The sequence below is a fragment of the Podarcis vaucheri genome, assembly GCF_965113315.1.
Source record: "Podarcis vaucheri genome assembly, chromosome: 16".
NCBI classification, from domain to species: Eukaryota; Metazoa; Chordata; class Lepidosauria; order Squamata; family Lacertidae; genus Podarcis; species Podarcis vaucheri.
In genome coordinates this window covers 42841949-42914037 of record NC_138754.1, presented here as the reverse complement: position 1 = coordinate 42914037, position 72089 = coordinate 42841949, and the positions used below count along the sequence as shown (strand labels likewise).

At 45.5% G+C, this 72089-nt stretch overlaps 1 long non-coding RNA gene across 1 annotated transcript; it reads right to left on the bottom strand.

Annotated features, from left to right (window-relative positions):
* Positions 1-33829: 33829 nt before the first annotated feature.
* LOC309521396 lies at positions 33830-48126 on the bottom strand. The gene is made up of 3 exons (XR_014214654.1): positions 47257-48126; positions 37146-37294; positions 33830-36413 (listed from the first exon to the last, which is right to left on the bottom strand). It is a non-coding gene; the product is annotated as an uncharacterized lncRNA (long non-coding RNA).
* Between the last annotated feature and the right edge of the window lie 23963 nt (positions 48127-72089).

Below are 72089 nucleotides of genomic sequence, written 5' to 3'. Positions count from 1 at the left end.
CTATTTGGGCACCCAGCCTACATGATTTTGGACACTGGGTGCACCATTCAGTGTGCTTGTTCAACTAAGTATTTTTCTCGCTTCGCAGGTGGCTGCATTATTGACCAAGCTGGGGCTATGAAGACCAGTACACTTCCAGACTTGATTGTCTTTGAAGGGTTGCAGCATGCCCTATAGCCTAGGTTCACAGAGGTAGCTTTTGGAGTCCCATCAGATTTTGCTTACATTGTCACTTATAAATTGACCTATCAGTTCCTAGTAATTTGCATAATAAACTAGTGTAGCTGGAAACAGCAATTCATAAATCTGCTCTCTCAGCAGGCACAATTGCATTGATGGTAAAAGGATATCTCTGTGGTATTAGCAACCTGGGAAGCTGCTGTAAAGTCGTGTAAACTTGCATTATCTCTGTAAGACACTCCCCATTCACCCACTTTGACTGGCATCGTTTGAGGGCTGTATCTTGGGAAGCATTTTCACAGTTTGCCGATACATAATAATACACATTTTGAAAGATGTTCTGCAAACAAATGTGTGGCTTTTATAAAAAGAAAACCTCTAAAAACATTATCTGATAATCTCAAAATTGGCTCCCAAGGAGCCGTTATGTTCTGTGGTAGAAAATATGAATTTTAAAATAGATCCTAAGTAGAGCTTTTAGATGATGGAATGCCACAGCTTACAAAGAGCCATCAGGCTCCGGCTGGCAGATAATGTGCATCTTCAGCATCATCTCCATGCTGGAGTGATAAATATTGGCCCCGGCTGGTGGGAGAGAGGGGTGGCAGGCTTGGCTATACAGGGGAGGGTGACAGTGGGAACGAGGCCTCTGGCTGAAGAATAGGCAGGGAGAAGGGAGAAGGAGCAGGTGCTATGCATGCAGAAGGCCCCAGCTTCAGTTCCAGGTAGGGCATACCCTCCAACATTTCACCAGTGAAAATAGGCATATCCTATTACATAACAATAGCAACAAGAACAACTCTGGCTGGCTTCCAACATATAAAATAACATAAGAAAAGATTTAACTTTTTTTAAAAAAAAAACTTCGCTATGCAGGGCTGCCTTCAGATGTCTTGGGGTTGGATAACTCCATACCCTCCAACATTTCTCCAATGAAAACAGGGAAGTCCTAAGGAAAAGCAGGACATTCCGGGATCAAATCAGAAACCGAGATGGCTGCTGTAAATCTGGGACTGTCCCTGGAAAATAGGGACTCTGGGAGAGTCTGCTAGGGCTGGGAATGTGCCCTGCCTGAAACCCTGGGGAGCCGCTGCTGCCAGCCAGTGTAGGCAGTACTGTGCAAGATGGCCAAGGGTCCAACTCAGGATAAGGCATCTTCCTAGGATCCCATGTCCTGTTGTAGGGGAATCATCTCAGTGTTTTCTCAAAAACAACCAGCAAAGCAACTAGCTTTTAAAACAAAAAAAGACAAAAAGGTGCCTGTATTTGCCATGAAGTTGTTACAGTACACACTTTTAACATGTGGGAGGGAGGAAAGGGGCCAGTGCTATGGACCCATGAGGACCCCCCCAAAAAAAAGCACTGCTAATGGGCCACGACAATCAGGGCGGACATTGGTAATATTCAGTAGTAGGATGCCCTGAGCATGGCCAACAACTGATACCCCTAAATGGATCTTCTTCGTTATGGGTTTTCTCAATTTTGCACCCCCCAGGCATCTGAAGCCACAGACCTACTCAGAAGCTCAGGGAGTTCTTGACCCACCTGGAGATGCCTTGTCAATGGCATGATCTGACTCAGAAGTAGGAGCACCTTCACACAGAGCCGTGTGTTCCTTTATAACCAGGCCTTTGGTAGATTAACATTATATGGCCGTGTTTGTAGGAATGGGGGGGCGGACATTCTTACATTTTTTGCTTTTATTCTTGTTTTTATTATGTATTTTGTGTTGTCGTTTTGTATTTTTATGTTGCAAACCTCATTGTGATCTTCAGATGGAGGGCAGTATATGTAATTGATATCATCATGGACAGTAATGCTAAATACTAAAAGGAAAGGGAGTTCATGATGGCTGGGAGTTTGTTAAGAGGGAGATAGTAAAAGCACAATGTCAGGCAATACCAGTGAGACGGAAACATGGAAGGTGCCTAAAGAAGCCAGGGTGGCTATCTAAAGAACTTTTAACTGAGTTAAGATTTAAAAAGGATGTGTACAAAAAAATGGAAAAGGGGGGAAACCACCAAAGAGGAATTCAAACAAATAGCCAGCACATATAGACACCAAGTCAGAAAAGCTAAAGCAAAGAATGAACTCAGGCTTGCTAGAGAGGTTAAAAGCAACAAGAAAGGCTTTTATGGGTATGTTCGTAGCAAAAGGAAGAACAAAGAAACAGTGGGGTCACTCAGAGGAGAAGATGGTGAAATGCAAACAGGGGACACAGAAAGGGCTGAACTCCTCAATGCCTTCTTTGCCTCAGTCTTCTCCGATAAAGAAAACAATGCCTGACGTGAAGAATTTGGAGCAAATGATTCAGCAAAGGAAACACAGCCCAGAATAACTAAGGAGATAGTACAAGAATACTTGGCTAGTTTAGATGCATTCAAGTCTCCAGGGCCAGATGAACTGCATCCAAGAGTATTAAAAGAACTGGCAGATGTGATCTCAGAACCACTGGTAGTCATCTTTGAGAATTCCTAGAGAACAGGCAAAGTCCCGGCAGACTGGAGGAGGGCAAATGTTGTCCCTATTTTCAAAAAGGGGAAAAGAGAGGACCCAAATAATTACCGCCCAGTCAGTCTGACATCAATAGCAGGGGAGATTCTGGAGCAGATCATTAAGCAAACAGTCTGTGAGCACCTAGAAAGGAATGCTGTGATCACCAATAGTCAGCATGGATTTCTGAAAAATAAGTCATGTCAGACTAACCTAATCTCGTTTTTTGACAGAATTACAAGCCTGGTAGATGAAGGGAACGCAGTGGATGTAGCCTACCTTGATTTCAGCAAGGCATTTGACAAGGTGCCCCATGATATTCTTGTAAAGAAGCTGGTAAAATGCGGTCTTGACTATACTACCACTCAGTGGATTTGTAACTGGCTGACTGACCGAACCCAAAGGGTCCTCATCAATGGTTCCTCTTCATCCTGGAGAAGAGTGACTAGTGGGGTGCCACAGGGTTCTGTCTTGGGCCCGGTCTTATTCAACATCTTTATCAACGACTTGGATGATGGACTCAAAGGCATCCTGATCAAATTTGCAGATGACACCAAACTGGGAGGGGTGGCTAACACCCCAGAGGACAGGATCACACTTCAAAACGACCTTGACAGATTAGAGAACTGGGCAAAAACAAACAAGATGAATTTTAACAGGGAGAAATGTAAAGTATTGCACTTGGGCAAAAAAAATGAGAGGCACAAATACAAGATGGGTGACACCTGGCTTGAGAGCAGTACATGTGAAAAGGATCTAGGAGTCTTGGTTGACCACAAACTTGACATGAGCCAACAGTGTGACGCGGCAGCTAAAAAAGCCAATGCAATTCTGGGCTGCATCAATAGGAGTATAGCATCTAGATCAAGGGAAGTAATAGTGCCACTGTATTCTGCTCTGGTCAGACCTCACCTGGAGTACTGTGTCCAGTTCTGGGCACCACAGTTCAAGAAGGACACTGACAAACTGGAAAATGTCCAGAGGAGGGCAACCAAAATGGTCAAAGGTCTGGAAACGATGCCTTATGAGGAACGGCTAAGGGAGCTGGGCATGTTTAGCCTGGAGAAGAGGAGGTTAAGGGGTGATATGATAGCCATGTTCAAATATATAAAAGGATGTCACATAGTGGAGGGAGAAAGGTTGTTTTCTGCTGCTCCAGAGAAGCGGACACGGAGCAATGGATCCAAACTACAAGAAAGAAGATTCCACCTAAACATTAGAAAGAACTTCCTGACAGTAAGAGCTGTTCGACAGTGGAATTTGCTGCCAAGGAGTGTGGTGGAGTCTCCTATTTTGGAGGTCTTTAAGCAGAGGCTTGACAACCATATGTCAGGAGTGCTCTGATGGTGTTTCCTGCTTGGCAGGGGGTTGGACTCGATGGCCCTTGTGGTCTCTTCCAACTCTATGATTCTATGATTCTACAAGACATCTGAAGTCAGCCCTGCATAGGGAAGTTTTTAATTATGCTTAATTATTTTTTTATATTTGTTGGATGCTGCCCAGAGTGGCTGGGGCAACCCAGTCAGATGGGCAGGGAATAAACAACAACAACAACAGCAACAACAACAACAATTATTATTGAACAGGACGTTCCTATCTTCATCAGAGAAATGTTGGAGGGTATGGAGTTAACTGACCCCGAGCCAAGGAAACAAGTAACTACACAACCTTTAGAAGACATCTGAATGCAGCTCTGTATAGGGAGGGTGTTTTAAATGTTGAATGTTTTATTATGTTTTTATTTATGCTGGTAGCCACCCAGAGTGGCTGGGGCAAGCCATGCAGATGGGCAGGTTATAAATAGTAAAATTATTGTTATGGAATAGTACATCTCTATTTTCATCAGAGAAATGTTGGAGGATATGGGGTCCAATCCTGTAAAGAGAGGCGGAGGAGGGGAGAGCTGGCAGCTGGAGCTGGGGGGGGGGATGAAGTTGCACCTGAGGAAAGGAGCTGGGGAGCAGAGAGAGCGCCACCTGAAATCAGCAGAGCTCCACGTCCAAGACTGCAGGGTGGTGGTGATGGAAGAGTGCTCCCCCCCCCCCATATCCAAAATCTGGGTACACTCCAGTAAGGGATGATTCTGCTGAAATGCTCTTGAAGGTGCTCATCTTTCCTATATGCAGAACAAGATACTCACCAAGAAAAGAAAACAGAAAGTGCCAAGTGGACAAAAAACAAACAAACCTTGCAGTTGTTTATGCAAATCAGTGTTTAAAGCAAGCCAAGTATTTTTCATATGGATTTGCATAACCCTATAAAAATTCATGGGCTGAAAAACTGAGCACCATCCGTGGTTTGTGTTTCACGGGTCATCCATTGGGTGGCAAGTTGTCAGGCCTCATTTAGGCCTTTGTGTTTGCTACCTGGACGATGATGCACGCTGCCCAAAGGACATTGAATGTCTATTAATAAAGTATTTTCAAGATGGCTTGCGGCATGTATTTATCTGTTCTTCACAGATAAAATTGCTCAGATTCGGAGGGAGGTAGACTCCACTGCAGGGGCAGGGCTGGGGCAGGAGAATGCCAGAGTTCTGTCTAGTCAGGTTGTATGGGATCAGTTCCAACCTGTCACCTCCGAGGATGTGGACAGGCTGCTTGGACGAGTGAAACCAACCACCTGTCTCCGTGATCCTTGCCCATCCTGGCTCATAAAAGCAAGCCGGGAAGGGCTGGGCGATGGGCTCTGCAGGGTGGTGAATGCTTCCCTATGTGAGGGAGTCTTCCCAGACCTAATTAAAGAAGCGCTTATTAAACTGCTTATTAAAAAATCATCTTTGGACGCAGCCATTATGGCCAACTATCGCTCAGTCTCAAATCTTCCATTCTTGGGCAAGGTAATTGAGCAGGTGGTCACTGAACAACTCCAGGCAAGCCTGGAGGATGCGGACCATTTGGATCCCTTCCAGTCGGGATTCAGACCCCATCGCAGGACTGAAGCTGCCTTGGTTGTGCTGGTCCTCCGGCAGGCTAGAGACAGAGGTGAAATCTGTTTCCCAGTTCTGCTGGATCTCTCAGCGGCTTTTGACACCATTGGCCATGGTATCCTTTTGGACCATTTAGAGGAGTTGAGAGTTGGGGGCACTATAATGCTGTGGTTCCCAATACAGGGATTCCTTCAGATGCATTCTAAGAGCTGTGTAGTTTTTTTATCTCCTTGACATCTGATGGAAGGACGTTCCACAGGGCGGGTGCCACTACTGAGAAGGCCCTCTGCCTGGTTCCCTGTAACTTCACTTCTCACAATGAGGGAACTGCCAGAAGGCCTAGGTAGGTGTAGCCCGGAAGCCCCAAATCTGAACCTTGTTATCTGCATGATATTTGAGAGAGGAGGGCACCCCCTCCCCCCATATATTTTCTCTCTCCTTCACAAATTTAACACGTGGAACAAAGCTCATCCCAACATCCCCTCATCAGAATATGCCCATTCATTCATTATTTGTTTATTTCCCTGCATTTACAGGCAACCCCCAATTTGCATGGTGGTTGCGATCATTGCTCGCTTGTGTGATACCTCGTGCAATTGAAACACTCACTGCCCCCCACCCCCCGTGCTCCACCCCCACCCCAGGTTGTACATTTAAGCTCTAGGTAGCAAAGCAGAGACAGATTTACAAATTCCTGTGTATGTGTGTGCGTTTGACAATCTCCAGAGGGGCCATCTGGTTATGCTGCAATAGATTGTAATGGATTGCTTTGAAATCATTTCAGAACCGGGGGCGGGATTGCCTCCCAACTCCTCCCCCCTCCATTCTGTGATGCAATTTGCCAGAAAATGGTGGTAACCGTAATGGGGCACGACCCTCTCAGGAAAACGGATGCTGCTTAGCAGTGTGGGCCCTTGTTTCTCTCACCATGGTAAATGTTTGGCATCCTTTTATCACATAGGTCAATGGAGTGGTGCCCTAACTTGGGGGGGGGGGGCATCCTGTCCTTGGTCCAATGAACTCATCCCCAGTGCCTCCTACCTTATAAAAAGCATTACTCAGAATAGCGTACTGCACGACTCACTCAGGAAGATAACAACGCAATAAAATTCAAAACAGTAACAATTAATTGCACTTTAGTTCAAAATCCAATTAAAACTATTTAGTTCAATTAATTCAACAAAACGGATGAACTTGATCCAGCGATGCCCACTTTTCTTTTCTTTTTTTTATAAGATATTTATTGAGATTTTCAAAGTGTTACAAAATAAAATAAAAGCAGAAGAAAATACAAAATAAAAATAGTTAACAAAGTAGGGGGAAAAAACCCTTCTAACCATACGAATACAAATTCAAAAATAAGAAAAAGATACAGAAAAAAGTACAAAAATACACCACAAACAATTAAGAACATTTAAAAACAAATTCATTATTCTCCAATCCTCAACTGTCATTACCTTCTTTGTTTGACCTCCTCCTCCACCCTTTCTTTGTATCCTAGTTATTAATTATCCCAGCAAATCCTTTTCATATTTCATAATATTCTGTCATTACATTACCCTAAACTGTTTTAATCTTATCTTTGTATAAGAAAATAAACCTTAACGCTTAAAACTTAAATCTTATCCTTACCAACTTCTCATAACCATAATATTCTTTCATAATTCTTTAAACATCTTTACTAAAGCCGAGTAATTTCAATCCAACATATTTCTGACATTCATCAATTTTATAAAACAGTTCTAATGGTAAAAAAAGAAGTACAAACAGATCCAATCTTCATCCAACAACCCTTCCTCCTGGTTCTGGGTTTTGTCAGTCCTTATTATCCCATCGATCTAGCCCATTAACCCGGCAACCTTATATCCGAGGCCCTCAAGTCTCTTCCATGTCCCTTCCGCAGCTCTTCTTCATATTTGTAACTGTATTTTCCCTTATCTCCTGCTCGTGGTAACTCCAGCTTGGCAATATTTTTAACCCTTCTCGACAGATCAGCCCCTTTTCCATATTCAACACTGAATTCCATATGGTATTTAAAAGCATGTTTCAAAGACCCTCCAAAATTAAGAGCCCCCACAATCCCAAACATCTCACGGCCCATTGCCAGATTTGAAAAGTCCAAACATCCCAGCATAGGGGGGTCAATCCAGCCCCCCATTTCCAAGCCAAACCAAACTTTTTCTTTCCAAATCTGGCTTTTTCCAAGTTCCTTTGTTAAATCCGAAAACTCATATTCCTGTTGGGCCTGTTCTGTCAGGACACACACCTGATTTAAATCCTGGGTGGGCTCCACATATTTTCCCACTGTCTGTTCAAAATTTCCCACTGCCTGTTCAAAATTTCTAGTCGAAGTCGCCATCAAATTCACCTTCTCGTGTAACTGTTCCAGTAGGGCGTTTGTTTTATAGAAAGCACACAACAAAGCTTCTGAATACATTGTCCTGCAAGGTCAAATGCCTATTCCCACGATTGTAATCTGTAACAGCTGCCGGCTCCCTGCAGTTGGTTACAGTTTCACAGTCTCCCTCTAGGGGGAAAACTTCTATTTGTTCTTGCAACAAAGTTTCCCTTTTTGAGATACTTTGTAAATATTTATTCCTTTAAAGTGCGAAGGGAAGCAGTAGAATCACTATGTTTCTCTTCTTTTCGCTATCTGTCAAAAACATTTGTCTCTGGTCAATGAACTTCAAACGTCAGTCCTGACACCCCGCTCCAGGATCAGGATGGAGGAAAGTTGCTTTACTTTAAACTCACTTTAAACAGTCCGAAAAAGATCCCCCTTCTTCTCCTGCTGTCGAAGGGGGGGTTCCACAATTTTAAATGATGAAATCCAATCCTTTAAAGACGATTTTCTGAGCTCTAGTTTACGTTGTCTTTGCTTTATTCTGTCTACAAAAGAACGGAAGGCTGACTTCCTGTTTAGACCTTCCCATTCCGTACCAAATTAAAATAGATTTTTAAGATCCAATTCCTTTCTACTCACAAGTCCCCATTTAATGTCCAGTTGTTCAAAGTCTAAGTACTCACGGGTGCTTATTTTAGAGTCCAAATTGTCACAAGAAAAAGGCAGCGCTCTCCGGCAACGGCTATGCGGCTTCGCTCCGCGGAAATAGCAGTTGACTCACAGCACCGCGCCTCTTCCCCCTCTTCACTTCGGAGCCCATTAGTGGGTTCCTTAGCGAGTTGGGGGCGCTAAAGGTGCCCGCCAAGTCCCATGGTCACAGGCTTAATCCGCCTGTGATTTTTAAAAGGGTCCCCGCTTCGCCGTAGCGGAGAAGACCCGTTTCCCGCGGAGCTAGTCCCTCCAGTTCAGAGGGAGTCCGCCATTGCCGATGGCGCCACCCTGGAAGTCCCAGCAATGCCCGCTTTTCAAAGTCTGGTCGTCATTCACACTACATTGCCCACCAGGGGGCATGGCCAGCCACTTTTGGACCCACTGGGTACCGGATCTCGGCCTTGACTTTCTACTCCCCTCAGATTTCTTTTTGGCCCGGCTCATTTAGACAACCAATGATTTAAATTGCTATACAAGTGGCATTTGTTGTACTGCAGACTTGACTGTACTCTGTTCGTTTTCTTGTAGAGGGGTGGGAACTAATGAAATATATTTTAAAATAAAAATAATAATAAAACACAACGGTAAAACCCTGCAACTCACCCTTGAGAATTCTGGGCCTTCTCAGTAGTGGCGCCTGCCCTGTGGAATGCCCTCCCATCAAATGCCAAGGAAATAAACAACTACCTGACTTTTAGAAAACATCTGAAGGCAGCCTTGTTTAGGGAAATTTTGAATGTTTGATGTTTTATCATGTTTTTAATATTCTGTTGGGAGCCACCCAGAGTGACTGGGGAAACTCAGCCAGATGTGCGGGGAATAAATTATTATTATTATTATTATTATTATTATTATTATTATTATTATTATTATCGGTGCAGTTTCTTTTCTCACACTACCAGTGATGAAGAAGAGCAAAAAATGCAGGGAAAATTTGGGGCACGGACACAGTACTAATTGGCACCAAAAAGGAGACATTCGGTCAGATCACATGAGCAACATGGTTCATGCAAGCTGACAGTGCCAAGCCCCATCGATCTCTCTTTTGTGTGGCAGAGGATGAGCAGTGCATGCTTGGAACAACATTTTAAAAAATGTATTGAACGTGTTTTGATATATGGTTTTCCACATCCCAAAGAAGAAAAGAGGCACCAACTGGGACTAAAGACTTTTTTGTGGGATGGGGTTGGACTCTCTGAGCAAATTGCATTCATCTGATAAAGATGAAGCTCATTTGTTTGGAAATTGATATCTATCAAATTAGTTCTTCAATCAAATTAGCCTCTGAAGATAAAGAAATTTGGTGGGGGGGGTGTGTTGTGTAGCATGTTTCACTAAAACAGTTGTGGATAGTTAGCTCTATTAATCATTCCCAGTAATTATTTCGGCTTTGACAAAATCATATACACTTTCCTTGCCTATTAATTACCTCAAACGCATCATTTGCTTAATTATAAATGACCCACCATAACCCCCCTCCCTCCCCCCATGTGTTTGCATCCTGCAGTCAGAACAGGAGTCTGGAAAAGGGGCTGTTTTAAGGCGCATAAACCCCTCCCAACCCAGTTTCAGTGTTGTGAGTTTCCTAATTCTGGGCTGACAATTCTATTTAGGAACTTTTGACTGAATTGTGGGGGATGTAACATGCAAAAGAGGGTATTAAATTCCCTCCCCTTGTTAAAATTGAAGGGGCATGTTGAAATGGAAATCCCACAAGCCTATGTACACTTTCTGTGTGCACACACATAGACTACACAGACAGTAGGGTGGGCCTCTGTGGTTGGAGGGGAGGCTTCAGAAAACCAGTTTCTCTACCCCACCCCCTCCTTCTGCAAGTTCTTCATTGCTTGTTCTGTCCTGCAAATAGTTCTGGGATGCTGGTGGAGATTGGAGGACAGCTGTTGGTATTTTAAATATGCTGATGGCCCCCCACAACCACCCCTATGCAGTTCCTGGGAGAAGAGGAAATCGCTGAAGAGATTCTGAAGGAGCGTCTCCACCCCCATCATTTAGCCCGGACACTGAGGTCCAGCTCCGAGGGCCTTCTGGTGGTTCCCTCACTGCATGAAGTGAAGCTACAGGGAACCAGGCAGAGGGCCTTCTCAGTGGTGGCGCCCTCCCTGTGGAACGTCCTCCCATCCGATGTCAAGGAGATGGGAAGTACTTACAGGTTTGTTGCAATACCATAAGGTAAATGATATATTTAATGGAGATAAAAGAAATCTTGGTTTTGAAAATAAAAAATCTAGATTTCAAATTGAATTGCTGGAGGGCAAAGTTACAATTTGTTGTTAGAATGGTACACAAAAGACGAGGACACTAAAGAAGTGATGATAAAATGGGCTATAGACTTTGGGTATAATACTGAGTATGAATCTTGGTCAAAGTAGTTGAATGAAAATTTAAAATTTACTGCGTGTACAGCCTTAAAAGAGAATGTCATGAAAATGATGTCTAGGTGGTATTTGACACCGGTGAAATTGGCCAAAATGTATAGAATGAGGAACAAATTGTGTTGGAAATGTAAAGAGAAAGATGGAGATTTTTATCACATGTGGTGGACCTTGTGATAAGGTAAAAGCATTTTGGGAAGTGATTTACAATGAGTTGAAAAAGATTTTTAGATGTAACTTTCCCCCCAAAAAAGAAGCATTTTTGTTGGGTTTGATGGGAGAGGAAATTACAAAGGTTGACCAAAGACTTTTTAAGTACGTCACGACGGCAGCAAGAACTTTCTTAGCTCAAAAGTGGAAAGTGCAGGAATTGCCAATGATTGAGGAGTGGCAAACGAAGATGATGGACTATGCGGGATTAGCCAAGCTGACTGGTAGAATCTGGAACTAAGACGACCAAAAATTTCAAAGAGACTGCAGTAAATTTATTTGGTTTATAAACAATTATTGTAAAAATGTGAAGACATTGGCGGGACTGAAATAAATCCGGCAACGATAAACTTTAAAACTTTTCAGACCAAAGAGACAGAGTTGAGTACAAGAATATTAAGGTCAGAAATTGATAATTTAAAGTGCGATACAAAGCTTTGGAAAGAAAAAAAACCAGCTGAATGGACAGAGGGTGGGGTATAAATAATTTCTTCTTCTTCTTCTTCTTCTTCTTCTTCTTCTTCTTCTTCTTCTTCTCCTCCCCCCCCCTCCAAGGCAGCCCCTTGCCTCCCCACCCCACTCAGCTTGCCAGGCACTGAGCGTTTGTGGCATATCAAGAGAGGGGAACTTGGATCATTTCCCTGAGGCTCCCAGAAGACAGGAAGCTGCCTCTTCATCCTGAGCCAGGCTCTTGGTCCTTCTTGCAGCATAATGTCTGCTCTGCTGCAGCTCCCCATGGTTTCTGACCCCGGGGTTTCTCCCAGCCCTGCCAAGAGATGCTGAGGGTGGCCTCTCTGCATCCAAAGCCACAAGAATTGTCCACCAATGCTTCCACAATGGCTCGAGCAATTCTCCTTCTTTGCCACCTTGATCTCACTCAGATTTTGCAAATCCCCTGCAAACATATAATCTCATTTTACAGATGGAGGACTAAAGCTGCCCTAACCACTCCCCACAAAGACCTTTGAGGTGTTGGAAGACAAATACAGGAGGCTTTGTCCTCAGGGAGAGTCCCACAAGTGTTGTGCACTGCTGAGGCTTCCTTTGTTGCTTCACGCAGGGAAGGAAGCTACCCACTTTCCTGCAAGGGGAGGCAGGTTTAGGACAATTTCTTACAACCCAGTAGGAATGGAAGCAGAAATTCAGTTTGTATTTAAAGGCAAATCTGTCATATCCACACTTTCTGAAACCATGTGAGGACTGAAACACAGAATCATCCTTTGAAATTTGTACTCATCTGAATTTCACAATGCAATTCTCCAACCAAACAAGGTTTACAAAAATGCATATATCATGGGGAAGTGTGCATAAATATATATATTAGTTAAATGAACATACAAAAAAAAGATTGTATTAGGGGGAACTGCTTGGCAAAATGTGCACGTTGGTCGAAACTGCATGCAAAAAGGTGTTTATTAACAGAAATTTGCACTGATATGCCAATGAATTTTCCTGAGGATAAGAAAAAGAATCCATGAATTGTTTCAGAAATGTGGAGAACTAAATTTGTGGTTGGAAAAATGGAAAACCAAAAGGACAGAAACTGGCAGCTCCCTTCCATCCTTACCGCAGAGACCTGCTGTCAGGGTCTGGTTAGGCTCGGATGCCAGAGACTGTTCTGCCTCTAAAGATAAAGGAATGCAGGGATAGACAGAGCAGCCTCTGACAGAAGAAGAAGGGGAGAGTTTGCCCCCCCCCTCCTTCAACTTTCCCAGTAGTCGATTCAGAGATGGCACAGTCGGGGGAAGAGCTAGATAACTCTGAGTTAGTAGCTAGGCAACCAGGAGGGAGTGAGCATTTGGGAGACTCTTCATTTGAGAGCAGCGGGGACTTTCCTCCCAGCCCTCATTACTAGGAGGTCTGAAAGCATTACAGTTCAATGGAAGTACAGGGTTGGGAGAGCTGGATAGTGGCGCACTTCTTGCTGCAGAAGGGGCGGGGATTCAGAATGAACAACTGAGCTCCTAAAAGGGGGTGGCTCAATGCCACTCTCTGTGTGTTGTTGTAAATAAAACGGACTATAAACCTGTCAGAGGCTTGTTAATTCTTATAAGAACCTCCCAAAGAGAAGGGGAAACTCTCCTGCCGCATATCTCACAACTTGTTCACTCTGAAACTCCTCACATCAAGTGCCAGAGAAGTATTCAAGGATGTCTGCGGAGCAAGGAAAGGCAGCAGGAGCTCAAGGAGGGACAGGAGAGTGCTGGAGCCGTAAGTAGCCAGATGCAGGTACTGTTCCAACACAATGCCGTGCTAAAGACCCATGTGGATCAGCTTGTTGGGACGCGTCCGGGGAGGCGGGGGTATTTGGAAGGCCTCCAGCTGGCTCCAGCCACCGCCCGGCAGCCGGGTGAACTCCGGTTCTCAAAACAGCATCAATCAGTGACTCAAGCCTCAGAAACCTTCAGATACTGAGCACGCTCTAATCAGCAGAGTGAATAACTCTTCACAACGGAAGTGGCGGACAGAAGCATATGTAAGCATATTTACAAGTGTTTATTCAGCATCGGGACAAAAGAAAACATGTCTGCTTCGCTTTGTGTCCAAACAAAAAGCAGCATAGACAAAAGCTATATACAACAGAAGTTCCCAGCAGACTGTGCTGGAAGTGAACAGACATGTGACATACAACAACTCCACATGCCTGTTCTAAAGGTGGAATGGAACTGTATCCTAACATCCTCCTCCTTTCCATGTAACCTGTATGACCTGTGGTTCAACCCAATTGCAACCTCTGTACATAAACCTTAAGTTCTCTGTTAACAACCTTAGACAACAGATCTGCAGGATTTTCATTTCCTGGCATGTAGGACACCTGAATGAGTCCTTTCTGAATACACTCTCTTGCATGATGTAACTTAATCTGCAAGTATTTGGTTCTTTGCTTGCAACTCTCTGAGTTCAGCAAAGCCAAACAGGATCTGTTGTCTTGATACACCTGTATAGGACATTTCACAGAAACCTTGATGTCCTGAAACAGTTGCATCAACCATTCACAATCCATAAGTGAAAATGACAGGGCATCGAGTTCTGCTTCACAGGAACTTAGGCTTCCTGCCATTTACTTTTTGCACAGCCAGTCAAACAGACAGTGGTTGTACATGTAGCATACTCCAGAAGTGCTGGTACCATCCGTGGTGTCACTTCCAAAACTAGCATCTGCAAAGACTTCAAGACCTCCAGTCTTGTGAACCTTAGTCTGTTGTGCAAAGTCCCCTTCAAATAGCAGGCTATGCACTTCAAAGCTTTCCAATCCTGAACAGTAGGATTGTTGGTATATCTGCTAACCAGGTTAGTGCTTACAGCTACGCCAGGTCTTGAACATCTAGCAATGAAATTCAGCTTGCCTAGAATGCATCTGTACAGTGTGGTGTCAGAAAATGCTTCAGCAGTACTATCTACCTGGTAATCTGTCACCATCTGTGTGTCTGCTGGGTTTGCATCAACCAAATTCAGCCTGGTTAATACATCAGCAATTTTCTGTGTTTGGTGTACCAGAAAATTACCTGCCTGGTCCTTCTCCACCTGCAGAGAAAGATAGTTTGATACCTCACTAAGACCCTTCATGTTAAAGTGCACCTTCAGCTGAGCTAGGGTGCTTTGGTACAAAGCCTGATCCTTCCAGAAAAGAAGCAGATCATCAACAAAGCATAAACAATACAATTTGTTTTGCCCCTCCTCTTTGACAAACACACATGGATCAGCTTTGCCTTGGTGAAAACCTAGAGAAAGCAATGTCTCAGTGAGTTTTGTGTTCCAACAGCTGGCACTCTGCTTGAGACCATATAGGGATTTCCGTAGTTTACAGACCATTCCCTTCTGTACCTGCATTCCATCAGGTGGAAGCATGTACAGCTCCTCCCCCAAAATCCTGTACAAAAATGCTGTGTTCACATTGTGATAAGAAACGTGAAGCTTCTCCTCTGCAGCAATCTTGAGCATTAGCCTAATGCTCTCATACTTGACGGTGGGTGAGTAGGTCTCATGGTAATCCTGTCCTGGTACCTGTGAAAAACCTCTGGTGACCAATCTGGCTTTGTGCCTGACAACCTTGCTAGTCTGGGCTGTCTTGGCTTTGAAGATCCATTTGCTGCCAACAAGCCTCATTCCTGGGACTATTGGCACCAGGGGTTGGTTCCTATTCAAGGAATCAACTTTGGCCTTCATGACATTAAGCCATGGTTCAGCATCTTTAGAGGTTAATTCCTGCACCACTTTGAACCTTGATGGTTCACACACCTTCTCTGAGCTACTAAGAACAGCAGTTGCTGTCTTAGCGAACTCATCAAGTGATTTGCTGATATACTCTGAGAGCCTGGAGCAGCACGTATGGCACATGATAGAGGTGCTCCCTCAAAACAGAACTACACCATATGGGAAAAGGAGTTGTTGGCTATCAAATATGTCTTTGAGACTTGTAGACACTTTCTAGAAGGGGTGCAACATCAAGTAGAGGTGTGCACTAATCCCAGGAATCTGGAGTATTGGCAGACGACGAAACACCTAAATCAACGGCAGATTCATTGGACACAAATTTTTGCCAGGTTTGACTTTTGAGTACAGTATGTGGCAGGTGATCAGAAACAACGGGCAGACCCTCTCTCAAGGAAGCCGGTGTACCAGGAGGAGCCAGTTCCAGTGTACCAGCACATCCTAAAGCCAGAGCAACTACAGCTAGCAGCTGGTTCAGTCACCAAAGCTTCCATGTTCTGAAGGAAAACACAGGAGGATGCTTATGCAAAGGGGAAGTTAGAGACACTGCAAAGGAATGCAGGCGGAGTGGGGGGGTTTGAGGGAAAGGATGGACTATTGTATAAAGGATATTGTATAAAGGATTGTATAAACTCTACGTTCTAGAGGAAGAGTTGAGACCTAAAGTCCTACGTCAGTGCTGTAACAACCCTACAGCAGGGCACTTCGGGAAACATAAGATGCTATACCAATGACTAGGCAGTTCTGATAGCCAAGAATGAGAGAAGTCAAGGAGTTTGTGCGAGCCTGTGAGACTTGCCAGTGGGTGAAGAGACCCAGGGAAGCGCCTGCAGGTCTGCTCCAACCCATCCCTACACCACAAGGGCCTTGAGAAGACATAGCCCTGGACTTTATTACCAATCTACCAGAGTCACAGTGACAAACAGTGATCTCGGTAGTAGTAGACCTGTTTATGAAGATGGTGCACTTCATACCTTGTAGGAGTCTACCAATGGTGCACGAGATGGCTCAGCTCTTTGTAGACCATGTCTTTAAGTGGCACGGACTCCCCCTTAGGGTAATGTCGGATATGGAGACCCAATTCACCTGGCAGTTCTGGAAGAAACTCATGCAGCTGCTCAAAGTAGAAGTGTGTCTCTCTTCAGCTAGGCACCCAGAGACGAACAGTAAATCAGAGAGGACCAGTGCCACATTGCAGCAGTACCTTAGGTGTTATGTGAACTATCTGCAAGATGATTGGGTGTCAAAGTTGTCACTGGTGGAGTTTGTGTATAATAATGCCCTTCATGCATCTACTCAGCAGACCCCCCTTCTTTGCCAGTCATGGGCGACACCCACGTACCTTTCCTTCACAGGCAGACAACCTGTTAGTACCAGCAGCGGAAGAGTTCGTTGAAGAAATGGCCACTATTCAGAGTTTGCTGAAAGAATGGTTGGACTTGGCCAAAGAGGCATACAAAAGGGTGGCAGATGCCCACAGACAACCAGGTAGTGAGATAAAAGTGGGGTACCAGGTGTGGCTATATACACAAGATTTGCCCCAGAAAAGTAGGTGCAGAAAATTGGATCCACAGAGGGTGGGGCCATTTGAAGTAATAGAGCAGATGAATCCCGTAACGTTCAGACTTAAGTTACCAGCCTCTGTTAAAATATACCCTGTATTCCATAGAGCTGTGTTATCCCCAGTCATCCCTGCACACCCCTACCAGACTCCTAGGGAAGCACCCCTCCTCCTGTAGTTGTAGAGGGAAAGGAAGTGTTCGAAGTGGAGCAGATGCTGAATTTACGATGGAGGCAGAAGAAGCTGCCATATCTCATAGCATGGAAGGGGTATGGGCCTGAAGATAGGTCATGGGAATATGCAGAGCACGTTCATACCCCAGAGTTACAAAGGGAATTTCCCAGTAGCCATCCCAACAAACCTAAACCAAGAGAGTGGAGGGAAGACGAGGAAGAGGAAGAGAGTTCTGGAGAGGGGGGTGATGTTAGGGGTTGGTCAGAATCAGATGCCAGAGACTGCTCTGTCTGCATTTCTTCATCTTCAGAGTCAGAGCATATGAGCTATGTGCTGCCAGTGTATCTCACACCTGTCTATTCCAAGGTTGCATTTATACTCACACCCCTCATGGACCAGCTGCAGTGCCAAGAGGCTTCCAGAACCGTTTGTGTCTCTGCCCTAAGGTAGGATCCTGCCAGCCAGCAGAGGATCAGAAAAGCCCTGGGGGCTGAGAGGGCCCAGGGTGTGCGTTGCTACCATGAAGCTTCCATCAGAGGCCTAGAAAAGGCCCAGGATGCTCATCGTTCAGGCCCAGGTAAGGCAGTGCTTGGCTAGGATGATCCAATAAGCATTTATTTAAAGAACTCACCCCGGGTGGGGGTGGCAGAGATGAGGAGGAGGTTGGTTATTGCATTTGCTGCCTGTTCCCCAAGGAGCTGAGGAGAGGCAAAGGTTATGGTGCTGTTTACACTCAGTGACATTTCTGTGAACGACTGTTAATGAGCAATTTTCCTTTGGCCTGTATTTCTCACCTCCCCATCTCCCCTACCAAGGGCTTTAAGCACGATCCACTCCCAGGAGGCATGCGAAGGGTGGCCCAAATGCAGTTAGCTGTGGTCTGCAGAATGATGTACCTGGCATAAGGGGAGCCCTGCTCCTCTTCCCCTCTTCTCCCAGCTCAAAGCAGGACCCGAGTTCAAGAGCACTGCCCTCCTGCGGTTCCCAGTAACTGGCATTCAGAAATATAGCTGCCTCCAGCTGTGGAAGCAGAGCAAAGCAATCCTGGCAGTAGCCCTCAAGAGCCTCCTCCATGAATTTGCCTCTTCTAAAGCCATCTGGGCAGGTGGCCATCTCCGCTTCCTGTGGGAGTGAGTGCCATAGCTTAGCTATGAGCTGCATGAAGAAGTCCTTTCTTTTGTCTGTCCTGAACCTTCCAAAATTCAGCTTCATTCTTTTCCTCACAACTCTAGAACTTGTAGACATACAAGGAAGCACAAAGAAAAAGGCAAATCCCTACCCATGAACAGTTTATGTTTTTGAGAAGCCCTGTGGGTTGGGTGAAGGTGGGTCTATCCAGACCTGCATCCTGTTTCTAACTGCAGCCAGCCAGTGTCATGGGCTAGGAGTCAAATTTGCCTGCTGAACAGCAGCCTGAAAGGGGGAGAAGGAAGAGTGACTCCACCTGCAGCTGATTAGCCTTCAAGGACGCAGAGGAGAAGGCACAGATCAGAACCAACTGACTTCAGCCTTTTTAAGCAGAGCTTCCAGCAGCAGTCAGATGCTGAAAACAATGCTGGTAGTTCCTGACCCAACCTTACTGCTTCCTGCTTGTCGTGACCCATGACCCAGTGGCGTAGCGTGGGTTGTCAGCACCCGGGGCAAGGCAAGTAATTTGCGACCCCTAACCCCTAACCTGCCGCCGCTGCCAGTTTCTTCTTGCTGCTGCCTGGGCTGGTCTGGTGTGGTTCTCTCTCGTGCTCAGCGCTGCGCTGGGCGGCCGCTGCACTGTCCCTCCCCCAGATAGTCCCTCGCTCTCTCTCCGCACCGCACGCCTGGCACCCCCCCCCTCCACAGTGGGCGGCGACCCGGCGGCTCGGATCGGATTCGCACAGCCAGCACTGCAGTGAGAGAGAGAGAGTGAGCCAGGTAGGGGCAGAGAGTTGAGAGTGCGAGCGCCCCCCCCCCCAGATGTTGCGCCCGGTGCGGCTGGCCGCCCTGCACCCCCCACGCTACGCCACTGCCATGACCATAGGATTCTCTGACCTCTGGACTGTCTTGACCATGTGGATTGCTATTTGCCTGACCCTAGGACTGGTCCTGCCTTTGGATACTGACTCTGCCTCCAACAGTACACCTCAAAGGTTCTTCTGGTTGGCTGGCCTCCCACTCCACGAGCTCTGCTTGTTGTTGCTCAGCAGGAAACTATGACCAACAGATGCTTCCAGGAAGCCCAACAGCAAGGCACAAAGAAGACTGCCCTCATCCATTCTTTGTCTTTAGCACCTGCTACATTGAGGTAGACTGCTCTTGAAAATGGTGGGTCCGGATGCTTCTCATGACGCCTAGTTGCTGACACCTAGTAGCTCTCTCTCTCTCTCTCCGCCCCAAGAATGTTCTCCCAGACCTTTTAATATCTGTGGCTTTAGAGCATTTAGATTCCTTGAACTTGTTGTTACCCCCCTCAGTGCTGCTTTAATTGGTTCCGATTCCACGATGGCTTCATGGTGGTTTTGTGCTTGGCATCTGCAGGGCTGTTGCTGTTCTTATGGTTATTCTTTGATTGTTTTCCTTTGTCTTTTATTAATTTAGATTTGTAAACTGCCCAGAGAAAAAAAAGCAGGCAGCTATTCATCGGGTGGTCAAAATAATAATTCAGAAATGAACAAGTAGATGTCACTCTAGGATGGATGGTTCCATTTAAAGAGCAGGAGACCTTTGCCTCATGCAGTTTGGGCTCACAGAGCTGGAGGATCAATCATCATAGACCAGGTGATATAACTAGGTAGAGTAAAGCTTTCAGATGCAAAGGTGGCAGAGGGATCTGTGCCCCCAACAATTGCTGCTGCTGCCGCTTCTGAATCCAGCAAGTTCAAACAGCCGTCAGTTTCAACATTTGGGGTGTTTTGTAGCAGAAAAACTCAGCACAATGGTCTTCCCTTTTTTGACAAATGAAGGGGGGCTAAAACTTAACACAGCTCCCAGTGGGATGGAATTAAATCAGTTCTATTTCCATTCCCTTTAAAATCAAAGTTTTCATTTTAGTAAATGAAAACTCTCTGGCTCCTGGTCAAAGTGCATTTGTAATCACACAATTATCATTTTGCTAAATTAATATATATGTTCAAACAGTTGTTTCAGTAATTAAACAGATATTTGAGGGAAGCACAGGGTTTTTATTTTATTTTAAAAATTTGTGCAGCTCCCCAGGATCTGCCAACCTTTTGCCTCTTCCCAGACACTACTCAGGCAGTGCAAAATCAGTGGGATAATTGGATGTTTCATGTTTCCACAAAAGCATCAATGTGTGAGGAGGACCGAGTTGCCCAAAGTTTGTACTGAACTGTGCTGCGTAGCTTTGTTAATTAGATGTCTCTCTCTTCCTCCACTCCTCCCTGTGCAGGCATAGCTGAAATGTACAAAAATTGTTGTCAACAAAAATTGTCAAGGTCGTCTCTTGACCTTGGCAGCTCCCTTGAGATGCATGTTTTAGTCTTCATTAGACGAGCCTTTTGACAATGGAACCAGCTACCTAGTGGGGGTGGGGGTGTCATAGAATCATAGAGTTGGAAGAGACCACAAGGGCCATCGAGTCCAACCCCCTGCCAAGCAGGAAACACCATCAGAGCACTCCTGACATATGGTTGTCCTCTCTCCTTCCCTCCCTCCCCCCTTCCCTGGATGTCTTCAAGTGGAGGGTTGGCTCCCATCTGCAGGGGATGCTCTCACGCCGGACTTCCTCAGCCAAGTAGAGACTGGATGGAGCAGCTGAGTCCAGGATCCTAGCACACACCTGCCAATAAGCCCTCTTGCTACCTGCTCTCACACAGGCAATTACCACCCTGCTAAAAGTCTAGTTGCTAACAGATTTCCTTTCTTCTTTTTTTAAAAAAAGTTCTCTGCTACAACAAGGTGTGGGGAGGGGGGAGGGAGGGAGGGAGGGAGGGAAGGACTTAAACTCTCGTTCTCCCTCACTTGGTTGTAATTCTGAAGAATATTCAACCAACCAGACATGGCTTCATGTTCTAAGGTGTAGTTGGGTTTTTGGACAAGTCTGAAAAGGAGATGACAGTTTCATCAGGGAAAAGAGCTGCAGTGGGGGGTAGGGTCCATCTCCAGAGGCAGCTTACCTTTGAAACATCTGTTTCTGGGCGGGAAACAGCAGGAGGAGAGCGAGAGTGCCCCCCTCCTGCCCTGTTTAGGGCTATGTGGAGGCAGAAGACTGGGCGGGGCCAGAGGCAAAGGTAGGCAGAGCCACACAGGTGATGCTTCAATTTGTACTGCCACTTACACTCTAGCTCTGCAAAACACTGGAGGCTTTCCCCCCCCCCCAGGCCAGCAGGAGGCCTTGCCACTGTGCAAAGACACCTTCCAGCATGACAGCAAAGTCAAGGAGGCGACACAGCAGAGCCAGCGAGGAGGAGTGTGGCCAGTGGCATAGCATGGGTTTCTGACGCCGGGGGTGGGACAAATGTTGAACCCCCAGGGGCCTGGGTAGCTGGGGTGGGGGCATGTGGAGGGTGAACGGAGCCTGCCTACAACAGGCTCCTTGCCCACTGCCTCCATATTTATTTATTTATTTATACCCCGCCCATCTGGCTGGGTTTCCCCAGCCACTCTGGGCACCTCCCAACAGAATATTAAAAACAGAATAAAACATCAAACATTAAAAACTTCCCTAAACAGGACTGCCTTCAGATGTCTTCTAAAAGTCAGATAGTTGTTTATTTCCTTAACATCAGATGGGAGGGCGTTCCACAGAGCGGGCACCACCACCGAGAAGGCTCTCTGCCTGGTTCCCTGTAACCTCACATCTTGCAGTGAGGGAACCACCAGAAGGCCCTCGGAACTGGACCTCAGTGTCTGGGCAGAAGGGTGGAGGTGGAGACGCTCCTTCAGGACGCTCCATCCACCTGCCCGCTAGACCAACGCACCTGCTGCCACACCTGAGCTACCAGAGCTCTATGCCTGTTGTGGGGGTACCTGATTGTGCCCCCGACAATGTGCGCCCAGGGCCCTGGCACCCTGGCCCTACCCCACGCTACACCTCTGCATGTGGCTTGGGTCCAGAGTTTTGTAGGCTGGGTAGGCTGAAGAGTCGGGGGGAAGCTTCTAAACCCTAATGAGCAGCCCACCTCCTTCAGCTTCTCCACGCCACCCCCACCTCCTTCCTTCTCCACCTCCCCTCTTGCATGCCTTCCACCACTTTTTGATTGCAGCCTCCTCAGGGCAGGGACTTGACTGTTTGCTGTCACTTGATGTAGAGCCACATCTGAGGGAAGTGCAAGAGTTCCGATAGTAGTAATGTTTTTTAAGATGCTGCCTAGGTTTGTCATTGCTTTTCTCCCAAGAAGCAGGCGTCAACACACATTTTCCAATCCCCCTAGCCTCCGTTGACTTCCCTTAACTACCATTTCTGGTTTATTACATCAGATGATACATTCTGCTGTTTATATACAATGTTATGTTATCACATTGTTATACTTCTTGTTCCCTGTAAATAAAGTTGTAAATGTTTATTTAAATCCTGCCAACCAGTGGCATAGCGTGGGGGTGCAGGGGGGCCCGGCCGCACTGGCCGCAACATCTGGGGGGCGCACTTGCACTCGCAGCCCTCTGCCCCTACCTGGCTCACTCACTCTCTCTCACTGCAGTGCTGGCTGTGCGAATCCGATCTGAGCCGCCGGGTCGCCGCCCACTGTGGAGGGGGGGTGCCAGGCATGCGGTGCAGTTAGGGGGTGCCAGGCGTGCGGTTAGGGGGCACAAATTACTTGCCCCGGGTGCTGACAACCCACGCTACACCACTGCCGCCAACGAGACCTTTTCTTTCTGTTATTTCTGCACATATATTGTAAAGCAGTGTTTCCCAACCGGTGTTCCGCGGCACACTAGAGTGCCGCGAGATGTTGCCTGGAGGGAGGCGGGCGAGTCCAAAAAAGGTTGGGAAACACTGAAAGTTTCTCTTTCAGAAAGGAAACGTGGGTTAAAGCGGCAACGCCGCCTCCCACTCACTTTCCTGCTCTGGCTTCCCTAACAGTTTTCCGAGTTGCATCACTGGATCCAGCCCCCTTTTCCACAGGTGGCACGGGGCTGGAGGGAGGGAAAGAGGGCTTTACGTCGCGCACAAAGGCAGCCTCCTAGAAGCGCTCTGGGCCGGCGCCGTTTCGCCGAAGGCGCCGGAGGACCCCCACCCTCAGCTCCTTCAGAAAGGAAGCCCCGCCCCTCGGCTCCCTATGCCGCCAGGCAGCTCAGCTGACTGACGAGGACGTTCTGCGGCGGCAGCCGCCGCACAACCACCGCAGTTGCTGGCAGCGACCGCAGCACAATAAGTAACAGCGCGTGGTACTGCCAACTCTTTCTCTCTCTCTCCCGCCCCCCCCGCCCCCAAGCTCTCGTGCGCCCCGCGTCAACATCGCCGCGCGCAGCTTCCTGAGCTCGAGGCCACCCGCTGCACGCATGCGCCGGCTTGTCATCGGCTCCGGTTGTTGCCTTTCTCCGCCGAGGTCGGTGGACCCCGAGCCTAGGCTTCCTTCCCGCACCCCACTTTCCGAAGACCGCACACCAGTTGGGCCAGTACATATTCCCCTCCCGTGACTGGAGCGGAATAGCCCTTTCTCTTCTTCCCCAACCCTTGTCGTTGGAGGAGTCCCTCAGTCCCTCGCTTTGCTGCCTCCTCCCCCCCACCCCCAAAGCTTGGAGGTTCCCCGGCAAGGGGGAGGGAAAAAAATTGAAACTTACACTTTCGTGTGTCCCTCCCGGCGTGACGCTGCGCGCTGACGTCACGGGGCTGTAATGGTGGTGTGCCGCAAGATTTTTTTCATCAAACAAGTGTGCCTTTGCCCAAAAAAGGTTGGGAAACACTGTTGTAAAGAGTTCCCGTTCTTTTTCAAAGTCACTATTGTCCTTTTCACGCAGTTTGTCTGTTAACTTTGCTAACTTTTCTAGCCATTGTGCTTTTGATGGTACTTCTCCTGTCTTCCAATTTTGAGCTATTAAAATTCTTACCGCTGTAGTAGCATACATGAATAATGTCTTTTTTTTCCCCACTTCCGGAGGCGGCGCCAACGGCAATGGCGGTCTCCTTCTAACTCGGAGGGAGAAGCTCCGTGGAAACCGGGTCTTACCACTACGGCGAAGTGGGGACCCTGTCGAAAACCACAGGCGGGAGAAGCCTGTGGCCGTGGGACTCAGCGGGCACCAAAAGCGCCTCCCCAACTTGCAAGGGAACCCCGCGAGGGGTTCCGGAGCGGAAGGGGGGTGGCGCGGTGCTGAGAGTCAATCGTTACTTCCGTGGAGTGAAGCCGCGCAGCTGTTGCCAGAGAGCGCTGACCTTTTTTCCTCTGACAATTCGGCTGTCAAACAACAACCCGTGAGTAGGTCAAGCATTAAGACTGAAAGCTGAAGGGGAATCAAAGTAAAATTTGGCACTGAAGCAGGAAGGTGTAAAGAGGAAGTCCACCTTCCGGTTTGTATAAAGATCAAAGCAAAGACCGTCCAAGCCAAATACCGGGCGAGGAGTGTTAAAAAGACTTAAATTCTAAACATCAAATTAGAGGAACTCCCTCCCTGAACCGAAAGAGAGGGAGGGAGGAAGGGACAGTATTTTTTTTTTTTTTGTCAATTTGAAAATTGAGAAGAGAAAGGAAGAGATATAAGACCACCTCTCAATTCCTGGGAATGGACTGCTAAGACTAAATAGATCTGTTGTATTGAGAACCGCACTCTTTATGCACAATGTAACCTGCTGACAGTTAACCCTGCAAGTGAGACATTTTGAAACTGTTAAGACTGTTATTTGTTCTGCTGAAGGGGGCTTCTGAAAGTTTGGCAAGACATCCTGTTGCATTATTATTGACTGTTACTGTGTCCTCCTAGAGGCTTATTGAAACTGTTACAACTGGCTGGGGGATTTTCCATTTAGTACTAGCCTGGGAAAGTTCCATAGCAAAACAAGTTTGACTGTGGGAGTGACCTTGACTTCCAGATAAAGTGCTATGGATGAAAAGCCAACAAAATCAGAGGAAAAGACAAGATCAGGCAAGGTTAGATACCAACAGACCAGTACAATATTGCAGCAACGCAGAGCATCCGCATCTGGCCCTCCTGTACCACAAGGGGAAGACCCAGTGCAAGCTGGGTCAAAAGGGATGACAGAAGAAGGATTTACCTCAGTTTTAAGTAAGATTTATGAAACCTTGGATAAATTAAGTAAACAGGTTACTGAAGCAACAAACAAAATTGACCAAAATACTACAAGTATTAACAATTTGAGCCAGAAGGTGAATTCAAATACAGAATCAATTGAAAAACTGCTGCAAGAGTCAGCATCAAATCAAAAGACGGCCCAGGAAGCAAAAGAAAAAGCAGTTGCTGTAGAAAAGATAACACCAATAAGTAAACAGCTTGGGGACCACCAGTTACAGCTTGGGGCCCACCGGGCACTTCTGTCTATGATTGAATTGAAGGAGAAACAGACCAATTTGAGGGTCAGGGCGGTACCTGAGCTTGAGAAAGAGAACTTAAGTGACTTTCTGACACAGGAATTTGCAGACTTTTGGAAATGGGATGATAAGCAAGACTTTAAAATAGTAAAGGCTTTTAGACTTGGAAGAGAAGGGAGAAAGAACAGGGTGAGAGACTGTTTGATCACTCTTCAATCAAAAGAGGAGAGAGACAAAATATTGAACCTGTACTACCAGAATACCTTGATAATTCAGGACTCAAGAGTGGAAATATTCAAGGACATTCCGAAACAACATTTGGACCTCAGGTCCAATTATACAGACCTGGTGTCATTGCTGAAAGGAAACAGAACCATTTTTAGGTGGGAATTCCCTCAAGGCCTATCTTTTACTTTTAAAGGCAAAAAGTTTAAAATAAGATCAGTGGAGGAGAAAGAAAAATTTCTGAGAGATCACGAAGAAGACCTGCAAAAAGGAGTGGAAGGAGAGCCAGGAGCCTTACGACCAGGTATATCAGGCAAAGCATTACCACCTTTGGGATTGGACAAGACACAGAAAGTGATACCACCGTCAGGACAAGAGGATTTATTGGGAGCAGTTGGAGGAGAGTAAATTTAAATACATCATGTCTCTGCAACTATTAAGCTGGAACATTCACGGACTGAATTCCCCGGAGAAAAGGAAGAAAGTTTTTCATCTACTGAAAAAGGAACAATTGGACTTAATTTGTTTGCAGGAAACACATGTGATAAGGCTACATAGGAAAATACTGATTAATAAGAGACTGGGCCAAGAATTTATTTCATCAGACAAGGTTAAAAAGCGAGGAGTAGTCATTTATGCAAAAGAGAGCCTATCACCGAAATTTGTTTTTAAAGATGATCAAGGAAGATTTATTGCAATTGAAATTCAAACACAAGGAGAAAATTTTCTGATAATTGGACTATATGCACCGAATGAGGGGAAATGTGAATTTTATAAAAAGTTGCATGAGACTTTGTTGGACTATATGGACTATAACATTATTTTGATGGGAGATATGAATGGAGTGGTATCCACAAATATGGATAGGTCGCAGAGACAGGTAGTTACTAAAGATGGTAGACTACCAAAAACCTTTTTTGAATTGACTGACAATATGGATTTGACTGACATTTGGAGAATTAGGAATCCCTTGGGCAGAGAGGGAACCTTCTTTTCTGAAGCTCAAAAGACATGGACAAGAATTGACCAAATATGGATAACTAGAGGACTGGCACCTAAGATTAGGAAGGTTGAGATCTGCCCTAAGACGTGCTGCAACCATAATGCCGTGAAAATGGAGATGAAACTAACACCAACTGGTTCCTTCAGATGGAGGATGAATGACACCTTGTTTAGAGGCCAAGAGGTGATTAAGAAGGCCCCAAAAACTCTGAGAGACTATTTTGAGATAAATTTGAAAACTACAGTGGAAAAAAGAGTAATTTGGGACGCAAGTAAAGCAGTTATGAGGGGGTTTCTGATTCAACAGAATTCATTAAAGAAGAGAGCCCAAAATGAAAAGAAAGAAAAAAAATGGAAAAAATAAAAGAGGGGGAGAAGAGATTGAGAGTGAAACCCAATTCACAAGAGATTCTGAGAGAAATAAAGTTACACCAAGTGCAGTATATGAAGATGATGAATCAGGAAATTGAATGCAAAATTAAACAAATGAGACAAAGGACTTTTGAATCGGCAAATAAATGTGGGAAACTATTGGCCTGGCAGATGAAGAAAAGACAAAAACTTAACACCATTACTAACTTGGAAGTGGAAGGAAAAAACATTCAGAATCCAGTGGAAATTAGAAAATGCTTCCAGAGGTATTTTAAACAATTATATACACAAGGGCCCCAGAAAGAGTTTGACATAGACCAGTTCTTGAAAACAAACGGACTGCAAAAAATCTCTCAAGAAAATAAGATAATGTTGAATCATAAAATTACGGAACAGGACGTAGAAGGTGCCATTCAGAATATGCAATTGGGAAAATCTCCAGGGCCGGATGGCTTAACCTCAAAATACTTTAGGACTTTAAAGGACTGTATAATTCAACCACTAAAGGAGGTTTGCAATGAAATTTTGGAGGGGGGAAAAGCGCCAGAGTCGTGGAAAGAAGCATACATTACACTCATACCAAAAACTGAATCAGAAAAGACACAACTTAAGAACTACCGACCCATATCCCTGCTAAATGTGGATTACAAAATATTTGCTGACATTTTGGCTAAAAGGTTAAAAAAAGTACTTGGGGAAGAGATACACAAGGACCAAACTGGCTTTCTCCCAGGCAGACACTTGTCTGATAACATGAGGAATATAATTAACAATCTGGAGAAGTTGCAAGAGGACATTAATACTAAAGCAGTTTTAATCTTTGAGGACGCCGAGAAAGCTTTTGATAATATTTCTTGGGGTTTTATGAAGAAAAATCTTCAGGGGATGGGGGTCGGTCAAGAGTTTGAAAATGGTATAAGTGCAATTTATTCAGAAGAAAAGGCTAAATTAATAGTTAACAATGTGGTGACAGGGGGACGCGGGTGGCGCTGTGGGCTAAAGCCTCAACGCCTAGGGCTTGCCGATCGAAAGGTCGGCGGTTCGAATCCCCACGGCGGGGTGCGCTCCCGCTGCTCGGTCCCAGCGCCTGCCCACCTAGCAGTTCGAAAGCACCCCCGGGGGCAAGTAGATAAATAGGTACCGCTTACCAGCGGGAAGGTAAACGGCGTTCCGTGTGCGGCTCTGGCTCGCCAGAGCAGCGATGTCACGCTGGCCACGTGACCCGGAAGTGTCCCCGGACAGCGCTGGCCCCCGGCCAATAGATGTGAGATGGGCGCACAAACCCCACAGTCTGTCAAGACTGGCCCGTTCGGGCAGGGGTACCTTTACCTTTACCTTTAATGTGGTGACGGAGGAATTTAAGATAGAGAAAGGGACACGACAAGGCTGCCCAATTTCCCCATTACTTTTTATTTCGGTCCTGGAGGTTCTGCTAAATATGATTAGAAGGGACCATTTGATCAAAGGCATAATGGTCGGAGCTAAACAATACAAATCGAAAGCCTTTGCAGATGACTTAGTATTGACATTACAGGAGCTGGAATCTAGTACTAAAAGAGTATTAGAACTGATTCAAGAGTTTGGTCATGTGACAGGATTTAAGTTGAATAAGTTAAAAACTAAAGTCCTTGAGAAAAATCTAACAATGACTGCGAAAGAGAGATTTCAGAATGAGACAGGTTTAACAGTGGTTAAGAAGGTGAAATATTTGGGGATTAATATGACAGCTAAAAATGGGAACTTATTTAAAGACAATTATGAAAAAATGCTGGTCGGAGGTTAAAAAGGATTTAGAAATATGGTCAAATTTGAAGCTTTCCTTGTTGGGTCGAATTGCTGTTATAAAGATGAATGTATTGCCAAGAATGTTGTTTTTGTTCCAATCATTACAAATTCTAGACAAGATGGACTGTTTCAAGAGGTGTCAGAGAGACATTTCTAGATTTGTCTGGCAGGGCAAGAAGCCCAGAATAAAATTTAAAATATTAACCGATGCAAAAGAAAGAGGGGGGTTTGCCCTGCCAGACCTTAAACTATATTATGAATCAGCAGCTTTCTGCTGGTTGAAGGACTGGCTGCTTCTTGAGAACACAAACATTTTGGATCTAGAAGGTTTTAATAATGTTTTTGGGTGGCATGCATACTTGTGGTACGACAAGGTTAAAGCACATAAAGCATTTAAAAACCATATTGTCAGGAAAGCACTGTTTAATGTCTGGACAAGATATAAAGACTTACTTGAAAATAAAACCCCAAGGTGGTTGTCACCGATGGAGGCGAAGGCTCAGAAAAAGCTCAATATGGAGGCCAAGTGGCCGAAATATTGGGAAATTTTGGAGCAGGAAGGAGATAATCTGAAATTGCAAAGTTTTGAGAAACTAAAAGATAAAGTGTGAGATTGGCTTCACTATTATCAGATAAGAGAGACCTTTAATCTAGATAAAAAAATTGGCTTCCAGGTGGAAAAATCAAAATTGGAAACAGAACTGTTAGAACCCAATACTAAGAACTTGTCAAGACCCTAAAACAAAGATACTTTCAAGAATGTATAACTTGCTGTTAAAATGGAACACACAGGATGAGACGGTTAAATCTGCTATGATTAAATGGGCACAAGATGTTGGACATAACATTATGTTTGCTGACTGGGAACAGTTGTGGACCACGGGTATAAAATTTACGGCATGTAATGCCCTAAGAGAGAATATTATGAAAATGATTTATAGATGGTACATGAGCCCAGTCAAGCTTGCAAAAATCTATCATTTGCCCGATAATAAATGTTGGAAATGTAAAGAAACCGAAGGTACATTCTTTCACCTTTGGTGGACGTGCCCAAAGATTAAGGCTTTCTGGGAGATGATATATAATGAAATGAAAAAGGTATTTAGGTATACCTTCTTGAAGAAACCAGAGGCCTTTCTCTTGGGCATAGTCGGCCAATTGGTGCCAAAGAAGGACAGAACTTTTTTTATGTATGCAACAACAGCAGCAAGACTATTGATTGCAAAGTATTGGAAGACACAAGATTTACCCACACTGGAAGAATGGCAGATGAAGGTGATGGACTACATGGAACTGGCAGAAATGACCGGCAGAATCTGAGACCAGGGAGAAGAAGTGGTGGAAGAAGACTGGAAGAAATTTAAAGACTATTTGCAGAAATACTGTAAAATTAATGAATGTTAAAGGGATGTTGGATTGAAAATAAGCGGTATTGGTAAAAAGATTAATAAGAATATGTAAATACGGATTGACAATGGTTGGAAATATATAGTTATAAATAGGTTAAGATATTAAGTAAAGATAAATGATAGAGGGTAAGGATTTGCTGAATTAACTATTTGAACTGGAATACAAAAAGGGGGGTGTGAGGAGGTCAGGAAACAAGTAACTGAAATATAAGACATGAAAATATTGATTCTTTTTTTCTAACTTTCTTTTTACTTTTTATGTATTTTGTCTTTGTATTTTTGTATCTCTTTTTTTACTATTGTTATTCTTTTTTATTTTTTATTTTTAATTCTGTAACTTTTTATTGTTTGTAAAATTCTAATAAATATCATTTAAAAAAAAATGAATAATGTCTTTTTTTCTTTTGACAACACTTGTCCTAAAATACCTAACGATAAAAGCTTCTGGTTTTTTAACAAATGTTATTTTAACCATTTTTTAAAATTTATTGTATATCATTTCCCAAAATTTTGTAATGATCTTACAATCCCACCACATATGATAAAATGTACCTTCCCCTTCTTTACACCTCCAACAAGTCTTTTGTTCTGTTCTATACATTTTTGCCAATTTTACCGGTGTAATGTACCACCTATACATCAGGAACAAGCTCTTTCGCAAGGCTTGGCATTGGCTAGCCTGGAGCGTCAATCAGTCAGATTTGGGGGGAAGGGCGGGTTCAACTGCCTAAGCAACAAGCAGTTTGGGTGAGCGCACAAATGCCAATTTTTATTTTTATGACTCCAAAAATGGGACTGTCCTGTATTTTAAGGGATAGGTGGTACCCCCACGGCCCTGCCCCACTGTTGCCTTTTAAGGCCCTTCCCTCCAATGCACCCACAAACCCCGCCTTCCCAAATGGCCCTTGTCTGCCACGTGCTGCCTGGGCCCACAAGCACAGTGGGGTGGAATCCTTGGGGAGCCATCCGAGTTGCTTCTCCACGCTGCCTCCTGTTTCCTCTGTGGTCATTTGCATGCAGACAGGCTTGTCATGTGCCATCTTGATTCTTCACCAAGAATGGAGAATGAGAACTAGAACGGGGGCTCTGCCAGGCCTTCTCCACTGCCGCAGCACTCGCACTCACAACTCCCCGGCTGGGGCAGTGACAGAGGGCCCTACCCTAAGCATAGCTGGAGAGGACATGGTGGGGGGACGGGCCAGGAGACTTCAGGAGAAAGAACCACATCAAATTCCCAGCAGCAGGAGGCTGTTCAGCTTTAAGAGATAAACCAAATTTGCCGGAGCCCACATTTATGATGACCCTGATCTGAAACCTGTTTTGATAGTGCCAGAACAAAAGGATTCATTGCTAAGGCCCCCACATCCTCACAGAGCAGCTTCCCCCCACCAGTTAGGCCACCCATGCAAGATTTTAGGTCATCCCCCGTGGGGGGCCCCCTCCACCTCATTTTAGATATTAACTGCTGAACATGAAATATTTGCTGTGGTGCACTTGCTGTATATAAATATATATTCGTGAATTTGTTGAGGATATTGGTCAGTTGATCCCAGGACGGGTTGCAACATCATTTAAAACCATTTAAAGCAAAAGTTTTAAAAAATAAAATGAAGAATTTCAGCACAACAATTTGCAGCAGTGGGTCAAAATCCCAAAAATGCCTAGGTGAAAAAGGCAGGTTTTAACCTTGTGCTGAAATGTCAGCACCATTGGTGCCAGTGGTAATTCCAAGAGGAGGGCAATCCATAATTAGGGCGCCACCACAGAGAAGGTCTTACTCCCGTCCCCACCCAGTGAACTTCCCCCTGGAGGGGGGGGGCAACAAGAATGAACACCTCACCCAGAGCTGAGGACTCAGGCTGCTGGGTTCCTTCAGGCAAGTGAGCCCCAAAGCCATTTAGGGTTGTTTAAGTCAGCACCTTGAATTCAGTCTGGAAACAAACAGGCAGCCAATGAGAAGTCTTCAGGGTTGGTGCTCCGTGTTCCCTGAGGGGGCCCCCAGCCAGCATTCATGCCAGAGCAGCCCCTACTAACTGCAACTTCCAGGTTGTCTGTCAGGGCATCTCTGCGCAGAGCACCGGAGGGTCATCCAATGGGAGTTTATGGGAGCAGGACTCACTGCAGACAGGCTCTTTCTGTCCCAGCAAAACAAGGTGAGCAAAGGCCCTCGGGGCCCCCCAAGCCTCCAGGGACTCGAGGGCTCAAGGAGCACCCTCAGACTCTGCCCCTGGCTTTCATGGGGAGGGCAACCCCATTCAGAACATGCCAGCTAGCCAACAGCTAGAGGGGGGTGACTCTGTCTAGTTCTTCTCTTCTTTGGTTCTTCTGTTTCTCCATTTTACTGTGTTAAGCTCAGTTTTCTATCTTTCCACACTTGTACCATTTAAAAAATGCCTCATGAAAATTCACCAGCATTTTAGTGTGAATTTCTCCTAATATAGGCATTTCCTGTGTGCAATTTTGCCCAATATGCATATTTTTGCAAATCAGTTTTCCATAATACAATGCAATTTATGTTTTATGCATGTTATGCACATTTTACCCTACTGTTTTTATTTTGGGGTACATTACTTGCCTGGAAAACTATTTTGCAAAATTCGGAGAAGTGCAACTTTTGAATCATGAAGAATAGTTCTGTGTTTTGGAAAATGAAAGTTAGGGAGGTTGACCTTTGTATGTGAACAGAATTGAATTCTTTCCCCAAGTCAACGTGCTGCTTTGGATTTACCAGGATCCAGACTCAGTTTATTGGTCCACATCCAGTCCATTATTACCTCCAAGTACTTGCTGCTGCTACTACACATCAGTGGCTTCTGGAACCCTTTGCCACGGGAGAGAGTAATAGCCACCACCAGTGAATTAGAGAAATGTATCCTTTGCAGAAAGGGATGCAGGAGGTGCTGTGGTCTAAACCACTGAGCCTCTTGCATTTGCTGATCAGAAGGTCGGTGGTTCGAATCCCCGTGATGGGGTGAGCTCCCGTTGCTCGGTCCCAGCTCCTGTCAACCTAGCAGTTCGAAAGCACACCAAAAATGCAAGTAGATAAATAGGTGCCGCTCCAGCGGGAAGGTGAACGGTGTTTCCGTGCACTGCTCTGGTTCGGCAGAAGCAGCTCAGTCATCCTGGCCACATGACCCGGAAAAACTGTCTGCAGACAAACACCGGCTCCCTCGGCCTGCAAGGCGAGATGAGTGCCACAACCTCAGAGTCATCTGCAACTGGACTTAACTGTCAGAGGTCCTTTACCTTTTTACCTTTTATCCTTTGCAGATGCACATTTGTGGCCGTAAAAGCTGGATTGAAAACAAGCTGGCTTTCTAGGGGTGCCACTTTCTCTGGTGGAGACCCACGCTCTGCTCGGCTGGCAGAACTGCCAGCTGCTGAGTGCATCAATGGGATTCAGAGGGAAGCAATAGTCCCACTCTATTCTGCCTTGGCCAGACAACACCTGGAATACTGTGTCCAATTCTGGGCATCATAATTTAAGAAGGATGTTGACAAGCTGGAAGGTGTGCAGAGGAGGACAACCAAGATGATCAAGGGGCTGGAAACTAAGCCTTACAAGGAGCGCTTGAAGGAGCTGGTTATGTTTAGTCTGGAAAAGAGGAGATATGAGGTGATATGTGGCCATCTCCATCAATTTTATTAATAGGACAACTCTGACCAACATTGAATTTAACCAGAATTCTGTCAGCTGAATTCTGTGCTAGTTGAGGTTTCTGAGCTGTCTTCAAGGACAGTTCCATGAATTACACACCACAGTAATCCAGCCTAGGCTCTACCAGAGCCTGAGATTACCCCCCTCATTGCCTGTTGGTGCTCTGTACTCATTCCCTTTCACGTTTGCTCCAAGATGCTTCTCTTCCTCCCCCCTTGGAACTGCAAATTCTCAGTCACTGATCTGCCCGGTCTCTCCCCTTTGTTTAAAACTTGTGAGGGGGAATGAGGAGACGCCCTCCTCCCATTCTCCACAGATCATTGGCACAACGCAGAGCGCAACAGCTTTGGTGCCGCTGGCGCCGGGCTGTCAATGTGTACTGAGGGAGCCCTTAATCCATGGGTCGCTGCCGTGATAAACAAGAATGTCTCTTTTGGAGCTGTTATAACTTATCATGTTAATGTGCGGTTTGGGAGCCTTTAATTGGTGATTTGTGCATGGACTGTCACAAAATTTTAAAACACATTTGCCATCATTTCTGGGGCGCTTGAGCAGCAACTGGCTGACGACACCAACAGGGAGCAGCAAACACAATCATACCTCCAGCTTCCGGAGTCTTTGACTCCGGCAGGCATCTGCTCCCAGCCCTCTTTCTGTCTCTCCATATTCCCATTCTGACAGGATTTAGACCTCCCCCTGCTCTGCAGCCCAAAGATGAGACAGTGGCAGCCACACGTGTGAGAATCAGGCCACTCTTTTATCCCAGTGACACTGGATGGAGAGGCAATTTAAAATACAGGCTTTTACACGTGTTCAAGGTGCACTTGTATGGTGTCAAGCCTGGAAGTAGTGTGGAAGGGACAGAAACACCTAAAAGAAGCTGAAAAATCATGCGAAAACAGCTTTTAAGTGGAATCCCGGTCAGAGCCGTCTTTCCCATAGAGCTTAGGGGTGTGTTGCGCCAGGGCGCCGGCCTCTCAGGAGTGCCCTAATGAGTGGGGGAGTTGCATGGCTTTGCCGGCAGCCTCCCCTTTCCTTGCACACCCACCAGCTGCACGCCCACCAACCATAAGGCTGGCGGGCGTGCAGCTTCCCTCCCAAGCTTCTGCGGGGATCGCTCTCCTCCCGAGGAGGTTTGGGAGGGAAGCTGCGCTCTCCTCCCATAGAGGCTTGGGAGGGGCGCAACTTCACTCCCAAGCCTCTGCATGCAAGGATCGCTGTCCCGCAGTGGCATGGGGGAGAGTTGTGCCCCCCCTGGATGGCTGGCAGTGTGCAGCTATGGCCACCCCAACACTATCTGTGGTAATTTGGGGGGTGCTGGGCGGATATTTGCACCCACATCTGCTAAAGATGGCCCTGATCCTGGGAGCCCTTGCACCAACCTTTGAAGCCTGTGGAGAGTTGGAGTTTGAGGGAGGGATGAAGCAATTGTGGTGGAATTTGGCAGATTATTGGCGGAGTTTGGAGGAGTTTCTGGAGGAGTTTTTTGAGATTATTTTTTTTTTAGTTGTTTGGAGAGGTTTTTTTGAAGAGGTGTTTTGTTGTTGTTGTTGTTGTTTTGAGATGACACCTGAACACACGCATCGTCGTCTTCCTCAGGTGATGACAAACCCAAAAGGCAGCGAGTGGTGCCCAGACTGGAGGAGAAGTTGGAAGTACTGGACTGTTTACAGGATGGCATGTGCATTTGTGCTGTGGCACACAAGTTTGGCAGGAATGAATCCAGCATAGGTGCCACTAAGATATGGGAGAAATAAATCCGGGCATCAGTGGCAGCGAGTACACCTACAACTGCCAAGGTCCCAGGTACGTGCGAGACGAGGCCACGGGGAAGGCACATGAGGCCCTAAACCTGTGGCTAGAGGACATGACTCTCCAGCGTATCCCCATTGATGGCAGCACCTTGCGCAAGAAGACTCTCAGGCTGTATGCACGCTTCAAGCAGCTTGCAAAGTTCTGAGCCAGCTTCAAATGATGTGTCAATCTGAAGAACATTGGTGACTATGTTGAAGCTGCATCCGTGGACCAGGAGGCTGCCCAAGCATGCCCTGACCAGTTGAGGAGACACCAAGTGCGCCCTGACCAGCGGAAAAGACAAAAGCGCCAGCTGCCCATCGCCATGTTCCTTGGTGAGACAACACCAGCCCCACCAAGTGCATGTGACCAAGCACTTTGGGGTACCGGTCTACCCTGCTTGTCATTGTTTGCAGAATGTCTTCCAATGATGAGGAAGACTAAGAGCCACCATTGCCCTTGTGTGATGGCTTCCCCGCTGAATTGTGAAGGTTCCATGACATCACCGCAGATCAGCCGATCAGGTACATGTCAAGTCCTGCTAGAAGCAAGGAAGGAAGGATGTCAGCATGTCAGAAAATAGGGATGAGTTCAAACAGCCTTCCCCAACTTGGTGCCCTCTGCCTGCTTAGAGCTGTCTGCATGGTGTATGGGGCTGATGAGCGTTGCAGTCCAAAACTGCCAGAGGGCTCCAGGTTGAGAAAGGCTGAGTTGGAAGGAGGTGTTATTGCTGCAATAGTTCCCAAGGATTCTGCGTATTTCCTTTTTAAAATTCTGGAACTATTCATTATTAGACTAATGAAGGGAAGGAGAGAACGAATAGAAAAGAATGGAAGGCGAGCTGAGTGCTGCCAGGGGTTCGGGGCGGGGGGAAGAAGAGCACAGAGTCCTCCTTCTCCCCCCAGGTTCCTTGTGCTGGTTTCCATTGAAGCATTAATTAAGAGCACCTGCCCTCGTAGTCAAGTTCTTCTTCATTAGGAATAGAGCGTGTGTCAATGTGTAATTAAAATTATGCATATTTTTTAAAAATAGCTCTTTTGAAATAGAACCCTAGTCATCCATACCTATTAATTTAATCAGCCAACTGAGCTCAGGTGAATTCATCGCTCCTCTCTGTCCCCCCTCCCTCTCTCTCTTAATGCTAACAGGAGTGAATTGAGCAGGAGGATTTTAACTGATTAAGTTACCATAGCAATGCAGCTCATCTCTCTCCTTATCACGTTTCAAGCTCCTCAACCCTGTTAGCCACGGAAACTGAATTCACACAACCAACCTCCAGGTTCCTTCTTCCTTGCAATTTTTCTTCTGCAGAGGAAGTCGTGCCCCATTTTCAGGCAACAGTGAGCCCTGTTCCTGAATTCCATCCCTTGAAAATCATTCTGCCATTACCCTTATCTTGGATGGGTTGCAAGTTGGCACTTTCTGTGTATTGAAAAGTAGGAAAAGAGGGAAATTCAGTTTGGTTCACATTTTTATTTGAACCTACCTTCATTCACACTTCTTGAAACAACGTGCACATCAAAATGCAGATTATCTTTTGAAAATCACAGTTGCCAGATTTTGTACCCAAACTGCATATATTAGGAGGAAGTGTGCATAAAATGCAGACAGAGTGAAAATAAAATAGAAATAAAGTATTATACAAAGGGAAATTACTTGCAAAAATGTGTACATTGTGGAAAATTGTCTACAAAAAATGTGATTATTAAGAGAAAGGGCATGTGAAGAAAGGGGAAGAGCAAGGAGAGCCTGCTTGCACTAACTGCCTTGCGCAACCGCCTTGCAAGGTGGGCCAGTCATGTCCCAAACTATTCAGGACTTGGTGCTCCCCTTCATGGATCCCTGCCTTGCCGTGGCGAAGGGGCTTGAGTAACTCAGAGAAGCTAGGAACTATGCCGAGCAGGGCACCCAAGATGGACAGGTCATAGTGGAGAGTTTTGACCAAACGTGATCCACCTGGAGCAGGAACCGGCAAGCCACTCCAGTATCCCTGCCAAGAAAACTCCATGGACAAAGACAACAGGCATATAAAAGTTATGATGCTGGAAGATGAGCCCCTCAGGCCGGAAGGTGTCCCACATGCTACTGAGGAAGAGCGGAGGACAAGTACAAGTAGAATCAGAGCTGATGAAGCGGCTGGGCCAAAGCCGAAAGGATGCTCAGTTGCGGATATGCCTGGAAGCGAAAGGAAAGTCCAATGCTGTAAAGAAAAATATTTCATAGGAACCTGGAATGTAAGAACCATGAACCTGGGTAAGTTGGATGTGGTCAAAAATGAGATGGCAAGAATAAATATTGACATCCTGGGCATCAGTGAATTAAAATGGACGGGAATGGGCGAATTCAGTTTGGATGACCATCATATCTACTACTGTGGGCAAGAAACCCGTAAAAGAAATGGAGTGGCCCTCATAGTCAACAAAAGAGTGGCAAAAGCTGTACTGGGATGCAATCTCAAAAATGATAGAATGATCTCCATACGAATCAAAGGCAGACCTCTTAACATCACAGTAATCCAAGTTTATGCACCAACCACAGGTGCTGAAGAAACTGAAATTGACCAATTCTATGAAGACTTACAACACCTTATAGAATTGACACCAAAGAAGGATGCTCTTCTCATTATAGGAGATTGGAATGCTAAAGTAGGGAGTCAAGAGATAAAAGGAACAACTGGCAAGTTTGGCCTTGGAGTTCAAAACAAAGCAGGGCAAAGGCTAATAGAGTTCTGCCAAGAGAACAAGCTGGTCATCACAAACACTCTTTTCCAACAACACAAGAGACGACTCTACACATGGACATCACCAGATGGGCAGCATCCAAATCAGATTGATTATATTCTCTGCAGCCAAAGATGGAGAAGCTCTATACAGTCAGCAAAAACAAGACCTGGAGCGGACTGTGGCTCAGATCATCAGCTTCTTATAGCAAAATTCAAGCTTAAACTGAAGAAAGTAGGAAAAACCACTGGGCCGGTAAGATACAATCTAAGTCAAATCCCTTATGAATACACAGTGGAAGTGAGGAACAGGTTTAAGGATTTAGATTTGGTGGACACAGTGCCTGAAGAACTATGGATGGAGGCTCGTAACATTATACAGGAGGCAGCAACGAAAACCATCCCAATGAAAAGGAGATGCAAGAAAGCAAAGTGGCTGTCCAACGAAGCCTTACAAATAGCGTGGGAGAGAAGGCAAGCAAAATGCGAGGGAGATAGTGAAAGATACAGGAAATTGAATGCAGAGTTCCAAAAAATAGCAAGGAGAGACAAGAAGGCCTTCTTAAACGAGCAATGCAAAGAAATAGAGGAAAACAATAAAATGGGAAAAACCAGAGATCTGTTCAATAAAATTGGAGATATGAAAGGAACATTTCGTACAAAGATTACCATAATAAAAGACAAAAGTGGAAAGGACCTAACAGAAGCAGAATACATCAAGAAGAGGTGGCAAGAATACACAGAGGAATTATACCAGAAAGATATGGATGGCTCGTACACCCCAGGTAGTGTGGTTGCTGACCTTGAGCCAGACATCCTGGAGAGTGAAGTCAAATGGGCCTTAGAAAGCACTGCAAATAACAAGGCCAGTGGAAGTGATGGTATTCCAGCTGAACTAATTAAAATTTTAAACAATGATGCTGTTAAGCTGCTACACTCAGTATGTCAGAAAATTTGGAAAACTCAGCAGTGGCCAGAGGATTGGAGAAGATCAGTCTACATCCCAATCCCAAAGAAGGGCAGTGCCAAAGAATGCTCCAACTACCGTACAATTGCACTCATTTCACACGCTAGCAAGGTTATGCTTAAAATTCTACAAGGAAGGCTCAAGTAGTATGTGGACCGAGAACTCCCAGAAGTGCAAGCTGGATTTAGAAGAGGCAGAGGAATCAGAGACCAAATTGCAAACATGCGCTGGATTATGGAGAAAGCTAGAGAGTTCCAGAAAGACATCTACTTCTGCTTCATTGACAATGCAAAAGCCTTTGACTGTGTCGACCACAGCAAATTATGGCAAGTTCTTAAAGAAATGGGAGTGCCTGATCACCTCATCTGTCTCCTGAGAAATCTCTATGTGGGACAAAAAGCAACAGTTAGAACTGGATATGGAACAACTGATTGACTCAAAATTGGGAAAGGAGTACGGCAAGGCTGTATATTGTCTCCCTGCTTATTTAACTTATATGCAGAATTCATCATGTGAAAGGCTGGGCTGGATGAATCCCAAGCCGAAATTAAGATTGCTGGAAGAAATATCAACAACCTCAGATATGCAGATGACACAACCTTGATGGCAGAAAGTGAGGAGGAATTAAAGAACCTTTTAATGAGGGTGAAATAGGAGAGCGCAAAATATGGTCTGAAGCTCAACATCAAAAAAATGATGTATGGAAGTGAGAGCTGGACCATAAAGAAGGCGGATCGCCGAAGAATTGATGCTTTTGAATTATGGTGCTGGAGGAGACTCTTGAGAGTCCCATGGACTGCAAGAAGATCAAACCTCTCCATTCTGAAGGAAATCAGCCCTGAGTGCTCACTGGAAGGACAGATCCTGAAGCTGAGGCTCCAAGACTTTGGCCGCCTCATGAGAAGAGAAGACTCCCTGGAAAAGACCCTGATGTTGGGAAAGATTGAGGGCACAAGGAGAAGGGGATGACAGAGGATGGGGGGATACAATCTATTTCAGAGAAACAGACCAGACAAGAAAGGAGGAGGAGTGGCGTTATATGTCAGGGATGTGTATACCTGTGAAGAGATCCAAGATTTAGAACCTCAAAGCCAAAGTGAGAGCATTTGGGTCAAAATTAAGGGAGAGAAGAATAACAGAGATCTCATTGTGGGAGTTTACTATAGATCCCCAAGCCAAACGGAGGACATAGATGATGCCTTCCTGGAACAGATGGCCAAGCATGCAAAAGGAAGGGAGATAGTAGTAATGGGGGACTTCAATTACCCGAATATTTGTTGGATGTTAAACTCAGCCAAGAGCATAAGGTCAAACAGATTCCTCACTGGCCTTGCAGACAACTTCATTGTCCAGAAAGTGGGAGAAGCAACAAGAGGAACAGCCATTTTAGATCTGGTCCTAACCAATGTTGATGACCTGGTTAGTGGGGTAGAAGTGGATGGATCATTAGGCGCGAGTGATCATGCTCTTCTGAAGTTTACTATACAGCGGAAAGGAGCAGCCAAGCATACTAGGACTCAATTTCTTGACTTTAAGAAAGCCGACTTCATAAAACTTAGGGAAGTGCTGGGTGAGATCCCATGGACAGTAATACTAAAAGGAAAGGGAGTTCATGATGGCTAGGAGTTTGTTAAGAGGGAGATAGTAAAAGCACAACATCAGGCAATACCAATGAGATGGAAACATGGAAGGTGCCTAAAGAAGCCAGGGTGGCTATCTAAAGAACTTTTAACTGAGTTAAGATTTTAAAAGGATGTGTACAAAAAATGGAAAAGGGGGAAACCACCAAAGAGGAATTCAAACAAATAGCCAGCACCTGTAGACACAAAGTCAGAAAAGCTAGAGCACAGAATGAACTCAGGCTTGCTAGAGAGGTTAAAAGCAACAAAAAAGGGGACTTCCGGGTTAGCGCGAAAAGGTTAATGGCGGATTCCCTCCGAGCTCCGGAGGAAATCGGCTCCGTGGAAGACGGGTCCTGCCGCGGCGGCGACGCGGGGACCCTCAGAAACCACAGGCGCTGAAGCCTGTGGACTTGGTGACTCGGCGGGCACCATTTGCGCCCCCCAGACCCACAAAGAAGCCTTTTTAAAGGCTTCGGAGCGGGGGACGGAGAGTGGCGTGGTGCTGTGAGTAGACCACTTCTTCTACGGAGTGAAGCCGCAAGCCATGGCCGGAGAGCGCTGACTTCTTTCTTTGAACATTTGGACTGCAAAAGTAACAACCCGTGAGTAGTACGGAAATTGGACTTAAAAATCTCTTTTTTTCTGAATTCGGCACGATCGGGGGAAGTGTTAAAAGGAAGTCTGCCCCCCCCCCGTCTTGTAGACAATTTAAAGCAAAAATTGGATAACTAAGGTCGAGAGACCACTTCTCTCTTTGCGATACAAAAGTTATTAATTTCACGATTTGGCATTATAAGTATTTTGCTGGAGGATAAGAATTGATTTTTAGGAGCTGATGTGCAACCCCCTGGGATCCGGGAGCAATCCGCGAGAGAGCCTGCTGAGGAATCATAGAATCATAGAATCATAGAATCATAGAGTTGGAAGAGACCACAAGGGCCATCGAGTCCAACCCCCTGCCAAGCAGGAAACACCATCAGAGCACTCCTGACATATGGTTGTCAAGCCTCTGCTTAAAGACCTCCAAAGTAGGAGACTCCACCACACTCCTTGGCAGCAAATTCCACTGGCAAACAGCTCTTACTGTCAGGAAGTTCTTCCTAATGTTTAGGTGGAATCTTCTTTCTTGTAGTTTGGATCCATTGCTCCGTGTCCGCTTCTCTGGAGCAGCAGAAAACAACTTTTCTCCCTCCTCTATGTGACATCTTTTTATATATTTGAACATGGCTATCATATCAGCCCTTAACCTCCTCTTCTCCAGGCTAAACATGCCCAGCTCCCTTAGCCGTTCCTCATAAGGCATCGTTTCCAGACCTTTGACCATTTTGGTTGCCCTCCTCTGGACATGTTCCAGTTTGTCAGTGTCCTTCTTGAACTGTGGTGCCCAGAACTGGACACAGTACTCCAGGTGAGGTCTGACCAGAGCAGAATACAGTGGCACTATTACTTCCCTTGATCTAGATGCTATACTCCTATTGATGCAGCCCAGAATTGCATTGGCTTTTTTAGCTGCTGCGTCACACTGTTGGCTCATGTCAAGTTTGTGGTCAACCAAGACTCCTAGATCCTTTTCACATGTACTGCTCTCAAGCCAGGTGTCACCCATCTTGTATTTGTGCCTCTCATTTTTTTTTGCCCAAGTGCAATACTTTACATTTTCCCCTGTTAAAATTCATCTTGTTTGTTTTGGCCCAGTTCTCTAATCTGTCAAGGTCGTTTTGAAGTGTGATCCTGTCCTCTGGGGTGTTAGCCACCCCTCCCAGTTTGGTGTCATCTGCAAATTTGATCAGGATGCCCTTGAGTCCATCATCCAAGTCGTTGATAAAGATGTTGAATAAGACCGGGCCCAAGACAGAACCCTGTGGCACCCCACTAGTCACTCTTCTCCAGGATGAAGAGGAACCATTGATGAGCACCCTTTGGGTTCGGTCAGTCAGCCAGTTACAAATCCACTGAGTGGTAGCATAGTCAAGACCGCATTTTACCAGCTTCTTTACAAGAATATCATGGGGCACCTTGTCAAATGCCTTGCTGAAATCAAGGTAGGCTACATCCACTGCGTTCCCTTCATCTACCAGGCTTGTAATTCTGTCAAAAAATGAGATCAGGTTAGTCTGACATGACTTATTTTTCAGAAATCCATGCTGACTATTGGTGATCACAGCATTCCTTTCTAGGTGCTCACAGACTGTTTGCTTAATGATCTGCTCCAGAATCTTCCCTGGTATTGATGTGAGACTGACTGGGCGGTAATTATTTGGGTCCTCTCTTTTCCCCTTTTTGAAAATAGGGACAACATTTGCCCTCCTCCAGTCTGCCAGGACTTCACCTGTTCTCCAGGAATTCTCAAAGATGACTGCCAGTGGTTCTGAGATCACATCTGCCAGTTCTTTTAATACTCTTGGATGCAGTTCATCTGGCCCTGGAGACTTGAATACTAGCCAAGTATTCTTGTACTGTCTCCTTCAAATTCTTCAGGTTGGGCATTGTTTTCTTTATCGGAGAAGACTGAGGCAAAGAAGGCATTGAGGAGTTCAGCCCTTTCTGTGTCCCCTGTTTGCATTTCACCAACTTCTCCTCTGAGTGACCCCACTGTTTCTTTGTTCTTCCTTTTGCTACGAACATACCCATAAAAGCCTTTTTTGTTGCTTTTATTTTTTATTATTTTTTTAATAAATTTTTTATTGGGTTTTCACAATTTATATAAACACACACAATACACAATACAGACATACAAACACAAAGACAAACATATATAATTTCAAATCCTTAATTTCTTAACCACTTTCCCTGAGTTCCCCACACCTCCCCTTCTTGCATCCCAATTCCAATAGTTAACTCAGCAAGTTCTTATCTCCAACTTTTACCTTATTAATATTTTACTTAATTCTTCTTAATTAACAAAATTTAACTTATAAACCTCAATTAAACCACAATACTCATCATTTACATCCTTTTCTAAGGTCGACCCAAGTTCCCTTCCACAAATTTCCCAATTTTTGTATTAATTACAAAACAAAATAGCAGAAAACAACATATAATTATACACCCTTTGGATTCCAAAACTCTCACCCCCCCCTTTCCCTGTTTCGATCCCCAAAGAATATCCATCAGTCTATCAGCTCTCAGCCTGGATCCCTCACGTCTGAGGCCCTCAAATCTCTCTCAGTCCCTCTCTGCCGGTTTTGTTGATAGTCCTTTATGTTGGACATCGAGTCTCGGAGAAGCTCTGTCCCAATAGGGTCTATGTTTCTTCCAACCAGACCTCCATATTCAAAAGTGGAGCCCAAATCATGTTTCTTATTCCTTTTAAGTCCAAATGTCCCAAATGTCCCAAAAGCTCCAACTTTCGCCTTAATCAAATTTGTAATCCATAGGTCTTCCGATCTCCCCATGGGGAGATCTCTTCAATCTTCATTCTCAAATTCAAACCAGATTCTCATCATCCAGGTCTTGTTTTCTTTGTGATCCATTTTTACAGGCCTCTGGTTGCCCTGTTTCACCTGCGGCATTTTAGCTCCTCCTTCCCACTCCTCTGAATCAGCACATATCTCTTCTTGTTCAGCTGCAAAATTTTCTTGAGTCAAGTCCTTGGCACAATCAACAAGTTTATTTGCTTTAGAATTCAAGGTCATAACATCTGTAGCCAAAGCTTCACTCTGATCTTGTAACTTTCCCAAGAGAGAGAACATTCTATCCAACTCAGCCTGTATTTTTCCATCTGCAGCCATTGTAATGTCTCAGAACCCCCTCTAGAGGGATTCTAGTTACTTAGTATTCTTTCTCCAACAGTCAAGTTACTTTGTTTTTGTTTCTTCTTTATTTTCAACGACTTGAAGTCAAATGTATCAAAAATAACCAGCAGAAATAACAAAAGGCAAATTTTTCTAACTTTGACAGCTCGTTTGACAGCTGTCAAACTCTTTATGTCTCCTTGGATGATGGACTCAAGGGCATCCTGATCAAATTTGCATCAATAGGAGTATAGCATCTAGATCAAGGGAAGTAATAGTGCCACTGTATTCTGCTCTGGTCAGACCTCACCTGGAGTACTGTGTCCAGTTCTGGGCACCACAGTTCAAGAAGGACACTGACAAACTGGAACATGTCCAGAGGAGGGCAACCAAAATGGTCAAAGGTCTGGAAACGATGCCTTATGAGGAACGGCTAAGGGAGCTGGGCATGTTTAGCCTGGAGAAGAGGAGGTTAAGGGCTGATATGATAGCCATGTTCAAATATATAAAAAGATGTCACATAGAGGAGGGAGAAAAGTTGTTTTCTGCTGCTCCAGAGAAGCGGACACGGAGCAATGGATCCAAACTACAAGAAAGAAGATTCCACCTAAACATTAGGAAGAACTTCCTGACAGTAAGAGCTGTTTGCCAGTGGAATTTGCTGCCAAGGAGTGTGGTGGAGTCTCCTACTTTGGAGGTCTTTAAGCAGAGGCTTGACAACCATATGTCAGGAGTGCTCTGATGGTGTTTCCTGCTTGGCAGGGGGTTGGACTCGATGGCCCTTGTGGTCTCTTCCAACTCTATGATTCTATGATTCTATGAGGACGAGATGGCTGGACAGTGTTCTCGAAGCTACCAGCATGAGTCTGACCAAACTGCGGGAGGCAGTGGAAGACAGGAGTGCCTGGTGTGCTCTGGTCCATGGGGTCACGAAGAGTCAGACACGACTAAACGACTAAACAACAACAGCACTTGGTGCTACCTCCAGCCCTCTTTGTAGCTACAGCTCTTGGATGGGGCATAGGGAAAGAGAATCTGGAGTTCTTAGGCAAATGTGCAAACAGGGACTTCAATATGGCATCCAGTTTCCTGGCTGCTCCCTGGGGTGAAAGAAACCTGCTTTTTTTCTACTGCAGTCCCTCCTGCAGAGATTCCAGCAGCCTGTCAACCCCAATCCTATACCTCTGTGTAGCATGAACCAAGCAACTTTGGCTCGTGGGGGGTCCTCCACTAACCTTGTGAGTTGCCAACGATGCACACGAGACCTGCCGGTCAAATTATGTCAGGTTTATTAGGAATAAAGAAGACAAGGGAGGGGACAAAGAGATAAAGCAGAATATGGAAAACAAAAGGAGCTCTTGAGTTCAGGTCTAGCTTATACTGAACCAATTACTTACTAGCAGGCTTCTTGCCTCAAGGCAGATGGTCAGCTGCAGGTTTTCTGATGGTCAAGTAGGGCTGAGGGGCATTGGTGGGAGGGGCAAAGCACTGCATGGCCTCCGTCTTTAAGGTTTTCCCACAGTGACAGTGGGAAGTGACAGAAATCGCCACCAGGATTTTTCAAACTTCCTGCCAAACAAAACCTGTCCTGCGTTTGTGAATTTGGGGCGAAGGGTATGCCTGGCTCACTAAGGCGAAAGGGTGGGCAGACAAACAGGGGGTTTTTTTTTTGCATGAACACAAAAACATTGATGAATTTGTGTGAGGATTTAATTTTTAATTTCTCCTCGCAGGAGAAAGAGGCGCATTTGAACTATGTGGGTGAACAGGAGCAGCAGAAGACCATTCTCTAGGAACAAACATTAGACAGGCCACCCTGAGCCTCAACAATATATCCTTCCTTAACGTTCCCACAGCACTGGGGTCGGAAGGTTTTGGCCCAATCTGGCTCAGCTGGAATGACAGATCAGAAGAGGAAATGAGGCTTTGCAAGAAGAAACCCCCTGGCAGCCCAGGGTCAGTGGCAGGACACTTGGCTAGGCTGGTGCTCAGAGCCAACTTTTGAATATCTGTGGGGTTGCTCCACACAAGGAATGCTGCCTCTCATCTGAGGATCAGTTTACAATGTCAGCAGCAGAAACACACAAGAGGAAGGCACCTTTGGCAAACCCTCACTGTGATCAACTCCCGCCCAGAAACCTCTGTCCCCACTGTGGAAGGACGTGTGGATCCAGAATTGGCCTCCGCAGTCACCTAAGGACTCACTGTTAAGACTGTGTTCATGGAAGACAATCTTACTTGGCTACGAGGGATGACCAAAGAAGAAGAAGAAGAAGGAAAAGAAGACTGGCAGGTTCATCAAGTTATCAGCAGTTTCAGGGAAGGACCATAGCTCACCGTACCTGGTTGATTTGCAGAAAGTCCCCTGGCTCAATCCCTGGGTGAGGGGAAAGATGACCCTCCTCTGCCTGAGGAATCCCTGGAGAGCTGCTGCTCTAGGCATTAAACTGGGCTACAGAGGAATCTCTTTCCTGCACAGAGAAACGTGGAAGGGTTGAGCCAGCACTTCTCCTTGTGTGCTCTTTTCCCCTGCGTGGAGAGACTCTGCCCAGAACATGCAGATACACATCTCCCCCAGTGCGCAGCAAACTGGTCTTGCCTGGGAAAGCTGTTTCATGTGGTCTGCAGAGGGCATAAACTGGTCCTTCTTAGATTGTTTCCCTTTTACCAGGGAGCTGCTGGGCAGCATCACTGCCTACGATAATCTTTTTTGTTAGTAAGGAGAAAAGAACAGCGGCAAAATGCTGAATTGGCCCCTCTTGAATGGGCCCCTCCTGCTCCTCATGAGGCTTCTGCCAGCGGCACACCCTTTCCAGCCAGCCTGTCAGACTCCCCTGGGCAACTTAATGCCATTGAGAATTGGGAAATGGCAGGTAATACAGAGAACAAGAAAGAAGCTCTCTCCAATCTGCTGTGTCTTAGCCGTCCCCCACAAGACAGGCCTGCTCCCACAACCCACAAGCAAATGATCCCTAGATGCAAACCAATTTGATACAAAGGTTCCCTCCTTGACTCCAAGGTTGCCCCCCCCCCCCGGTGCACAGTTATGCCTGGGCGGGTCCCACTGAAATGAGGAGGGGATTATCTGTGGCTGCCTGCATGGAAGAGTGTAGGGAATTTGATGGGACTAGAAAGGCGGGCAGAGGTGGGCAGAGCAGAGGTGGAGGGCAAGAAAGATGAGGAAATTGCCTTTGAGAGTATTCATAATCTAAGCAAGCGGAGGAGGAGGGGAGAGGGGCGTGCCCAGCAGAGGCTCCTGCAAGACTGGAGCAGGAAAGGCAGGCTGCCTCCCCTGTCCCTGCAGCTCATTAGGAATGCGTGGCACATTTCCCTCCAGTGGCGCATTCTGCTGCAAGAAACCCAGAAAAAGACAAGAAAAATGAAGGCAGGTGCAATCTCATTTTCTGAGGGCTGCAAGTCAGCCAGGAAACGGCTATTATTCCATCGACTCTGTCGGCATTAAGTTATTTCCTTCACTAAATACGGGAGTGTTCATGAATATCTATTGAGTTCCAGGTAGTGGCGTCTGGCTGCACGGCGCCTCACTGATTGTAGCTTTATATTCCTCCGACAACACACCTCAATCTCACACTGAAGTGAAAGACAATAGTATTTTAAATTGGTTAATAAATCTCTAGATGGATGCTCCTGAGAGGCCGGGCGACTTCATCTCTATTACATGAATAAAAGTGATAAGGCCTCAGCCATGGAGGGGTGTTTCTGAATTGGGGAGGTTCCTTCCAGAACGCCCCCCACGTGCCCTTCAAGGCAGGCTGCCTCCTTCTCCCACTCAGCTCCAGGAAGGTCTTTGGGTGGAGCAGCCAAAACAAGCTGCCTTCACAGAGGAAGGGAAGGGGTCAGCCAGAAAGGTCCTCTGTTCCCAGAGTCAGGATGGAGCTGATCACACCAGGAAGACAGTCTTCCTGAGCAGAACAGGAAGGGAAGGGAAGGGGGACCCTTCCTTGGAGGAACAAAACAGAAATAAGGTTGCACAACATTAAGAGAATCATAGAATTGTAGACTTGGAAGCAGCACTAGGGTCATCTAGTCCAACCCCATGGAATGCAGGAAACCTTTGCTCAACGTGGGGTTCGAACCCACAATCCTAAGATTAAGAGTCTTATGCTCTACCAGCTGAGCTATCCCATCTATTTCTTTAGGCTTTCTTCGTTGCTCCAATTCCTCATTCATTTCTACTCAGCATGATGCCTTCTTTGAGGCAGGGCAATTTCACATTTCTCCTGTGTCAAGGATCCCCCCCCCGCCCCCACGCTCATGCAACTCCACAGGAAAAAGCTCTCTCCTGTGCACAAGCTCTCTGTGGCTCCCCTTCCTGTGAATGCCTGACAAAGAAGAATCTAATCGGGTTTGCGGCTGTGACAATCAGATCCTCCACTTGAGAGGATTCCCACTCTTCAGGGCACCTTTTCCAAGTTGCCACTTACACCCTGAGTTGTAATGAGTTTCCTTGGCCTGCCTTTGGGCATTGTCCACTTTGAGAGCAGCACTTCTTATTTCAGGAGAGTGGCCATCCTCCCCAGGCAGCCGGCGTCATCTGCAAAGCGCCTGACCTCTCCCTCCGTGCACTCAGGAGCAGGCCTCAGAATGTCATGTCGGCCCACAAAACAGACAGCCAAGATGGCAGCTACTTTTCGCATGCAGCACAAAGGGTGGCGTGAGGGGGCGCCATGGGTTAGGAGGCCACATATTCATTACTGTTAGGGTGATGCTGACAAGGCTCTTGACAGGCAAGCATTCCTGACTCAGCACATGGCCCAGCTCTTCCAGCCCACACCATGACTCCCCCCGAGACACAACCAAATAAAGACACACCCCCCCTTTGGTTTTGCTGCAGCTCTGGGGTGGGGCTCCTCTGGAGTTTGGATGTGGAGTGAGACCTTTTCCAGAATGGAAGGAGCTTATCAGAGGGAGATAGGAAGAAATTGAGATTAACTGAAACATCTCTGAGGTGAGAAGAGCTAACAAAAGGCAGGACTGGGAAGAGCTTGGGGGCTCCTTGTAGCAAGGGGGGGACAATTCTGGAGGTGTGGGGGGAGGGTTTCTCCAAATATTGCCCCACTTCCCCCCCTATTGTGCACAATGAGAACCCCACATCTTCCCACATAATTTACCATGAGAGATAGCCACAAATGACACAGCTTGGGGGGGGGGGAGAGAGAGAGAGAGAGAGAGAGAGAGAGAGAGAGAGAGAGAGAGCTTTAAGCTGAAGCACCATGATGATGGGAGGCTGGCAACTTACAGTTTTTGAAAATTTGCTGACATTTTTAAGGTTAAGAAATAAGAGCTGGTGCCAGAAGTTGCCTCCATAAGAAAAGTTGTTCCAGAGCAAATTAAGAGGGAGCTGTAGAGAAACATTCCCAACCATTCCCCTGATCTCTCTCTCATTGCTCCTCCTCTCCGTCACACCTTCTGGATTTAGGGAGAAGCACTGGATTCAGTCTGTCCTTAGTGGGCATCTCTAGGGCAGTGGAGCTGCCAGGATGGAATCTTCTCTCAGGAACACAAGGAAGCTGCTTTTGACAAAGTCACTCCATTGGTCCTTTAGCTCAGCATTGTCCCCAGCAGGGGCTGCCCAGAGTTTCCGGCAGGAGACCGAAGCGTTGGGAAAGGTTTAGAAGAGGGGGTGGAGGGGCTCCCCTATGAAGAAAGGTTGCCACCTTTGGGACTTTTTAGTTTATAGAAAAGGCAAGTAAGAGGCAACATGAGTGAAGTTTATAAAATGCCAGGCACAAGCATGGAGAAAATGGATGGAGAAAAGGTTTTCTCCCTCTCTCATAACACCAGAACCCATGGATAGCTAAGGGAGCTGAATGCTGGGAGATTCAGGGCACAAACTTGGGAACTCCCTCCCGAAGGAGGCAAGGGCTGGTTGCCAACTTCAATGACTTTAAAAGATGAGACAGATTCACGGAGGAGAAGGGCTCTCTCTCAGTGGCCACGAACCACAAGCTCTGCCACCAGGGCAGAGGCAGTAATGAACAAAGGGATTTTATAGATAGGGATGAGCAGATCTGATAATATCACTTTCTCTTGGGTTCTCATTTTTCCAATCTGAAATTCAGTTCTCCACATTTCCACATCAGTTTGCATTTTGATGCAATATTCTCTTTATAGGCACATGTTTCTATGTCATTTCTATGCAGTGACTCCTCATTTGACAAAGACTTAAGGATCACCTTGCCAGATCAGAATAAAGGTCCATCTAGACTAGCATCAGGTGGTGCTGAAGGGATTCGATTTCTGGGGTTTATTTTATTATTATTTTGCATTTTTGCATTTTACAATATTTCAACAACAAAAATTAAATCTAAACAAATTAAAGCTACATTTTCTTTTACTCCCCCCCCCCCGCAGTTCCTTATTTTATATCGTAATATTACTGCATAACCAATTCAAACCTACTTACAAGTTTAACCTTTTTACTCCCTTTAAGTTATTTCTTACTGCTCATGTTTAGGTGGCAATCCTGCTTACGTTTTTAATTGTTTACAATTTTTCTTCATGCATTCAACAATTTTCCCCAATTCTATTTTAAAAAGTCTCTCATCTCTTATTCTTCCAGTAAATTTCACCATCTCTACGTATTCCATCAATTTTCTCAAGATTCTTACCAGATCCTTACCTTCCAAGATTGGAATACTGTGTGGATTGAAATGGTGTATAATTATCCTGAGGATCCTTTGAATTTTGTGATACAGCCCTTATATCACAAAATTTACTCAAATACATCAAAAATGTATATATTGTGATAAATATTTTAGGATCGGCAGATACTAGGGCTCTCATGAAATTTTCTCTTGGCCACACTTTCAGAATAGCAATTTGCTCACACAGCGTCAATTGTTTTCTTTATCAGAAACATGTTGGAAAACAAAAACAGTGCTTGATTTATCACACAGAACACAACACCTTCATAATATGACCATGGGACACCCAGAAAGTATAAAGCAATGTAGCTATAAAAGAACATGAATCATTCCCAAAATACAATTATGAACGAGTCTCTGGCATATGTACCTTAAGTTGTGAGCTTGCTTTTGCCAGGCAATCCCATTTAGATCAGCTCTATTTTGAGACAGACAAACTAGACTAACCTGAAATGTTTCAGTGTTTCTGTGATTGTCCTTGAACCTTCCCTCTACACCTGCCATCCTCTCCTGCCACACCCTCTGAGAAGCACGAGACTTGGGTCTTGGGTCTTGTCAGTGGTGGCGTCCTGGTTATGGGATGCCCTCCTCACAGAGGCTCACCTGGCACCTCCCTTGTGTTCTTTTTGACACCAGAGAAGGAACTTCCTGTCCCTTTTATTACAATCCATTTGGGGACTTTAACTTCTGCACCAAATTCATCTGGGTGTTTTATGATGGTATTAATGGTTTTAACTGCCATCTATTATGCTGACTTCAGCTGCTTTTGTGATTTTATGTCATTTTATTTGTGTTTTTGTTGTGAATTGTATTGTGTATTTTATTGTTTTATGTAAAGCACTCAGAGACCGTGGTCACATGGGCCATCTCTCTCTCTCTTGTGCACACACACACACACACACCGAAGAATACATAAATAAATAGGAAAGAAATGTATGCATTGAGATACATGCCATATTTAAATACAGTGGTACCTCGGGTTACATACGCTTCAGGTTACAGGCTCCGCTAACCCAGAAATAGTGCTTCAGCTTAAGAACTTTGCTTCAGGATAAAAACAGAAATCGCGAGATGGCAGCCCCATTAGTGAAAGTGGTGCTTCAGGTTAAGAACAGTTTCAGGTTAAGAATGGACCTCCAGAATGAATTAAGTACGTAACCAGAGGTACCACTGTACAAAGTTTTGTGCATATTTTTAAAATGAACAAATCCCAAGCCCCACAGGTCAATGCAGAAGTGGAATGGAACATATCTTTGTTCTATCCCACTTCTGCATTAGGATAACAATACTATCTAAATACTTCTATCCAGTATCATACACAAACTATATACTTATATAATAATCTATTGTAACTGAGAATACTTATTATATCACATTATAATTTCCTCTTTATTGTATTTTTTGCACTTTTTTCTCTTTCTCCCCCCCCCTTTATTTTATAACCAAACACTTCTAATAAAATATTAATTTTAAAAATGAACCAAGTCATGCGAAATGACCTGATACAAAATAATCCTTCCAACTCAGCAGCACCATCCCATTCCCAACAGCAGCCGATATCCGGTGGTAGAATGCCTCTGAACTTGGGGGTTCTACTAAGCATGATTTGCCTAAGAATGTTCATCTTGCTTTCTTGTATCAGACCAGCATCCTGATTCCCACATGGTGAGCCAGATGACGCCTTGCAAGAGGCCCCAAGCAGGGCATGGTTGCCCAGACAAAGACTGCAATACCTCAAGGACTGCCTCTCACCATATGAACCTGCGGTCATCATCTGAGGCCTTTCTTCAGGGGCCTCCTCCAGGAGTGGTCTGGAGGTGGCAACCCAAGAACAGTCCCTTTCTGCTGGTGATCTAAATCGAGACGCTCGTTGTTTTGATCCTGAGCTCTCAGGGGAGCCAGCTGACCCATGCCAAAGCGTGAGACCAAATAACAAACATCTTTTGGTCTGGCGCTCAGACATGGGCGTAGCCAGGATTTTTGTTATGGGGCGGCCAGCACTTTGTTAGGGTGCAAGCCAACTGATTTGCACTAGAGCATGAGACCAAAAGACGAGACACTCTGGGACCCAGGCAGAATCCAGGAATGGCTTCTATAATTCCGGGATGTCCTATTTAAATGAGGATGGTTGAACAATATTCTGTTGCTCCCCGTTTGTGGGATGCTCCCAAGGGAGGCCTGCCTGGTGCCTTCATTACATATCTTTCTGTGCCAGGTGAAAACGTTTCTCTTTGACCAGGCCTTGGGATGATTAACAGTCTATGGCCTTCTATTTTCATTTGTGGAAGGGGGGCTAGTTTTTTATTTTGTGTTTTGTTTTAATAATATTTTTATTAATTTTCTCAATAAACAAAATCATTGCATTAAAGAAAAAAAGAAAAAACATAAAGTAAAAAATTTAAAACAACTGTATGCACACTTAATATTAGATCCACATTATGGGATGACTTCCCTCCACTCCCTCCCGTGGTTCCTTTGTATTATCTTCATGCATGTCAATAAAGTCTTTATCTCTAATTACCTCCAAATTTAAACATTATCCATAACATTACAAGTGTTTTAAAAATCCTGCTAATGTATTAACTTCCTTACAATGCTTTTGTAAATATGCAATAAACATTTGCCATTCTTATTATATTGTTATGTTATGTTTTATGTTATGTTGTTATGTTATGTTATGTTATATTTATGATATGATACGATATGATATGATATGATTTCTAAGTTTCCCAGTTAATTTAGCCATTTGCACATACTCCATTAACTTAGTTTGCCAATCTTCCTTGGTGGGGACTTTTTCTTTCCAGTGTTTGGCTAACAATATCCGAGCAGCCGTTGTTGCATACATGAACAAATGCTTGTATTCATTATGTCGTGGGCTCGCAGGCCAGATCAGGCCCAACTGCCCTCTGGATTCGGCCCGCGGACGGTCCTGGAATTGCCGCTTGGATTGGCGTGATGGTTCGGGCTGCGCCATTTTTTGCAATTTTTTTGGGGTGCCATTTTTCCCCCTCCCACACCCCGCAGTGGCACCTCCTCTCTCCCTCCTCCTGGCTTTTCCCTGCCCTGCGGAGGAAGGGAGCTGGGCTTTGACTGGTGCCAGCCAATCCAAAGCCTCGCTGCCCGCATGCACCAGCCTCTCCGTTCATGGCCGTGCTGTGGGCATCAGGATGGGCGCATTGTGGGGCTTCAGCTGGAGCTTGGCGCACCTGCTGGCCCCGTGCCTGGTACCCAGGAAGGCTGGCCCAGAAAGGGGAGGCGCTCCCGCTAACGCCGGCTCCCAACCGCAGGCAGAGCGGCGGAGGAGGTAGGAAAGCAGGGGGAGGGGGAGAGGAGCCCCCCCCCCGCCACCACGTGCACTCCGGCCCGCCGCAAGGTCTGAGGGGCGGTGAACTGGCCCCCTCCTTTAAAAGTTGGCTGACCCCTGCTTTAGGTAAATCCATTGCTGTAATACCTAATAAGAAAGCTTCCGGTTTTTTGACAAAGGTTATTTTTTTCAATTTGTTATATATCATCCCCCCCCCAAATTAAGAACCTTGCGTACATTGCCACCACATACGATAAAACATACCTTCTACCTTCTACTTCTTTACATTTCCCCCACTTATTTTCCCTTGTTTTATACATTTTTGCCAATTTAACTGGAGTTAAATACGACCTATAGGGACGCGGGTGGCGCTGTGGGCTAAAGCCTCAACGCCTAGGGCTTGCCGATCGAAAGGTCGGCGGTTCGAATCCCCGCGGCGGGGTGCGCTCCCGCTGTTCGGTCCCAGCGCCTGCCCACCTAGCAGTTCGAAAGCACCCCCGGGTGCAAGTAGATAAATAGGTACCGCTTACCAGCGGGAAGGTAAACGGCGTTCCGTGTGCGGCTCTGGCTCGCCAGAGCAGCGATGTCACGCTGGCCACGTGACCCGGAAGTGTCCCCGGACAGCGCTGGCCCCCGGCCAATAAATGTGAGATGGGCGCACAAACCCCACAGTCTGTCAAGACTGGCCCGTTCGGGCAGGGGTACCTTTACCTTTACCTAAATACGACCTATACATCATTTTCATAAATTTCTCTTTAAGTAAGGTACAGGCCGTAAATTTTATATCCTTCTTCTATAGTCTTTTCCAATCTGTCATCAGAATATTATGTTCCACGTCTTTTGCCCACTTTATCATAACACATTTGACCTCTTCATCCTTAGTTTCCCATTCCAACAATATATTGTCCTTTTTTGATAATAATTTAGTATCACTTTCTATTATTTCTCTGGAAATTTGAAATTTCATAGGTGAATCCTTTCTTTTTATCATTTTTGAATACTTCATTTAATTGGAAATATTGTAGCCACTGGCGGATGAAGGTGGGGGCGGGGGGCGGTCCACCCTGGGTGCCATCCGGGGGGGGTGACATCGTGGCTGCCCCTGCTTCCGGGATGCATGGCGCTTGCCACGCACGCACCGCTTTACGTGCACCCCCGGACACATGCTACGCCCCTGCGGGCAGCACATCATGCCCCCTGGGACCCACGCCAGCCACGCCCCCAGATGTATGCCGCTCCCGGTGCCAGAGCAGTTAGCTTTGCCACTGATTGTAGCCAATCTGTTACCTTTCCTTTTACTTCTTGAAGTTCCTTCAATTTTAATTGGTTAGCCTTTTCCGTTAACAGCTTTCTACATGTTGCCCAATTAGGTTTCATATTTACTTTTTTCATGGATATTGCTTCCAGTGGGGAAAGCCACCACAGTATTTTTTATTCTAACAAAACTTTATATTTTTCCCAAACTTTAAAAATCGCATTTCTTATTATGTGGTTCTGGAAGCTTTTATGCACTTTTACCTTCTGGTACCACAATTACGCATGGCCAATCAAATCTATTATCATGTTGAAGCCTTATTTACTTGGGATCCATTTGCCCGCTTACCCAGGACGTAGAGGTGACAAAGAAGCACCAGGGATTCAGTTCCTTCGGAGAAAAGAGTTTATTGTGATCTGCACAGAGGCAACCAGCGGAATTGTTTCCAAAGGCTGGTGGCCCCTAATACACGTAAGCAAGCAATATTTATACCCCTGCAGCCCCTCCCGACCACCCCACCACCAGTAACTCATCATATCATATTCCCCGATTTGCCTTATTGCCTCTTTGGGTGTTGCTAAAGCATTTTGCCAGTGCACTCCTTTCGCTTATCAGCCCCCCCTGCGTATCTTGTTTGCTCCAGATGCATTTCTCCTCCTGCTCTCCGGGCATTGCCTTCCAACTGTCAATGCACCCCCTGCCCACTCCCTTCAATGTCCTTCTAAATCTAACAAATCTGTGTTTTTTTAATATTATCCAATCCCAGAGCCAACAAATGCAAGAAGCTTCATAATATAATTTTATATCTGTTTTGTTTCTGTTTTATTCACTGCATCTGAAGATCACTGCTCTGTGATCTTCAGATGCAGGCAGTATTCAAATTTAATAAGTAATAATAAAGTCATACCTCTGGTTACAGACGCTTCAGGTTGCATTTTTTTCTGGTTGGGGACCGCCGAAACTCAGAAGTACTGGAACGGGTTAAATCATGCTTTGTACATGTGCAGACGCGCTGAATCACAACCCACATGTGTGCAGACGAGCCACTGCGGGTTGCGGACGCTGCGGGTTGCGAATGTGCATCCCGCACGAATCACATTCACAACCCGAGCATCCATTGTACAGCAATAATAAGATATTCCGGGGTGTCTACTTTTTAATGGCACCATTGAAGGAGTCACTGTTATGTGGTATGTACGACAGACAAAAATGAGCTTTTCCTGCAGTGAATTCATATACAAGTTGGAGAAAGGTAGTGAGCAGCATTCACTGCTTCAGATGCAAGGAGTGTCTCTTTTTTGGAGGGGGTGCCTTTTTCTTGCCCCCCCCCCGGCCCCTGCACAGATATTTAGTGCCTGTGAGATGATTCCTTAGTGAATCTACAACAAGTGGAATACACAAGAATCTCCTCACGTGTGGATGTAGTTCCTGTTTTCATTCCAAGGAAAGCAGCCTTTGAATTATCTATCTGGGAAGTAACATGAAAGGGAAATTATTCACAGACAGAAGAAGGGAAAAGGCACGGAATTCAATTATGCAAAAAGCAAAGAGAAAGAATGAGGGAAAGTGATGCATTTTCCTTAATTCCTCCACAGTCAAAGCAGCTGAAAGTGGAGATGGCAAGAGGAGGGTTTTGGTCAGGTTAGCTCTCACATCTCCCTCCCTCCCTCCCTCTCTCTCTCTCTCTCTCTCTCTCTGTGTGTGTGTGTGTGTGTGTGTGAGAGAGAGAGAGAGAGAGAGAGAGAGAGAGAGAGAGAGAGAGATCAGCCCTCCTTGCTTTCTTTGGAAAGGGCTCTTTATCTCATCCTGCTTGCAGTTCCTGGCACCAGGCTGCCAAATATGAGGCGTGGGAAGTCCATTGAAGCCCACTGTCCCTGCTGTCCCAGGGTGGCTTTCCCTTCCACCTCCCTTTTTGCCGAGGAGTAACACCTCTGGCTCAGCGAGAATCCAGACAGAGGTTCTGTAGTTTGGCATTCTCAACACTGGGGGGGGGCGTTCCCAGGGTTGTTGTTGTTTAGTCGTTTAGTCGTGTCCGACTCTTCGTGACCCCATGGACCAGAGCACGCCAGGCACTTCTGTCCTCCACTGCCTCCCGCAGTGTGATCAAGCTCATGCTAGTAGCTTCAAGAACACCATCCAACCATCTCATTCTCTGTCGTCCCCTTCTCCTTGTGCCCTCCATCTTTCCCAACATCAGGGTCTTTTCCAGGGAGTCTTCTCTTCTCATGAGGTGGCCAAAGTATTGGAGCCTCAGCTTCACGATCTGTCCTTCCAGTGAGCACTCAGGGCTGATTTCCTTCAGAATGGAGAGGTTTGATCTTCTTGCAGTCCATGGGACTCTCAAGAGTCTCCTCCAGCACCATAATTCAAAAGCATCAATTCTTCGGCGATCCGCCTTCTTTATGGTCCAGCTCTCACTTCCATACATCACTACTGGGAAAACCATGGCTTTTACTATACGGACCTTTGTTGGCAAGGTGATGTCTCTGCTTTTTAAGATGTTGTCTAGGTTTGCCATCGCCTTTCTCCCAAGGAGCAGGCGTCTTTTAATTTCGTGACTGCTGTCACCATCTGCACCATCATGGAGCCCAAGAAAGTAAAATCTCTCACTGCCTCCATTTCTTCCCCATCTATTTGCCAGGAGGTGATGGGCCCAGTGGCCATGATCTTCGTTTTTTTGATGTTGAGCTTCAGACCATATTTTGCGCTCTCCTCTTTCACCCTCATTAAAAGGTTCTTTAATTCCTCTTCACTTTCTGCCATCAAGGTTGTGTCATCTGCATATCTGAGGTTGTTGATATTTCTTCCGGCAATCTTAATTCCGGCTTGGGATTCATCCAGCCCAGCCTTTCGCATGATGAATTCTGCATATAAGTTAAATAAGCAGGGAGACAATATACAGCCTTGCCGTACTCCTTTCCCAATTTTGAGTCAATCAGTTGTTCCATATCCAGTTCTAACTGTAGCTTCTTGTCCCACATAGAGATTTCGCAGGAGACAGATGAGGTGATCAGGCACTCCCATTTCTTTAAGAACTTGCCATAGTTTGCTGTGGTCAACACAGTCAAAGGCTTTTGCATAGTCAATGAAGCAGAAGTAGATGTCTTTCTGGAACTCTCTAGCTTTCTCCATAATCCAGCGCATGTTTGCAATTTGGTCTCTGGTTCCTCTGCCTCTTCTAAATCCAGCTTGCACTTCTGGGAGTTCTCGGTCCACATACTGCTTGAGCCTTCCTTGTAGAATTTTAAGCATAACCTTGCTAGCATGTGAAATGAGTGAAATTGTGCGGTAGTTGGAGCATTCTTTGGCACTGCCTTTCTTTGGGATTGGAATGTAGACTGATCTTCTCCAATCCTCTGGCCACTGCTGAGTTTTCCAAACTTGCTGGCATATTGAGTGTAGCACCTTAACAGCATCATCTTTTAAAATTTTAAACAGTTCAGCTGGAATACCATCACTTCCACTGGCCTTGTTATTTGCAGTGCTTTCTAAGGCCCATTTGACTTCACTCTCCAGGATGTCTGGCTCAAGGTCAGCAACCCCACTACCTGGGGTGTACGAGACATCCATATCTTTCTGGTATAATTCCTCTGTGTATTCTTGCCACCTCTTCTTGATGTCTTCTGCTTCAGTTAGATCTTTACCACTTTTGTCCTTTATTATGGTAATCTTTGTACGAAATGTTCCTTTCATATTTCCGATTTTCTTGAACACATCTCTGGTTCTTCCCATTCTGTTGCTTTCCTCTATTTCTTTGCATTGCTCGTTTAAGAAGGCCTTCTTGTCTCTCCTTGCTGTTCTTTGGAAATCTGCATTCAATTTCCTGTATCTTTCACTATCTCCCTCGCATTTTGCTTGCCTTCTCTCCCCCGCTATTTGTAAGGCCTCGTTGGACAGCCACTTTGCTTTCTTGCATTTCTTTTTCATTGGGATGGTTTTAGTTGCTGCCTCCTGTATAATGTTGCGAGCCTCCATCCATAGTTCTTCAGGCACTCTGTCCAGCAAATCTAAATCCTTAAACCTGTTCCTCACTTCCACTGTGTATTCATAATGGATTTGGTTTAGATTGTATCTTACCTGTCCAGTGGTTTTTCCTACATTCTTCAGTTTAAGCTTGAATTTTGCTATAAGAAGCTGATGATCTGAGCCACAGTCAGCTCCAGGTCTTGTTTTTGCTGACTGTATAGAGCTTCTCCATCTTTGGCTGCAGAGAATATAATCAATCTGATTTCGATGTTGCCCATCTGGGGATGTCCATGTGTAGAGTCGTCTCTTGTGTTGTTGGAAAAGCGTGTTTGTGATGACCAGCTTGTTCTCTTGACAGAACTCTATTAGCCTTTGCCCTGCTTCGTTTTGATCTCCAAGGCCAAACTTGCCAGTTGTTCCTTTTATCTCTTGATTCCCTACTTTAGGGTTACCAAAGTAATATGTTCCTGACATGGCAACACCTGTGGAGATCCTGAATCCTGCTGGACTCGAGGACATCAGAAGACCCCTGCCTCTCTCCAATAGTCCAGGCCCCAAATAAACATGGCCCTTAAATGAGCCAGGCTATGGTGTCACACAGCTGAGGAAGAACCCCTGGGTTGCTCATGAGTAAGCAATCCCTACTGCTCCTTCCCTGCCACCAGCTGCGGTTCAGGTGTTACTAGGGTTTCCACCTGTTCCTGGAAAAACTTGATCATCCTTTTTTGGAGAAAAGTGTCCCCTGCCCTGTTTGGCCATCATGAGACCTAGGGCAGCTGAAAAACTTGGGGCCAACTGTCACAGCACCTTGTGGGAGTGGATTCCATGGTTTATTGATGTGCTGTGTGAAAAGGACATTTTTACCTGTCCTTCATGTTGCACAAACAACTGGCTCTGGCATCTGCACGTGTGGTCCAGTGCTGGAGGAATTTGATGTTCCAAGGTTCTCTGTCATCCTTTTCTCTTTGGGGGCGTTGGGTAAGGTTTAAGGGGGGGGTGGATGGATGGAGAGCTCTTACCAACAGTGTGCTGCTCACTTCTAGCTTGGCTCAACACTTGTGATGCAGACATCAGCTACAGGCACAGAAACTATGATGGCGACTTCAGAACTATGGTTTCTGCCCATACATACAAATTTGATTGATTGCTTGATTAGTCCAGCTCATGGGATTAATCAGCTAAGGATTCTTTCACCATGCAATTGCCTTACTTCTAGCTTTCCACAAGTGATTTTGGGGACAGAAGTTGTGGGAGGCAAAAGAGTTGCAGGGTGGGGAGAGAATGGTGGAAAAATCTCTACAGATGCAAAAGGCCAGACATGTAGGGGAAGGACCAGTTGAGGTTAAAAAGCCAAGCTGTGAGCCAGGAAGCTCCCAGTTCCAATCTTGCAATGGTCCTCCTTCCTTGGAAGTTTTTAAGCAGAGGTTGGACGGCCATCCGTCATGGATGCTTTAGCTGAGATTCCTGCATTGCAGGTGACTAGATGACTCTTGTGGTCCCTTCCAGCTCTACAATTCTATGATTCTATGCTGTTTCCCCAACAATCCCACAAACATTTCAGGACAAATCCTCCTCTTCATCACTGCTGCAATGCAACCTGCCACCTTGGCATTCTGTTGGTTTCACAGTCTGTTTACTCACCCCTGATAAATTTGTCTTCAGCACTCATGGGGGGGGGAGTGAGGGGGTGTGTATCTTCCCTGGGCTGAATGACATGATTTTGACCCAACCCATTAATTAATAGCTCATTAGGAGCCCAAATTTGTGATAGATCAGCAGTGGACTTGGCACACTGGCTTAATTTAATGATTTCTTGCATTACTTTGCTAATCATCTTTAGTCTGATTCAATTCATCTCAATGTGACTATGCTAATTTCTAATTAGGGCTGAAATGCCAATGCTGCATATGAACTGCAGGCAACTGTCTTAAGGCAACGGCCGAGGATCCTCTTTTGCCAGCCAAGTTCCTCTCTGGTAAGGTGTATTTGCGTGCTGATGGTGCAAGCAGCTCCTTCTGGCCGCTTCCTTCCTTCCGCTCCTTGCTTGCCGCTTGTCTTGGGAGGGGGGGGGGATGTGCAAATGGGTCTCAGCTGCTGAGCTTCTCAGGGAAGGCAGGAAACTTTGCGAGAAAAGTACGCCTGCTAATTCAAAACATTTATGTTAGCCGATATAAATTTATTTAGTGCCATAAATTACATAATTGAATTTTTATTTCCTTCATGTATTTGAGTGAAATAACTAATATTTTGAGTCAGCTTGGCCTGCAGATGTCTTTCACAGGAACATATTTCCTGTAATATTATGCCTGTATAAAGCTGACATTTAAACGGTTTAATAAATGAGCAGTTGTTTGACTTGTTTCAGATTCAATACATTCTGGAATATTAATAAAATATATTTCATAAGGCAGCTCAATAGACCATCGCCATACAAAGACCATGATTTATTAGTGATACTTTTGCTATTAGGGAGGGACAGATACTCAAAATGTCATTAAGGTTAAAATAATAATCAATCACACTAATTAGACCCTATTTTTCATATGCAAATATAATTAAGCATACACTTCCCAGTAACTTTAAAGAGAATTATTGGAGCGGCGGAAAGGGTGCTAGAGAGAGGGAAGGAGAGAGGGGTCCCCTTTTGCACTAATGGAGCAACCGTTTCCCCACTTGAACATGCAAACAAAACCACTTTGTGTTTTCCCCATAACTCAAAAAAATTCAGGCAGCATCAGGGAATAACAAGGCCTTCAGGGGGAAGCTGCTTTGGGGAAGCAGAGGTAAATTCTGAAGTGCAGGAGCCATAATGAAGGGCCCCCACAGCAGCCACAGAACCATGGAGAATGCAAAAATGCAGCCAGCTGCTCCGATCATGTGTATAACACCCACACACCCTAAACAGCAGCAATACCATAACATCCCAAGATCACAACCCTACACGTTGTTTCCGGGGAGGAAGCTCAACAGACCTCGGATACATTGACTTCTGACTGCTAAAGTGCAGCTTGTAAAGCACATTGAGCTTTAGCAAAAGATCTTCAGCTAGCTGAAATGTAACCTTTAGCTTTTAATTAGAAGTGCAAACAACCCAGCGAACATGTGTTAATCATTAAAACTGCAAGCATGAAGTAGTAACCCCTTCAAAGAAAAGAGGGGTCCAGCCTCTATCTGATTGTCTTCCTCATCCTCCTTCCATGCTAATCAGTCTTAAACAATAGTAAAGCTTAAAAGCCTCATCAGGATCCTGATTCACAGAGCCAGGAGGGTCTGCGAGGAAGCATAGCACTCCAGCAGATGACACCATTACCCCCGCGCTGAAAAAAATCCCAGACCTGCTCTCCTGCTCTGCACAACAACATGACAGAGGTGGCTAAAAATCAACAGGGAGAGATAGAGGAGCGCAGAGGAGGAAGCTCCCAGTGATTTATTTGCCCTAACAAATAAACCAATCCAAGCTACTGTTCTTCAGGGACAAAATGGTTTAATCCATGGTTCAGAATAGAACTGGCACGGAAAACTGCTGGAGTTATCCTTTGAATGGAGTCATCCATATCCCCCCCCCCGCCCCATTTGCAAGACTTGTAATGCAACATACCAGGTAAAACAATCCCCAGTTCCACTTCTGATGCCTCTTCACTCTTGGCCGTACCTCCTCTTCTTTCCTGCCTCAGTTTTTTTGTTTGTTTTGTTTTTAAATTTTAAATTTAAATTTCCACTTAGAGAATTAAATAGTCATCCTCGCTGGGTGATGATTTGCAGTGAACAAGGATACTTCCACTCTCTTATTCCATTGCTACACACCATCTCTGAGTGTGAATAAAGTGAGGACATCCAAAGTCATCAACAGAGCTCCACATGGCACATGTGAGATTAAGACTGCCCTCCTAATCACATAGGGACGCGGGTGGCGCTGTGGGTTAAACCACTGAGCCTAGGACTTGCCGATCAAAAGGTCGGCGGTTCGAGTCCCTGTGACGGGGTGAGCTCCCGTTGCTCGGTCCCTGCTCCTGCCAACCTAGCAGTTCAAAAGCACGTCAAAGTACAAGTAGATAAATAGGTACCGCTCCGGCGGGAAGGTAAACGGCGTTTCCGTGTGCTGCTCTGGTTCACCAGAAGCGGCTTAGTCCTGCTGGCCACATGACCCGGAAGCTGTATGCCGGCTCCCTTGGCCAATAAAGCGAGATGAGCGCCGCAACCCCAGAGTCGGTCATGACTGGACCTGATTGTCAGGGGTCATGATGGCCAAGATTGCAGAATCCCCATCCTCAGGGTTCAGAGGACCTCTCAGACCAAGAGGAGGCTGTGCCTTCAGTGTTCCTCTCCCCTTCTAGTCCACCCCTGTGCAATGCAGGAATCACAGCTAACCTTTTGAGCTGAGTGAATTTAGCTTCACCTCTTCTGCAAATCTTGGAGCACCTAAACAGATGTGTGAGTTCATTTTCCATCCTGACTATTCCCCATTATAATTAAATAACTGTGCATTTCCCTACAGAGCAGGGGAAGCCATTCAGAAGAAGCAGCTTAGCCATCTCAGGTTGGAACTTTCCACAACAGATTGTCTGGGCTTTGGGATGCTGGGACTCATGCAAAAGGTTTTCTTCAGTTTTGTGGCAGAGGAGGGTTAATAAGTGATGTTTATTTATGAACTTGGAATATTACTGTTGCATAATTTGAATATAATGCCTGTTCATAGATGTGCATACTCCCCCCTTTATTGCATGCTATAATTTCATTTTTAAAGGTTCCTGTGTACCATCTGAAATGGAAAAATCTGGGTGCGTGGTTGCTCTGCCACCCAGCTCGTCGGACAGAGTCCGCGGGTCCCTGCGGAGAAAAAGGAGCTCAGCCGGACGCAGGAGCAAACTACGAAGATCCGAGTTTATTGCGCAACAGGTTCAAAATGGCATTGAACCCCGAGAATGGGGTGACATAGACTTTTAAAAGTTCCCTCCATGCCCCATGATACATTGCAAAAAAACCTCATGAATACATTATGGAAGGGTCGGGTTTCCTTGGGTTACATCATGAATATGTTACAGAAAGGTGGGACTTCGTGGATTAACATTTCAGAGAAGGGAGGGGGAGTATGCAGAGTGAGAGATATGCAAAGGTAAACACTTTCTAAGTACCAGCGATGGTGAAACAATAGTCCAGATATGCAACATCTGTCACCTGGCATTGCCCGGAGGAAGGGCTAGGCAGAGCGATCTGACAGGATTAGGATCTTCCTGAGTACGTGACCTGTCATTTCGGGGATTATGGAGTCGGGGTAGTATCATGGAGTCCGGGAAGAGCTGAGTCGAACAATGCCAAGATGAGGGAAATCGGAGCTACGGTTGATTTTATATTAATTTCCGAAGGTTTCAGCCCTTTGCCGGTCAAATGTGTATCAATGGATACATTGTAGCGAGAATGGATACATTGTAGCAAGATTTCGGCAGTTTTATGAGGTCGCTGGTTTCAGTTCGATTGTTCTCGCCGTGGGGGGCCGTCATCGGCTTGTCAGGGGGTTAAATGAGGCGTGCAAGAGCTAGCTGAGCTAGTCCTGCAAAGGGAATGCATTGTCCTGATTGGCTAAAGCGCAGCCATAGGAATAAGCGGGGATACAGTAGCGCACGGTCTACTCGTTATAAGTATGGAGCGCGAATAGGCATAGCAAGAGATAGGGATATATATATTAGAGCTTATTTCACTCGTGGAAGGGAAGGGAAGGGGGGGTTTCATTGAGGTCTAGGAAAAGTGTGGTGCTTATGCAACGGTGAGGGGGCTGAGGGCGAGTGTACAGTGGGCACCCTCGAGGTCATTGCCTCGGATGTTCCAAAGGAAGGGGGGAAAGGGGGCACCCCCCCCGTTCCGTATCACATCCTTTTCAGAGAGACAGACCAGACAAGAAAGGAGGAGGAGTGGCGTTATATGTCAGGGATGTGTATACCTGTGAAGAGATCCAAGATTTAGAACCTCAAAGCCAAAGTGAGAGCATTTGGGTCAAAATTAAGGGAGAGAAGAATAACAGAGATCTCATTGTGGGAGTTTACTATAGATCCCCAAGCCAAATGGAGGACGTAGATGATGCCTTCCTGGAACAGATGGCCAAGCATGCAAAAGGAAGGGAGATAGTAGTAATGGGGGACTTCAATTACCTGGATATGGGTAACTCAATATGGAAGCCAAATGGCCGAAGTATTGGGAAATTTTGGAACAAGAGGGTGGCAGATTAAAATTGCAGAGCTTTGAAAAATTAAAAAACAGAGTACGAGATTGGCTCCATTATTATCAAATTATGGAGGCATATAATTTGGACAAAAAATTAAGCTTCCAGGTAGAAAAATCAAAATTGGAAACAGAATTGTTAGACCCTAAAGTTAAGAATTTGTCAAGAATGTATAACTTGCTGTTGAAATGGAATACTCAAGATGAAATGGTGAAATCTGCTATGATTAAATGGGCACAAGATGTTGGACATAATATTATGATGGCTGACTGGGAACAGTTATGGACCACTGGTATGAAGTTTACGGCATGTAATGCCTTAAAAGAGAATTTAATGAAAATGATCTATAGGTGGTACATAACACCAGTCAAGCTTGCAAAAATCTATCATTTGCCCCATAATAAATGTTGGAAATGTAATGAAACTGAAGGTACATTCTTTCACCTTTGGTGGACATGCCCAAAGATTAAGGCATTCTGGGAGATGATCTATAATGAAATGAAAAAGGTATTTAAATATACCTTCCTGAAGAAACCAGAGGCCTTTCTCCTGGGCATGGTCGGCCAATTGGTGCCAAGGAAAGATAGGATTTTTTAAATGTACGCCACAACAGCAGCAAGAATACTTATCGCAAAGTACTGGAAGACACAAGATCTATCCACAAGGGAAGAATGGCAGATGAAGCTGATGGACTACATGGAACTGGCGGAAATGACTGGCAGAATCCGAGACCAGGGAGAAGAGTCAGTGGAAGAAGATTGGAAAAAATTTAAAGTATATCTACAAAAACATTGCAAAATTAATGAATGTTAGAAGGATGCTGGAATGAAGTTATATGGTTTTAGCGGAATTAAGTAAAGAATTAAGTAAAAGCTGATTGATAATGGGTCAAAATGAAAAATTTAAGGTTAGACCGTTAAGATAAATTATAGAACAAAAATTGAGAAAGATGGAAAGAATTTGCTGAAATAGTTAATTGAACTAGAATACAAAGAAGGGAGGTGCGAGGAGGTCGATGAAACAAGCAAATGAAAGGTAAAGATATGGAATATTGGATGTGTGTTTTAGTGTTATTGGTGTTTTTTGTTGTTATTGTATTGTTGTATTATTTTTCTATCTTTTTCTTTTTATGTATTGTAATGTATGTCCTGTTAAATTTTTTGGGGGTTTTTTTGTAAATTTTTAAACATTTAATAAATATCAGTTTTAAAAAAAAGAGAGAGTATTAAAAGAACTGGCAGATGTGATCTCAGAACCACTGGCAGTCATCTTTGAGAATTCCTGGAGAACAGGCGAAGTCCCGGCAGACTGGAGGAGGGCAAATGTTGTCCCTATTTTCAAAAAGGGGGAAAGAGAGGACCCAAATAATTATCACCCAGTCAGTCTCACATCAATACCAGGGAAGATTCTGGAGCAGATCATTAAGCAAACAGTCTGTGAGCACCTAGAAAGGAATGCTGTGATCACCAATAGTCAGCATGGATTTCTGAAAAATAAGTCATGTCAAACTAACCTGATCTCGTTTTTTGACAGAATTACAAGCCTAGTAAATGAAGGGAACGCAGTGGATGTAGCCTACCTTGATTTCAGCAAGGCATTTGACAAGGTGCCCCATGATATTCTTGTAAAGAAGCTGGTAAAATGCAGTCTTGACTCTGCTACCACTCAGTGGATTTGTAACTGGCTGACTGACCGAACCCAAAGGGTGCTCATCAATGGTTCCTCTTCATCCTGGAGAAGAGTGACTAGTGGGGTGCCACAGGGTTCTGTCTTGGGCCCGGTCTTATTCAACATCTTTATCAACGACTTGGATGATGGACTCAAGGGCATCCTGATCAAATTTGCAGATGACAGCAAACTGGGAGGGGTGGCTAACACCCCAGAGGACAGGATCACACTTCAAAACGACCTTGACAGATTAGAGAACTGGGCAAAAACAAACAAGATGAATTTTAACAGGGAGAAATGTAAAGTATTGCACTTGGGGGGGGGGAATGAGAGGCACAATATATAAAAGGATGTCACATAGAGGAGGGAGAAAGGTTGTTTTCTGCTGCTCTAGAGAAGCGGACACGGAGCAATGGATCTAAACTACAACAAAGAAGATTCCACCTAAACATTAGGAAGAACTTCCTGACAGTAAGAGCTGTTTGACAGTGGAATTTGCTGCCAAGGAGTGTGGTGGAGTCTCCTACTTTGGAGGTCTTTAAGCAGAGGCTTGACAACCATATGTCAGGAGTGCTCTGATGGTGTTTCCTGCTTGGCAGGGGGTTGGACTCGATGGCCCTTGTGGTCTCTTCCAACTCTAGTTTGTGGTCTCTTCCATGTCAAGTTTGTGGTCAACCAAGACTCCTAGATCCTTTTCACATGTACTGCTCTCAAGCCAGGTGTCACCCATCTTGTATTTGTGCCTCTCATTTTTTTTGCCCAAGTGCAATACTTTACATTTCTCCCTGTTAAAATTCATCTTGTTTGTTTTGGCCCAGTTCTCTAATCTGTCAAGGTCGTTTTGAAGTGTGATCCTGTCCTCTGGGGTGTTAGCCACCCCTCCCAGTTTGGTGTCATCTGCAAATTTGATCAGGATGCCCTTGAGTCCATCATCCAAGTCGTTGATAAAGATGTTGAATAAGACCGGGCCCAAGACAGAACCCTGTGGCACCCCACTAGTCACTCTTCTCCAGGATGAAGAGGAACCATTGATGAGCACCCTTTGGGTTCGGTCAGTCAGCCAGTTACAAATCCACTGAGTGGTAGTATAGTCAAGACCGCATTTTACCAGCTTCTTTACAAGAATATCATGGGGCACCTTGTCAAATGCCTTGCTGAAATCAAGGTAGGCTACATCCACTGAATTCCCTTCATCTACCAGGCTTGTAATTCTGTCAAAAAACGAGATCAGGTTAGTCTGACATGACTTATTTTTCAGAAATCCATGCTGACTATTGGTGATCACAGCATTCCTTTCTAGGTGCTCACAGACTGTTTGCTTAATGATCTGCTCCAGAATCTCCCCTGCTATTGATGTCAGACTGACTGGGCGATAATTATTTGGGTCCTCTCTTTTCCCCTTTTTGAAAAGAGGGACAACATTTGCCCTCCTCCAGTCTGCCGGGACTTCGCCTGTTCTCCAGGAATTCTCAAAGATGACTGCCAGTGGTTCTGAGATCACATCTGCCAGTTCTTTTAATACTCTTGGATGCAGTTCATCTGGCCCTGGAGACTTGAATACATCTAAACTAGCCAAATATTCTTGTACTATCTCCTTAGTTATTCTGGACTGTGTTTCCTTTGCTGAATCATTTGCTCCAAATTCTTCAGGTCGGGCATTGTTTTCTTTATCGGAGAAGACTGAGGCAAAGAAGGCATTGAGGAGTTCAGCCCTTTCTGTGTCCCCTGTTTGCATTTCACCATCTTCTCCTCTGAGTGACCCCACTGTTTCTTTGTTCTTCCTTTTGCTACGAACATACCCATAAAAGCCTTTTTTGTTGCTTTTAACCTCTCTAGCAAGCCTGAGTTCATTCTGTGCTTTAGCTTTTCTGATTTTGTGTCTACACGTGCTGGCTATTTGTTTGAATTCTTCTTTGGTGGTTTCCTCCCTTTTCCATTTTTTGTACACATCCTTTTTAAATCTTAACTCAGTTAAAAGTTCTTTAGATAGCCACCCTGGTTTCTTTAGGCACCTTCCATGTTTCCGTCTCATTGGTATTGCCTGACATTGTGCTTTTACTATCTCCCTCTTAACAAACTCCCAGCCATCATGAACTCCCTTTCCTTTTAGTATTGCTGTCCATGGGATCTCACCCAGCACTTCCCTAAGTTTTATAAAGTCGGCTTTCTTAAAGTCAAGAAATTGAGTCCTAGTATGCTTGGCTGCTCCTTTCCGCTGTATAGTAAACTTCAGAAGAGCATGATCACTCGCGCCTAATGATCCATCCACATCTACCCCACTAACCAGGTCATCAACATTGGTTAGGACCAGATCTAAAATGGCTGTTCCTCTTGTTGCTTCTCCCACTTTCTGGACAATGAAGTTGTCTGCAAGGCCAGTGAGGAATCTGTTTGACCTTATGCTCTTGGCTGAGTTTGACGTCCAACAAATATCCAGGTAATTGAAGTCCCCCATTACTACTATCTCCCTTCCTTTTGCATGCTTGGCCATCTGTTCCAGGAAGGCATCATCTATGTCCTCCGTTTGGCTTGGGGATCTATAGTAAACTCCCACAATGAGGTCTCTGTTATTCTTCTCTCCCTTAATTTTGACCCAAATGCTCTCACTTTGGCTTTGAGGTTCTAAATCTTGGATCTCTTCACAGGTATACACATCTCTGACATATAACACCACTCCTCCTCCTTTCTTGTCTGGTCTGTTTCTCTGAAATAGATTGTATCCCCCCATTATTACATTCCAATCGTGGGACTTATTCCACCAGGTTTCAGTGATGCCTATTATGTATGGGAGTCGGAACTTAAGAGGTTAAGTTGTTCCCATGATGCCTCAGCATTCTGACGTCAGCTTTGGAAGCTGGGAGGAGTTTTCTGTACTGTTTCTCTCGGTCTTTGAGAGAGAAAGACGCAGTTTGTCATGGCTGCGAGAAGTCCTGGAGTTTTCTGAGAAAGTGATGAAATAAAGAGCTGTAAATGGACATTACTGTGCTCTGTGTATTTGTCGGAAGCCAAGTGACAGCTTACCGCTGTGTTTTACTCTGCTAGGCGTGACGGAATGTAGCAGATTACGCTGGCGCAAGGGAAGCGTGCCGGACCGCTGTAAAGAGCTAATTGGATCGTGAATCAATTAGCACGTCACCCAATCAATAAATCTACAGGTTATGGACCGTAATTACTGCTTGTAAAGCTGTCCCTGGAGGCTGCCGGAAAGCTTTGAAGTTTGCGTTCGGAGGCAGTGAAGCTGACCGAAGAGAAGGTCTGTGTCTAAGGCAAGCAAACAAGCTGAAAGACACTGTGCTGTGTTGCTGCAGTGATGAGAGCAGCAGGAAATCGTTTCTCCATGGACAGGAGCCAGGGGAGCTGGTGATTTGTGAGTACAGCTTGGGGCGCCTGGGGAGAACGGGAGAACATGGCAGATGGCCAGGAGGTGTTTCAAGCTCCGTTTGAACAGCTTGGAGAACTCACCGCCCAAGCGTGGAATACCTGGGCAAGAAGGGTGAGAGCGTGGTTTTTAGCCACGGAAATTTGGGACATTTCCCAGAGGGAACCAGTGCAACTAGTGGACAGAGAGGACAGAGATGCAGGAAAGCTGAAATCTGTTTCTCTGGAGGAGAAAGCTGTGAGAGCTGAGATCTGCGTGTTGAGGGCAGGTGTTCATGCTAAATTGCACCATCACCTGGAAAGCGTTGAATCTGCGTGTGAGGCCTGGCGAGTGCTGAAACGTCTGTGTGAAGACTCAGCAGGGGGCCAAGGGCAGATGAAAGCTGAAAGCCTAGAGATGGCTGGAGCCCCTGTTCCTGATGATTTAGCCTCAAGGAGTGCTAGTGAGCAAGTCGGGGGGGCGAAGAATCCCAAAGGCAAGTTTAAAAAGTTTTCCACTGTGCGTGCTGGAGTGGAATGTCAACAAAGCAGGTTCCCAGAAAGCCTTAGTGGGAGCCAGGCCAGAGGGGGCGGAGCTGGCAAGGAGTGCTTTTCCGGAAGAAGGGAGGCCAGATCAGCTGAAAGGAGCCCCGGGCAGTATTTTTCCACTGTTCGTCGTTGCTACGTGTGTAATTCCACAGAACATCTGCGACGCAATTGCCCCCACCGGAGCAAGGAGG